The following is a 70,543-nucleotide window of genomic DNA, read 5'->3' on the forward strand; positions in this document are numbered from 1 at the left end:
CTAATGCCACGTGCTGGAGCCGGCTCAGGGCCCAAGGTTTAGATTCTAGGTTGGTCGGCCCTCCCTTCCTCCGATGTCCGGTCTGCTTCCCCGGCCGGACTCTGCTGCCCGGTCTGGTTACCCACCCTGGGCCAGCCTGAAACCCCAGAACTGTCGAGGGTCGGCTCGCCATGGTTAACTGTTAACTTGGGACGGTCGTGCTGGCGCGTCGTCAAGGTCCGGACCCGGCTGTCGGGTCCAGGGGTGGGAAAGGGGTGGCGCGCGCAGAACACCGGCCTCAACGCGGTTCAGAGTCCCGCGCTCCCGGAGCCACGCGGTCACGCCTCCCCTCTAGCCCCGCCAAGGCTACTACGGAAACCCGCGGGGCACACCTGCACTGGCAACCGCAGCATGGGTCGCGCGCCCCTATTGGCTCACGGCGCTGGGAGCGTTCTGCGACGAGGCGGTGAGGCCGTCCGGGAAGGCGGGGCGGGACAGGAGGAGGCGGGACTGGCAGGCTCGGAGTCCCGCCCCTTCCGCTTCTCAGACCTGACCTTCCGGCAGTCGGGCCGCGCGCTGAGCCGACGTTGATAGGTCTTCGCGATTCGGCCCGACGCGGCCCCTCTCGCTACATCATGGTGGCGTACTGGCGACAGGCTGGACTCAGGTAGGCCCAGGCCTCGGGAAGGGCGGACCTCTGGGGCACGGGGAGGTACAGGGCGGCCCGGGGTCGGAGGTCACGCCGGGCACTTCGCGGATGGGGGTCGGCCCGGCGAGTGAGGTCCCAAGATGGCGGCCTGCGGACGCTGAGCCAGGGTCACGGCCGCCGGGGCCCAAGCACCTGCCGGCACTTGCCGAGTGTTGCCGAGCACCTGCGTGCCCCCAGGAGCGCCCTCGACAAGTGCCATGTCTTCTCAAGGACGGCGCTTCTCACCCGCGCGGCCTTTGGCCTTTGAATTGGACTCAGTTGAGGTTCTGGAAGTAAAGAGCTCGAGAGAGCAGAGGGGTTCTCTGGGTGTAACCACGGTCACCGTAGCTGGCGTTTCTTCCTAGAATCATTAAAAATTAACTCCTGTTGTCAGGTTTATCGGTAAAACGGGTGAAAGCCCTTGATAAGGTGTAAAGAGCTCTGCCACAGGTGAGGGGTGGCTCCTGGGAAGCCAGAATATGGAACACACTGGAGGCCATGGTTTCTGATGAGAGGGAGAAACCATGGATCTAGGTGTCACACCTGGTTTCTTTGCCCGTACACCCGATTGAGCTGCTCACCTGGCTCAGGTTAACACAGTTTGTTACTTGACTAGACTAAGTAGCACCTCCTAATGGTGACCTGTGGGTATGTGACTGGGCAACCCAAGAGTTTCCTGATTTTCAAGGTCGAGGCAGAGTTCTGTAAGATTGAAGGTATAATGGTCCCCCTCAGAGGCAGCACCTACCACGAAATAGGTGGGGCAGACCTGCTCATCTCACTTGGTCTTTCATCCTCCCAGCCACCAGTGGGACAAATACTGTATCCTTCTGCTTTGTCCTGTTGTTTTTACAGGTGAGCAAATTAGACAAAAAGATGCAAAGATCACCAATTCCTAGGAGTGGAAGCAAGAATCTGAACTCCTATCTCTGGTCCCCCCAAAAACAAACCTGAAAACATGAGAAAATAGTCAGCAGCAAACTCCCCTTCCTGTTTTCAAAGAGTGTTAAAAGTGAGCTTACATCTCCTGGAAAATAAGGTGTTGATGGAAGTCCCATGTAGCAAACAGGAAGCAGGCTGTGAGATACTTTGCTTGAATTGATGATGTTCTCCAAGGGCCTCTCAGTTTAACTTAGAAACTGATTGGAAAGTTATTTTCAATGGCAGACCTGTGAATCAGAATCCAGTATTCTGAGGAAAACCTTTAAATAATCAGAAGTAGAGCTCTTTTCATTTAAAGTAGGTGTGTTTTTTTCCACTTTTAATTATGTATGCCTTATCTTATAAAAATAACAAAAGACAAAATGTTGAATCAAATGGGAAAAAGTACAGTCATGTTATACCCTCTGTTAACAATTTAGGGCTGTGCTGTGGGTTTTTCCCTCTAATAAATCTATGCATCTTTAGTTCAAATTAATATGTAGTGAAGAGAAAACAGTGCAAAGAAAAATAAATCTTCCATTCTAATACCAGTGAAGGCTTTGATACATTTCTTTCTGGTCTTATTTTTCTTTGTGTATATTCCTTTTGCATCAGTCATTTATTTTAAAGTTCAGTTCTACAATAATGTACAACAAAACCGAAAGTATAGGCAGGAAAACAAAAGCACAGTCACACAACCAGTCTAGCTGGATCATTGATTATTAGCTTTCTTGCTCTCTCATTTCCTCCCAGCTACATCCGATACTCCCAGATCTGTGCAAAAGCAGTCAGAGATGCACTGAAGACCGAATTCAAAGCAAACGCCATGAAGACTTCTGGCAGCAGCATAAAAATTGTGAAAGTGAAAAAGGAATAATCTGTAAGTTACTGATAACATTTAGAAAAAGTTGCACCATAAGTTTTTAGAAAGCTTTTAAAAAGCAAATTTCAGCTTTCTGAAATAACTGTCCATGTTTGGTCAGTTGCTACATTTAGAGTTAGTGGGATGATAATTTGAGGCATACAGGTTGTAGAAGTCCCATGGCTTAATCAAAGAATGTCATTGGGAGGCCCTGACAAGCAGAAGTAATTGCCACGTTGATTTTCAGTTCATTTAGCGAAGCTTAGGTAAAGAGCCATCGGCCATCTTATTTTAATTAAACCTGTTTCATTTGTCTACACAAAATCAAATAATTCGGAGGATAAACTCCCAACTTTTATAATTGTTTTTGGAGTTATGTAACTACTTCAGAAGCTTGAAAAATTACACTTCTTTGAGAGTTTATTTTCCCCACATCTGCTAGTGTTCTCAAGCATAAGGGCTGCCAGTACAGGCAAGGGTCCTGATTTCTTACCAAGCATTAAAATCATCAAGACCCTGCAGTGAATACTGTTTTGCTAAATTTATTATGCTTTCAGAGTTTGGTTCATTTCACCTCTGATGTTGGCATTGCAAAGTAAGACAGTTTCATACAGTTGATAAGTTCAAACTACTAAAGTGATTTGATCTCTAAACCACTTTCTTGACATTATTATTTCAAAGATAAAGTGAGGCAAATTACCAGAGGGATGTTTTTCAGATTTAATTTTCTTGTTTTGCTTTAAAAAAAAAAGCTTCAGATCCGCAGTAGCCAGGAAATGTAATAAATATTAATCCTTTGGCAGCTTGTGGTTATGAGCAATTTTACTTATTGGAACTGTCTCCCCCAAGCATTCTTTGTTTTCATTTTAAATTAGTAAATATTTTATTACAAGTCTGGAGATGCAGTGTTTTGAATTGAGCCCTGTTTCTGTTGGGACTCTCTGTCTAATCTCATCATTCTGAGGAATGAGAGCTTTAGGTTGGGTTGTTTTTGTTTTAACAGTGAGCTAACTGAGAAAAATCACCCACCTCTGCCTGCAGCATGGCCGATCCAAACCCTGCATCGAATGCCCTCAACCTTGCGATGTCCTTGGGGCCAGGAAGTAGGGTTTGGCTCCAGTAAACAGCACAGTGATCATTGTCTATACCTCATACAGGGAATGAGCCCCCACTGCCTCAACGTCTTCTAAAGGCAGAGTGTTTCTTAACTGTGGGGAGAGTGTTTGCCTTTACTTAGCAGGGAAGTGCCTCTTTGGCTAGGCCTCTCACGTGAACCCACACTTTTTACATCTTAGAGCCAAGGTTTATCACCAGCCAAGTGAACTGAAGCTGCAATCGTATTGTACAGCTCACTGTAAGGAAGTTATTTCCCCTATTTGTGTTGGATTTTTAAGAAAACATAAAAGGACCAACAACTTGGATTTTCTCTTTTCCTTCTAGACCCTGAGTACAGCCTGAATGCTGCATGTTCAAGGTGAAGCTGTGGGCACATATTATAGCAGATTGGAAACCATCTCCCTTCATGGAAAAAAAACAATACCTGTCTTGTTTATAGATTGGCAATGCCAGTAAATTAAAGTACAGTTCCCTCTAGCTGTTGGCTTTTGATTTCTGTCAGACTTCTTTATGGGAGCCATCTGCACAGCTAAGGAATATGATAAAGGGAGAACAGGGACTTCTTGTCCATCCAGTGGTTAGCACTCCGAGCTGCAGGGGGCATGGGTTCGATCCCTGGTTGGGGAACAAAGATCCCACAGCCGCCAAAAAAAAAACCCAAAAAGTTAAAGGAAGAAGAGATGTCATATCTAGTGACCAAAGGGATCCAGGAGACATTTTGAAAATGTCTCAAAATAGTGCTCTTTTTCATGACATTAATTGACAGAATTGGGCTCTGTCATCAAAGCTGTCTTACTCCTTTTCTTCAAATTGCAGACATCATGTCAGAGCTAGTGGCCAGGGGTGGGGGAGGGGAGGTGGGTTGTCTGCTGGGCTCATCCTCCTTTGCAGGCACCCGTCGTATCCACGTGATGCCACTTAGCCAGTAGGCTAAGTGAGAATGATTATTAAAAGCATAGATTAGAAGACAAAATACTAAATCATAGTATTCATTTCTTATCATGCACTTCAAACCTATAGAGAAGTACTTTTAATGTTGAAATTATCAAGCACAAAATACCTTTCACTTTGTCTTATAAATGAACTTTTATATTCTGGGAGTGTTTCTCATAGGAAACTAGACAAAACCACTCATTAACTTGCTTATGGAGTTGATGGCTGAGCTGACATGAAAATCTAAGGCTCTGGACTGCAGGTCTCTGGCGTGATCATGACATCCGTCCACTGTTTTTTTGGGGGTATTTCATTTACCCTTTAAATACTTAAGAATTGTGGCAAGTGCAGTGTTTCTCTTTCTTTGAAACTTGAAAGCACTTGGCTAAGTAAGATCCCACTTGCTAAGTGAGAACTGCTTGATTGTTAACCACTTCTGGAGGATGGAGAAATACAGCTGGACAGGAAATTTTGAAACACTTCAGCTTTTGCCCCAGGAATGGCTCTCACCTTGGTACTTAAGCTCACTATATAATTTATCAGGGCCGCTCAGCCACGCTGAGGACGAGCCCAAGAGAATGCTTTTGTTCTTGGCTTCTGGAGAGGACTTCCTGCCCCAGACTCTTGACCTGTATGTAAGTTTTATCTCGTTCTCGGCACAGGGCACACAAAGAGGAGCGGGGGTGCTGAACAGAAGCAGCTTAGGAGCCCCTTGAGCCCTGTGCCTGAGGCTTTTGTCCTGAGCTTTTGAAGTCAGGGCCCCTCAGTTGTCATGCTTCAGTCCCCACAATTAAGGTACCAGGAGGCATCTTTCATTACTGGGACAGAAACAAATGACTCACAAGGCCATGGGGCCTCTGATACCAGACGAATAAAGTAACTGATAGGCAAAGGGCTGAATCATTTCCAGCCAAGTTAATTAGAGATAAGTCATCTTATTCAGGAGGCAGATGGAATAATTAGAGTGGAGACTTAGGGACAGGCCTTGTGATAAGGAAAGGATTAAAGTTAACTGAGTAAAGGATAGATTCACTGCTCAGTAGAGATTCTGTGCAGTTCTTTCTCCATGATTAAAACAATCCTGAACTGTTACCACGAGGCCTTGGGTCACGCCCCACTGGGTAGCTGGCAGGACCACTGTGTCCAGAATACCAGGGGGCCTGCTCAGATCAAGTTGTTATTTCACTAACCACCTGCGTGACTTGTGAGGGATTCAGTCTCCTCATTCAAACAAGGTTCTTGTGTGTGAAGTGAAGGAATCAAACACGCTCTAAAATCCTGAGTCTACCATCTCAGTCTCAAGACAGACCAATGTTGCTATAACCACTGTACAGCTAAAGGAAGAGGCCCTTCAAAATTGGGACAGATTTCTTTTGGTTTTAGTGTGTGTTGCTTTTTTTTTTTAATCTATATCTACTTAGCTCAGCTGATAAAGAATCTGCCTGCAATGCAGGAGTGAAAGTGAAAAGTCACTCAGTCGTGTCCAACTCTGCAACCCTGTGGACTCTAGCCCACCAGCCTTCTCCATCCATGGGATTCTCCAGGCAAGAATACTGGAGTGGGTTGCCATTTCCTTCAGGGGATCTTCCCGACCCAGGGATTGAACCCAGGTCTCCGGCGTTGCAGGCAGATGCTTTAACCTCTGAGCCACCAGGGAAGCCAATGCAGGAGACCCCGGTTCAATTCCTGGGATGAGAAGATCCCCTGGAGAACAGATAGGCTACTGCACTGCAGTATTCTTAGACTTCCCTGGTGGCTCAGCTGGTAAAGGATCTGCCTGCAATACGAGAGACCTGGGCTTGATCCCTGGGTTGGGAAGATCCCCTGGAGAAGGGAACAGCTACCCACTCCAGTATTCTGGCCTGGAGAATTCCATAGACATGGGGTCACAAAGAGTCAGAAGTGAAAGTGAGCAATTTTCACCATACAAAAGATTAGGATAGTGGGATGCATTTTGAAATATTTTTAACTACTCAACATGAAGTCTGGGCAGTTAGGCTCCAAGAAAAGGAATTTATTTAGTCTGAAATAAAGCAATTTAGCCATCTAAAATTGAATTTCTTTGTACTTTAATGATTACTATTGAGCAAACAAAAATCTTTATAGTAATATAAATCAGCAGGGTTTTTGTTTTTTGTGTTTTTTTTTTTACTTTAGACCTGTATCCTTTCCTGCATCTATTGAATTGCCTTTTTAGATTTCAGAAAGTGAAAAAAGTGCCAGAGGAAGCATGTGTATAAATTCTTATGTAATCACAGGTTATAAGTCTTTTTAGCATCTAAAGAAGTTATGAACTCAAACTAAGTAATTCAGGGGCAGTTTCTTATTAAATCTGCTTTTGGTTTTGGTGCTTTTTGAACCACAAGTAGAAAGTGTTTAAAACTTTATTTTTTTTTAATTCTGTAGATAAAAGGCATGTCACGATACAAACATCGAGAGAATTTTTCTCTTGGTGCATATTTTGGTTATTTCCTCGTGTTATGCATGTGAAGAGAGTGAAGTTTCTCAGAATGAGCTACTATCACCCATCCACTGGCTTCCCTATTACTGCAGGTTACAAAGCAAATAGGAGATGAAAACCCAGTTGCCTGCAAGTAAATAGTTCCTCCCATCACTGGCTGCCCATGGATCCAATTGGATAACTCCGTGGTAATTCTAGAAAGCCATTAAAACCCTTCGGGCGCTGGATGGGATGGCAGTGCAATATGTCAGAAATAGGTAAACTGTAATTAAGAAGTTATGGATGATTTGATCACGCTCTTGTGTATTTGGTCCTGTTGTAATGTGAACAGATTAAAATCGTGTAATGGCTAAAGCTGTGTCATCATGCAAACATTTATGGCAACTTCTGCAAATTAATCTGAACTGTAAAAGTTCCCTAATGAGACAGTGTCCTCCATAACCTCTAAGGACACTACAGCCACCGCTGCTTAATTCCTCCATTCCAGTGGTCCCTGGGCATGCATGTGCCCTTTCTAAAGAGCAGAGTGCCTACAGAGCCCTTTCAGGAGGGTTTCTGCATTCAAATGAAAAGGGCATTTCAAAATAGCCTTTACGAGAAGAACCAAAGATGATGAATGAATTCCCAGAATCAAACATTAATAAGAAACTTTAAAGTATCTACATATATGTTAAGAGCTAGTTATACAGGGCACTTCCCTGGTGGACCAGTGGTTAAGACTCTGAGCTCTCAGTGCAAGGCATGCAGCTTCAGTTCCTGGACTGGGAACTAAAGAGCCCACATGCTGCACAGCACAGCCAATTTAAAAACATTTTTAAAAGGTGGCTATTCAGACATAAAGATCAGAAGACTGGAGTTGTCATTTTGTGGGGCTTTTTGCCTGGGTATTTTTTGGGGAAGGACTGCCACTTTCCTCTCCTCCCTTGTCCCTTTTGTAGTTGGTACGCTGAAGTGTACACACGATCTCCACAATTTACTAGTGGTCACTGACTCCCGTTTTCCTCTGTGTGGCTCCCAAACACCAAGCAGTCACCTGACTTTCCTGGAGGTCAGCAGGTGTGAACAAGTGGGCAGCAGGCCATGCATTAAGAGAACCTACAGTGAGAGCCTTAACAGTCCTGAGATGCCAACAAGTACAGATCCCCAGGCACTTACCAGGGTAGCTAATGCCTATACAACTTAACCTCACCTGCAGGGGTTCCCCCACCCCATCCACGCAGTCCATCTCCACACACAGCAAGTAGCCAAATCAGATCTTTAAACAAAGGGAGCACTTTACAGTTAATTCACCTGCCTATTAAAAAGAATAAAACCAAGCTTGTGCACAGAATACCACACTCAAGACCCTAGTGCCCGTCAGTACTTCCCCGCCCCCCGCCCCCTGAAGTCCCCCATCAAAGCTAAGGCTGAGTGGCTGCAGGTGGGTCTCTGTGTTGCAGTACAGAACCGGCCTGCCATCCCGGGGAGGGTGACTTGCTCATCCTAATAGTGCTCCGGCCGAGCCAGCCTCAGGCAGGGACTCTGGCAGTTAATGTTCCTTATCTGCTGGTTCCACTTCTGTTTCTGCCCCCACCTCCTCCTTCTCTTCCACATCCGCTCTGGCATCTTGAAACTGTTGGTATTCAGACACCAAATCCTGGATGTCACTCTCAGCTTCAGCAAACTCGTTGATGTCCATCCCCTCACCGGTGTACCAGTGCACGAAGGCCTTCCTCTTGAACATGGCCGAGAAATGCTCGGAAATCCTGCCGAACAGCTCCTGGATGGCTGTGTTGTTGCCGATGAAGGTGGCCGCCATGCTCAGCCCCCGGGGTGGGATGTCGCACACGGCCACCTTGACGTTGTTGGGGATCCACTCCACGAAGCAGCTGCTGTTCCTGGTCTGCACGTTGAGCAGCTGCTCATCCACCTCCTTCGTGGACATCCGGCCCCGGAAGATGCAGGCCACGGTGAGGTAGCGGCCGCGGCGGGGGTCGCAGGCGGCCATGGTGTTGCGGGCGTCAAACATCTGCTGGGTGAGCTCGGCCACGGTCAGCGCTCGATACTGCTGGCTGCCCTGGGCCGTGAGCGGTGCAAAGCCGGGCATGAAAAAGTGCAGGCGCGGGAAGGGCACCATGTTCACGGCCAGCTTGCGCAGGTCAGCGTTGAGCTGGCCCGGGAAGCGCAGAGAGGTAGTGATGCCGCTCATGGTGAGGGACACCAGGTGGTTGAGGTCCCCATAGGTGGGAGTGCTGAGCCGCAGCGTGCGGAAGCAGATGTCATAGAGCGCCTCGTTGTCGATGCAGAAGCAGGCATCGGAGTTGAGCACAAGCTGGTGCAGCGCCAGCACGGCATTGTAGGGCTCCACCACAGTGTCTGACACCTTTGGTGAGGGCATCACGCTGAACGAGTTCAGGATGCGGTCAGGGTACTCCTCGCGGATCTTGCCCAGCAGCAGAGTGCCCATCCCCGACCCCGTGCCCCCGCCCAGCGAATGCACTAGTTGGAAGCCCTGCAGGCAGTCGCAGCCCTCGGCCTCGGCACGCACCACGTCCAGCACGCTGTCCACCAGCTCGGCGCCCTCCGTGTAGTAGCCCTTCGCCCAGTTGTTACCGGCCCCAGAGTTACCTGTGGACACAGGGGACTGGGTCACAGCCCTTCCCCCCCCCACCCCCCCAGGATCGGGCGTGGGGGCTGGGGAGGATGCTCACCTCCAGGAGGCGCTCTTGCTCTCTCCCCAGTGGAACCTTCCAGAAAAACCTACCGTGGACAAAGCTGTCCGGTTGGAAGAGGGCCCCCACTCGGCTGGATCGGATGCTGTCCATGGTCCCGGGTTCCAGATCCACCAAGACTGCTCGGGGCACGTATTTCTTACCTGCATAGAAAGATATGAAGTTAGCAAACTTCTAACTTGTTTTTCTGAAGGTTCATGTTTCATCAAATTACAACCTGAGTGAGGGGGAAAGTCCTTCCAGAAAGTGTCTTGGGTAGAAAGACTGGCCATGATAGCTTGGACCCCAACAACAGTCATAGAAATCTGTAAAAAGCTTCAGAAATCACTTCTTCCGCCATTGTCCATTTTGTTTGTTCTCTTGCCAGTGATGAGGATTTTGTTGGAACTGACTCTACTTTTTATTTAAAAACCAGAAAGGGAAGGTTCCCTGGCTGTGCAGTGGTTAGGACTCTGCAGTCTCACTGCCCAGGGCCCAGGTTCAATCCCTGGACCAGGAACTGAGATCCCACAAGCCACATAGCATGGCCAAAAAAAAAAAAAAAAAAAATTAATAAAATAGTTAATTAAAAAATAAAAACCAGAAGAGGAAGATAAGGGAAAAAATAAAATAATAAAAACCAGAAAGGAAGGTCAGGGTCTAAACAGTCTGTGTTGGCAGCATGGCCCTCCAGTGACCAGAGACAGCCTTGCCAGGGCTATCCTCTGTAGCTCTCAGAACATCACCTGCCTGTCCCTCTGGTCTCACAGGCCCTCCTGTTTGTGCTGTGTCCCCGGGGCTGGTGACCGAGGCCAACAGCGCAGTGTCTTACCATGGGCCTCATTGTAGTACACGCTGATCCTCTCCAGCTGCAGAGCGCTGTCCCCGCAGTAGCTCCCGGCCCAGTCTATCCCATGCTCCTCTCCAATCACCTCCCAGAACTGAAAGCAGAAGGAGAGAAGGTCAGTGTCCAGAGGGATCCTGCTGAAGGCCAGGTTGGAGCCGGCAGATTGAGCAGAAAGACAGGAAGCAAGGGCTCTGGGTCTGCTTTCCTCCCTGAGATTTATCTTTGGGGCCCTTTTCCCAGCTGCCCACCCCTTCCTAAATTTATGCTTTGTCCCTGCTGCTAGCCATGAAGATGAAGACTGCGTTTTATATCCACCGAACTGCTTCAATACAATGTCAACACATAAAATGTCAAATTGGATTTTGTTATTATGAAATTCAGGCCCTCATGTACATTAATGCTGTTCTTTTAGAATTTCACATCAGACAGTGTATCTCTAGTTCGGCCTTACAATGCATCCAGCTAGCAGAGTATAGATCCCATTAAGTGAAAATAAACTGAATTCTTATCTGACTACATGATAACATCTCATTTCACTTTGCGGATTTATTTTCATGCAGTTTTTCCCAAAAGCCCATCAAGAGGACACCTATGCATGATTTTAAACAGTGCGCATTTTGGATGATCAGATATGAGCTCAATTCAAAATTATGCATAGCCATTTTCTGGTAACTATTTGAAACATATTATACCTTCAGTCACATACACATATTATTCATATAGATATGTGCCAGGCTTTTATGGATACAGTTACTGAAATGGCCCCTTTTCATTACCCTGGAGAAGCATGAATATACATGAAAATGTATTCATTTATGTTCAATCCCCAAGGCTGTTTTTTCAACCACATTTGTGAATGATAGCTCTGCTTCGGCCTTGATCTTATTAATATAAGACTCTGTTTTATAGTAAATTATCAGCAGAGAAAAAAGAGTTGTCTGAAACCACAAATTAAATGTCTCGAGTATACTTATGGATGACTCACATTGCTGTATGGCAGAAACCAACACAACACTGTAAAGCAATTACCCTCCAATTAAAAGTTTTTTAAATACCAAAAAATAAAATAAAATCAGGAGTGAGACTAACAAAAAAATATGTCCTAAAAGTTCTCATGGCCCCAGATAATAAGTTTTTGCTGGGTCTTTAACCATTAGGCAGCACATTTCTGGACCCAGAGCTGAGACTCTGCCTAGACCCTGCTCTCTCTGCCTGGGTCCTATCTTCATCTTATCTTCCAACTTCAGAGCAGTAGGGGCCCATGCCTCCCTTCTCTCTGTGTTTTAATTTTGAACGTCTTATCACTCCAGCAAGGAAGGATGACATCTTCCTTGTAAGCGGTCATTTTCTTTGCCCCGGGTTTTAAACACCTGTATTAAAAGACTTTCATTTTTCCCATAGCTGCATTAGTTACAGTAGCCAAAATTTGGAAACAATCCAGATGCCCATGGACAGATGACTGAATAAACAAACGTGATCTATCTATACAGATGGATTGTTATTCAGCCTTAAAAAGGAAGGAAATTCTGACATGTGCTACAACAGGGAGGGACCCCAAGGACACTATGCTAAGTGAAACAGGCCACTCACAAAAGGCCAAATAGTGTTATATGTTCATGAAATTCATAGAGACAGAAAGTAGAATAGCGTGCCAGGAGCAAGGGAGAGGAATGGGGAGGCCTTGTTTAATGGTGTGCACCATGTTTCAGTTGCAAGAAAAAAGCATTTTAAATTCAGTTTTTCAAGAAAAACATTTTGGAGATTGGAGGCATGACAGTGTGAATGTACTTAACACTACTGAAGTAGATACTTAAACATGGTTACAGATGGTAAATTTTATATCATCTTATCACATATAAACTTTCAAGTTGTAATGCAATAAAGTTTTTAATGCAATTCATACTAGTAGAAGTAATTTCAAAATAGTAAAGAGAATAATCAGACAGCTGTTTCATAGTAGAACTGATCACTTTAAAATTAGAGTTAACAGGGCTGCCCTGGCGGTCCAGTGGTTAAGAATCCACCTTGCAATGCAAGGAACACTGACTCGATCCCTAGTCTGGGAGGATCCCACATACCATGGAGCAACTAAGCCTGTGAGCCACAACTACTGAAGCCCAGGCTCCCAAGAGCCCATCCTCTGAAACAAGAGAAGCCACTGCAATGAGAAGCTTCCCCCCGTCCAGCCCGACTGCAATGAAGAATAGCCACTACTGGACACAACTAGAGAAAACCATGTGCAGCAGCAAAGACCCACCACAGCCAAAAATAAATACATCTTTAAAAAAATAAATTTAAAAAAACTTAGACTTGGAGGTATTGGGCTCTGGTATCTGTTTTTTAGCATTGGTCAATAGAACCAAGTACTTTTTAGAAAAATGTGATGGAGGAGGAGAAAAACTTATTTATATCACAAAGGATATATTTTAATTATTTCTGCTGCTGAACTCCCAAAATTTTAGGTTTACCACTTTGATTTTTGGTTGCATTCAAAATAAAATAGTTGTTGATCTTTTTTAACTGGAACATAAATACAGGAGGGGAGGGAAAGCTATCTTAGTGATACAGTGGAAAAATTTTCCCAAGAAATTTTGGAAAACTATTTTGAGACAAAATTACTGGTTTTAGATATGAATGCGGAGGTGATCAAAGTAAAAATGATTGACAGGTGTTTTATACACACAGAACTGTCCACAGAATTAACAGGAGTTAGATTTACCCTTTAAGCCTTTTCCTATGCCCTCGGTCTCTTTAACTACTACAGGTGTCATTTGACATCAGTAAGTCAGACACTGGGCAAGTGCATGGATCTGCTGGGCCCAGGTCCTCCCTGCTACCTTAAGGGCTTTTCTGAGCTGGCTATGCTGTGGATCATGGACAGGCCAACACTAGCAACTGGACATTCCTTACCTTGGCTCCAATCTGGTTGCCACACTGGCCAATCTGGATGTGTACGATCTCACGCATCCTTGCTTGGTGCCCAAGGATCAGACCTGCTGGAACGAGTCCCCAGTCTGGGAGAGCTGCTGGTAACTGCCACAAGCCTTACACAACTCTGGTCATCGCAGTGACAAGACCCACTGACCAGGCTGCCTCCCGCAGTGACCCACGGGTGTGTCCAGCCTGGAGGCCCAGCCCCTGCCCCTCTCTGCTCTGTCATCCTTGTAAAGGGGGAGTTCTTCCTCTCCCAACACAGAATATTGCCCGATCATTTCCTAGAGTTCAAGACCAAAGGCTGCTGTTGTGTGTGGTGCCTATAAGACTGGCAATAGGCCTCGGCATTGCATGGTAGACTCTCGGCACCAGCACTGGCTCTGGGCCCCCAGTTGGTCAGACTCCTAGCTCACTGGGGCGACCAGGACCACCTCCAGAGACCTTTCCCACCCAAGCCAGTTGTATTATTAGAAATCCTTTTGTCTAAATGCATCGCATGACAGATGAATCCACAAATTCCAGAGTATGAAGTGGCTTCACTACAGCCATGCATACAACCAATTAGACATCGCCCCACCCTCCCTCTAGAACTTGCCATGGCTCCCTCGTCTTCAGCTGTGCTTTGTCTAAAAGCCACTGATGGCACTGAGGTGGAACATGGATGGACAGTTCTTATTTTTATGTTGCATATTCAATGTTAATAGAAAAAAAAAAAAACTTGCTAAGTCCTTCAGTCGTGTCCAATTCTTTGCAACCCTATGGACTGTAGCCCACCAGGATCCTCTGTCCATGAGGATTCTCCAGGCAAGAATACTGGAGTGGGTTGCCATGCCCTTCTCCAGGGGATTTTCCCGACCCAGGAATCGAACCTAGTCTCTTATGTCCCCAGAGGTTCTTTGCCACTAGTGCCACGTGGGAAGCCCAATAGTAAAATGATAATAAGAGAAAGTCTGCTTTTTCAACTTGGCCAAATTTGTATGGGTGACATGTTCTTGGGAGTTTGGGAAATTAGAGTGGAGACGTAAGATCTAAACTCTCCGGCTTGCCATCAAGGCCTTTGCTAACCTGGCTCCAGGCTTCCATCTCAGCACCCCCTCCAGACTTTGGTCCTGCGTGGTCAGGGTTCTGGAATATTCCCTCCTCCACACTGGGCCGTGGGGTTTTCAGCCCACAACTGCTCTCTCCCAGTACATTGTTCATACTGGCGGTCACTCGCCCTCCCTGACATGACAAGGCCCCTTTTAACATAAAAGCCTGTGACTGCCCCACCCACCTTTTTGCCCCGGACACAGCCTGGCGCCCCTTTGCACCAGCACCCCTCCCCCAACTCTGCTCTGTTGCCCCTTTGCTCTTGGCATGGGGGTCTCACTGACTTTGGTTCCTTTACCAAACGATGAAGTCCCTCAGACCCAGAATCCCAGCCACATTTCCCTGACACCCAGTGAGGGCCAGCCACACAGGAGATGCTCTGCCCCGCGCTCCCAGCAAACCAGGCTCACCACCAGCCCCCTGCCCATCACCTCTCACCCTGCAAGCCCCAGCCTGACCATCAGCTCCTAAACTGTGCCTTCCTACAGGCCTGGGGAGACCCCGATGTGAGGTCAGTGACATGAGCAGGGAAGTTATCCCCAATGGACTTTCTGGGGAAAATAGTCTCCAGTCCTCCCAGGAGTTCAACCACAGAGCCAAGAGCTGAGGTGAACACTGGAAGGGAAACCCACAGGTGGGGAAGAAGGACTTCATCGCATGGTGCTGGCCGCAGGCCCACTCCTGTCTGTTGTCCGGTGATCTCACCCGTCACGTGCAGACTAACAGCTCCGTGACCCTCGGTTAGGTCCTGGACTAGGGAAGAGTTGCTGTAAGGACACGAAGGAGACAACTGTGGACGATTGAGCACAGACTGTGTGGACAGGATAATAACATTGCAGCCACCTTCTATTTCCTGAACTTGATCTTGGCCTGGGGACTACGTGCACGTAAGCCCTTATTTTCAGGAGACACTTTGAGGTATTCAAGATCACCACGCAACTTTCTCTGAAACAGCAGGGCAACGATGACTGAGTGACACATGGAGAGGGAGGTTAAACAAATTGGGACGTGTTAAGAGTTGGTGAATCTTTCCAAACTTAGAAATGAGGACTCTTGCGACATGTCTCTTAGTTTGTAAAGTTCTTTCTGCTCCAAGTTGAATGACCACATCATTCACACCTGCGTCTGCTCCAAACTCGGCTGCCCCCAAGGTAAAGAGGAGACAGTGTAAATCTATGAAAAGAAATATGCATGTGCTTAGCAGTATTTTTCACAAAGCAAAAAATATACAGCAGGTAGGGATAAATTCAGAAGTTGACTTTTCCTGTTTTTTTTGGCTGTGCTTTGTCTTAGTTGAAGCATGTGAGATCTATTTCCCCGAGCAGAGAGTGAACTCAGGTCCCCTGCATTGGGAGAGTGGAGTCTTAGCCACTGGACCACCAGGAAAGTCCCAGGGGGTTGGGATTAACAGATAAACACTACTATATATAAAATAAATAACCAACAAGGACCTACTGCACAGCACAGGGAACTCTACTCAATAGTTTGTAAAAAACTTTACAGGAAAATAATCTGAAAAAGAATAGATATTTATTAAAAAAAAAAAAAAAAGAATCACTGTGCTAAACACCTGAAACTAACACAATATAGTTAAATATATATTATGAAATACACACACCCACACACAGAATGAGACTTTCAGCACCCACAGATGTCACCCCACTTGCTTTTACTCCTTTCTCTTCCCTTGGTGCCCCCACCTGCCCTCCCCGCTCTCCCCCGGCCTGGCAGGCCCCTGCGTCTCTGAGGCCAGAGCAGGAGACAGACCCTGGGGGGTCAGGGACACCCCCCTCCTCCGGTGGCCCCAGAGCTTTGGTGGCACTTTCCAATGCTCAGCCTTGTTTGCTCATCACTTATATTCCTGCCTTATCTCCCCAACAGCCTGAGACTTGCTGCATCGCTTCACCTTCGAGTCCCCAAAGTGCCTCAGTCAATGTTTGCTGAGTGCAGACCAACAGCTGGGCGAGGGTGAGCAGCCCCACGCAGAAAGGCAAGCTTCCCCAGAGCCAATAATGTGTTTACTCAGGAGTGTGTCCTAACGGGCGGGGTGGGACTCTCCTCCTTCCCTAGGAAGTGGTCCAGGTTGACTGTTTGAACGGTTCCAGGGAACAGGGATGGTACGTCGAGTCAGCACAGACCTACTTTGGAAAGTTACAGGGGGCACTGGGGGGCAGAGCTGCTGGGAGGGTCTGGCGGGTGTCCTCCACCTGTGTTTTCACTCCATGCCGGAGGAATGAAGTCCAGCAAGCTGGGCGCCCCCAGCCTCCACCCTGGAGCCACCCTCCTTGGGTCACCTGAGTTTGCCAGCATTTCAGATGAGCACTTAAAAAAGTTTTTCTGTTAATGGTGGCAAAAAGGGGGAAGAAGAGGAACCCTGTTTGCTCTGATTCCAGTGGGGCCAGTGGTGTTTACTCTGCCTGGGCGGCATGCGCTGTCAGGGGTGGGGGCTAATGGTGGGAGGGTGCGGATGCCAGGCAGGGAGGCTGGGATTGGGGGCCTACCTCCCTCAAACCTGGAAAGCCCAATAGTGGTCCCAAGGCCCAAGTCTGAGGTAAGGACTGAGCAGCGCTCAACCACTGCACCGGCAGTGTTTTTCAAGTCAGCTTCACATGATGGAAGGCAGCGATGCAACTGACTGTGTAGATGCCACTGTCTCCCGGGCTGGGTCCTGAGCGCCTACTGTGTGTCTGGCCTGAGCTGCTGGCACAGGAGTTAGCATGTCGGGTAGCACCAGGACATGCGGCGGGGCTGACACCAGCCTGTCTCTGCCCCTTTGTCCTTACTTATGAAGGCACCCGCTCCCCTGGGGAACACGCAGCCCTCTGGCTGCCAGGTTATCAAGAGCCAGTGAGGCGGTGAAGACACAATGGCTTTCTCAGGCCCCTAGGAGTGCCCCCTTCCTGACACACAGGTGAACAGGCCCCCTGGGAGACCAAAGGTCTGCGCTCCTGCCAGGCAGAAGGTGACCCCTTGCCCTGAAGCACAGCAAGTGGTTTAAAGCGGCCATCCGTGATGAGTGACAAAGCCATCTTCTCCCCCGAGAAGGGCTGTGACAAAGGCAGGTGACAGTGATAGGGCCTGAACTGAGCTCCAGGGGGGCAGAGGGAGGAGTCCCCTGCATGCCGGGGGCGACCCCATGCACCTGAGGACCCTGGAGATGATTAAGTACCCTCAGGCCAGCCCTTCGTTGTGAGGAGCAGCCCTTAGCAAGATGCTGTGGCAGAAAGCCCCTTCCTGGATGACACTCGGGTCTATTATGGGAACAGGACCAAGATGACAAGGAAAACCAGTGTCATCAAGAAACCCCACATCAGCTGCTCCCAGACTTCCTGCAGAGGTGACTCCCGTGGTCAGACGGAGCTCTCCGCATCCTCCACTTGGAAAATGAACTTCAAGTAGGAGAAAAACGAAGTTCTCAGAGAATCCATTGATTTCATCCGCCCCGAGCTTCTACTTCTGAGCACATCAAAGTTCCTTGCATAACTTAGAGAAGACTGGTGAATTACAATGTTTGCTTGTGATTCAGAGGCAGAAATTTTTCCAAATGTCTTAGTAAGAAAATGACATCTGAGGGGCCATTAGGAGTGACTCAGCGGATGTGGGCAGATCATCAGATGAACTGAGTTCCACTTGCTTGTACTCTCCTCCTTGTGCATTCTCCTACTGTAAAAGAAAGTTCTGGGAGAATGATTAAGTAACTGCAAGGAGAGAAAAAGTAACCAAGAAACTAGTTACTGTTTTTCTTTAAGCCAGGCTGCCCAGCTCCACGGAGGAGTTTGAGACCTTCTCTCCCTTGGGTGCCCCATGCCGACGGCTCCCCATCCCTCTCCAGCCTCACATCCAAAGTGGGGATGATATGCCGTCTCTCGGGTACATTGAGAACCAGCGTCCTGGGCTGTGGCACCTCTTATTTGCAGGAGGAAACACTCATACACACACACTTCCCGTGAGCCGCCATGATTCTGAGGTGTACGGAAACATTAACCTTCTCGTTCATATCTCTCCCATCTCCCAAGGTGTGCAGCTCCTGATAAGACATGTTCAGTGGCAGAAAGAGAGATAAGCACAACACGGATGAAATCAAACAAAAATATATATTTCCTCAAGCCCCGTGTTTGTCCAAGCAACCTCCGTTGTACAAGCCTCAGAAATCTATTTGTTTAACCACCAAATGTTGGCTGAGTACTCTTTGAGGAGCTCAGAAGAGCTTGAAGGACCTCAGAAATGCAGGAAATGTGGTTCCTGGCCTCCAGGCAGGAGAGACTCACGTGCCAAACCTCCCTTCTCTGTCCTTTACCAAGTGCTCTGCCTCCATCTCTCCTGCTGCACCCACCTCCAGTCAAAGGTCTGTAGAGTCAAAGCTGTGGTTTTTCCAGCAGTCATGTATGGATATCACAGTTGAACCATAAAGAAGGCTGAGTGCCAAAGAGTTGATGCTTTCGAGTTGTGGTGTTGGAGAAGACTCTTCAGAGTCCCTTGGACAGCAAGGAGATCAAACCAGTCAGCCCTAAAGGAAATCAACCCTGAATATTTGTTGGAAGGACTGATGCTGAAGCTCCAATACTTTGGCTACCTGGTGCGAAGGGCCGACTCACTGGAAAAACCCCTGATGCTGGAAAAGATTGAGGGCAGGAGGGGAAGCGGGGGGACAGAGGATGAGACGGTCAGAAGGCATCACCGACTCAATGGACGTGAATCTGAGCAAGTTCCTGGAGATAGTGAAGGACAGAGGAGCCTGGCGTGCTGCAGTCCATGGGGTCACAAAGAGTCGGACACAACTTAGCGACTGAACAACAAGTCAGGGGATGGTTCTTTCATTTGGTGGAAGAGACTGAAGCTCAGAGAGGGACCTGACATGTCCCAGGATGACATGGCAGAACCAGAGATGGTTCTAAAAAGATGATTCCAGGTGTGGAGAGGCAGGTCGGCCAGACAGCCTTTAGCTAGGCCTCCTCCTCACCTCTGGTCCATAACTGGGTCCTGCCAGCGCTGCCACCCATCTCAGCATCTCTCCAGCAGAATCAGTGACCCACCACCAGCAGCAGCTCTCCCGCCCACAACCACAATAGCCTCTAACTGACCACCACCCCCCAGCCTTCCATCCTTCCATCCTTCCTCCCAGAGGGAGCTCATAGAACATAAAGACCTCACCACTGCTCCCCAGGAAACTAGTGGCCACCGGGTTAAAACCACCCCTCTTACCGCAGCTGATTTGTTCCGACTGATGGAGAAACCCCTGGGGTGAGTGGGAAGCAGGGAGGGAGCCAAAGGAGGCGGAGACACAGGCCTGACCCAGGGAGGGAGGGACAAGGGAGGGCTAGGTGGGACCTGGTGGCGGAGGAGGAGCCCTGCACTTGAAGACAGTGGCCTTTGGGAAGCAGGAAGCTGGCCTTAGATCCCAGAGCGCGGCAGCTGAGAGGTGCGTTTACAACCCAGGGACCTCGCCCAGCCTCCTTCTTCTCCAGCCATCTCTGAGGCCACTTGGTCACACCTACACAGAGTGTCCGCCTTTCAAGGTCCTTGCGCATGCTTGAAAAGTCCAGCACTTTTCATAGCTGCGTCCTCGTCAGTCAATCCCAACTCACAGGATGGCTAAGAGAACCACCCCAGAGCAAACTCCCAGAGGCCCCGTCTCTGAATCCAGCTCTTTCTACTTGGACACCCTTCCTGTTTCCACGTGGCCCCTTACCAGAATGTCCACTCCTGGCAGGCAGGGACTGACACTCCTGTGTCCCCAGGGCTGGGACAATGACGTGGCACATCCTAGGTTCTCAGTGTGCTTGCCAACTTCCCTTCTGGGTCCCAGAAGACTGGCTCTGGTGCAAGAGGCGGGCCACGCTCCAAGGGCTCCTGGGCAGGCTCCTGGGTGGGCCTGATGGGACCTGCCGGGTGGACAGTGGGAGGCATGCTCTGAAGGTGAGACTGACAGTCCAGTCTCACAAATGTGACCCCCAGGAGGCGAGTCCCCTCCCAAGCCAGCCTGTGTGACCAGCAGAGGATGTGGTGTCAGTGGCATTTGGGGACCACATTCACAGCACAGGGTCATCTAACTGAGTGACTGTGTGGACAGAGGAACAGCTGGTGAGGGACCCATGCTGCCCACGAGCCAGACATGCCTCCCAGCACACCAGCACCCATCACAATAAAGGCAGTATCCAAGACCTGGCTCAGCCTGGGAAGGTGAGAGAATAGGAAGTGTCTGCCGTCTGCCGTGGAGGGCAGGCAGCATGGTATGAGCCAAGAAGGAGGAGAGGGCTCAGAGGCAGGTCCACAGTAAATGAAAACTCACCTGTGTTCTTCTTGTGCAAGTGGGCAGGCTGGGTCGGCCCCAGCCTGGCTGTAAAGTGCAAGATTTCTTTATCAGGACAAGGGGACAAATCAACCTTATTTTTAGAAATGAATAGGCTTTTGTGTCATGGCGTTGCATCACGTGTTTGCCAGGAGACTTTATGGGGCAATAAAAAAGAACAGCCTAGATTCAAACTTGCCACCCATGAACCTCAGTCTGAGTATAGGTCTCTCGTCCTCTTTGGAGCCTCAGTCTCCCCACCTGTAAAATGGGTGATAGCATCTGATTCCCACCTCATAGGCTTGTGCCAGGATCAAAGGAGAGAAGACTTTCCCAGACAGGAGTTGTCTAGACTGACTTTGTATCTGCCTTCAAGCACGTCTGAGCGGCAGGGACGAATCAGTTACTCAGTTACAGGCCGGCTCCCTGAGCCTCTGTCCCAGGCAGATAAGACGAGTCATTATCCACAAAACACCCTCCCAGACACGCAGAGCAGTGGTGGCATCAGGAAGAGACAGAGCTTTCATATCCGCAGGGTCCCCAAACCTGCAACTCAGGTGCACCTGCTCTGGGGAGAGACAAGCAGGTGGGTGGGGCAGCCAGTCCAGCAACTCCTTCCTCTCTGCAGTCCCAGCAGGTGTCGAGTTTCATCCGTGCACCTTCAGAGAGCTCCTGGAGTCAAATGCCCTCCCCTCACAGCAGTGGTCAGAGCTAGGGCCCCTCCCTCAAAAGACCACAGCACTGAGGGACTCCCAAAGTGACACGGCCAGCTCATCCCTCAGAGCTGGGAGCCAGGCAGACGTATATCTGTGGACCAGAGCCAACTTCATGGGGAAGAAACGGCCCAGAGGCTTGACTCCACGTGGTGCACGCATCACAGGTGCTGAAGAGGCAGAGCGGGTCACAGGAGAACTCACTCACTTCTTCTTGCCTTGCAAGTTGTGGTTTCAAATGTCTGGCCTCCCTCCCCGCTCCACCTGCTAGATTTTCCCATCATCCTCTGAGTCTGCATAGCTTCCAGGGCAAGGAAACCCTGGTACACTACCTGTCAGCCTGAGAATGTCACTGTCCCTCCCTTTAACCTGCCTTCTCCAGGGCCCAGTGCATGACCACTGCCCCACTCTGACCCTTCTCAGGCAGGCCCAGCTCCAGAATGTGCAGCTCAAAATGAAAATGGGGGCCTTGGCAGACCAGCATCTCACCAAGTGCTCAGGGCCCTGTTGAAGTCAGGTGTCACACGCCCACAACACCAGCCCTGACCATCATAATACGGATGCGTGTGGGCCTCCTACGAGAAGCCCAGAACACCTTCAGAGCATCCAGGTCCCCCAACCCTGCAGGAACAGAAGAGCTTATAACCTGGCACATTTCCACCCAGCGTCAGGGATGCAGCCCCAGACCTCATAGCACTCCCGAGGTGGGGCCAAGGGGCCATCTGTGTCCCGTGTTGCACTTCTTGGGCCCTGACCATCTATTGGCACTCGGGAGGTCCCCACAATATTCATCACCCTACAATGACCACTGTGGTCATTCTTCAACAACTATGAGCTTTTATGATTTTTTTTCATGTTTATTTATTTATTTATTTTTGACTGTGCTGGGTCTTTGTGTCGGCTCAGGCTTTTCTCTAGTTGTGGCGAGTGGGGCCTACTCTCCAGCACATAAGCTTCTCACTTCTTCTTCTCACTTCTCTTGTTGAGGAGCACGGGCTCTGGAGCACAGGCTCAGTAGTTGCCCTTCATGGGCCTAGTTGCCCCAAGGCATGCAGGATCTTCCTAGGTCAAGGATCAAACCCATGTCTTTCGCATTGTCAGGCAGATTCTTTAACACTGCATTACCTGAGAAGCTCATATTTTTATTTAAAGGAGACCCAAAACGCACCTCTTAGGAAGACCCCACCTGGATGGTAGTGTCACCGGGGTTACTCAGGGACAACCCCGCTGGCTTGTTTCCTCCTATGGATGGAGGACCCATTGGCTGGTTTACCTTTGCTGTGGAGGAGAGAGGTGAGAGATGGGGAAACACCGACTGGAAACTCCCTTCCCACACCTGCTGCACCCAGGGAAAGGGAAAGGCTTTGGGACCAGGCCCAGGACACATGCTAGGGCAAGCACCAAGGAGCCAGCTTTCCAAGAAGATAAAGGACACCTCAGTGGATAGAGGCCATGTCTACATGTCGCCTCAAAGACTGCCTCTCGGGAGCGGGGACCAAGCCCTACTGGGATTCCATGGGCACCTCAGGGCTTCCAAGGGTGGCCACAGAAATGGCTGGAGGTCCGCAAGGCAGCTACTGTGATTTCTGTGTGCAGGCTTGGTGCCAGCAGAGCAAAAGACAGGGACCAGGGGGAGGTGTCCATGTGGTAAGAGCAGGGTGCCCACATCGGAGGACCCTACGCCAACACTGGACTCTAGGACAAAAAGCCTGGACCCTTTTCTCCCAAGACCAGGGAGGCCCTTCTGTGGCCAGCTCAGGTCACGAGGAGTCACGAGGAGCCGGAGGACAAGGGAACTCCTGAGTTATGAAACCCAGGCCCCTGGGGTCGAACTTCTGCTTTCGGTTGTTTGAAGATGAAATGCTTTGTTAGCAGAAACCTCCCCAGGCAGCTTTGGGAGTTGGCAGGGAGAAAGAAGATTCAGGCTCCAAGTGAGACTTTCCTTGAGGGGCCTTTTCTAGAAGGATTCAGTCTTCCTTCTCTATATAGGAGCAACGTCTCTCCAGAAAGGGTCTTAGCCTCATGGAAAGCTAGGGTGCTCAGGTGCCTGGTCATGTCTGACTCTTTTGCAACCCCTGGGACTGTAGCCTGCTAAGCTCCTCTGTCCATGGGATTCTCCAGGGAAGAATACTGGAGTGGGTTGCCATGCCCTCCTCCATCAGGAAGCTAGAATAGGGCGCGGTTCTGCCGGGAGACCCCTGCCCATCATCCCTGGAGGCTGGACCCGGGCGGGATGCGGGGATCCGGGGCATCCCTCCGGACCGAAGGGTCCCAAGACGCCAAGGCTGGGGGCGGGGGGCCCTAAGAATGAATGAGATCTGATAGATCAGAGGCAAGAGGCAAGTGCCGGGGTCCGGGCGGGGTCCGCCGAGGCCTGGCGCGTGACCCGAGCCCGGACGGGCCGGGCGGCCGGGCGGGGCGGGGCCGGGTCACCGGGGGCAGCAGCGCGCCCCGCCCCGGGGGAGTGTCCCGCCGGGCGCAGACACCTTAAGGGCCTGCGGGCCGGGGAGGAAGCCTGCGGAGGGGTGACCGGCGCGAGATCTGAGTTAGGATTCGAGTCGGGGTCCGATAGCACCGGCGAGGGAGCCATGGCGTCGTCCGGGCCGCTGGTGCCGCCGCTGCTGCTGCTGCTCGTGCTGCTGGCGGGCGCGGCGCGGGCCGGCCTCCACTTCCGCCCGGGCCGCGGCTGCTACCGGCCTCTGCGGGGGGACCGGCTCACCCAACTGGGGCGCAGGTCGGGGCGGCTGGTGGGGGAGCTGCCCATCTCCTGGGGCTGCGCGCGCTCTGCCGCCTGGGGAACCCTGCCGCCTCCTTGGGGTGCCAGCAACCAGGGCGCCCTGCTTCCCTTGACCTCTGCGGGTCAGGGCCAGCCCCTAGGCTTTGGGAGCGCTTTCTTTCACTTGTGCGGGGTTGGACGGGCCTCACCCGTGCTGGAAACAGGCCAAACTCACCGACCTGCATTTGGGGCGTTGCTGGCCAGAGCAGTCTTGTTCCTGCATTGGGGGTGGGGGTAGGGGGCTGCCCCGCCAGCTTGAGTCTGAGAGGGCGGGGATCTCCCGGTGTGAGATGGGTCGCCCCCATTCCCTCTCACCCTTCCACTGGGGAAGATGTCGGGGCCCCCCACCCCCACCCCGGGAGAGGGGAGAGGTGCCCAGCGCTGATTCTGTTGGTGGTGTCTGTTCCCAGGACGTACCCCCGGCCTCATGAGTACCTGTCCCCGTCGGATCTCCCCAAGAGCTGGGACTGGCGCAACGTGAATGGGGTCAACTACGCCAGTGTCACCAGAAACCAGCACATCCCCCAGTACTGCGGCTCCTGCTGGGCGCATGGCAGCACCAGTGCCATGGCGGGTAGGTCAAGGGCCAGCAAGGCCCATCCAGCTGCCTTCCTGTCAGCATGGGTCCTGGGGATTCAACCTGGGATGGGGAGGGGGGGTGTCTGTGTCAGGCCTCGGGGAGCGGATCTGGGGCCTTGTGCATGCCCAGCGTTCACAGAACTGAAGCTCCAGGACCCTTATCCGTCTCAAAGCTTGTGACCTGGGCCACTGGGGCCCAAACCACAGACTCACCCAACCCCCTGCTGGAGTTGGGCATGTGAATGTAATACTGCTTTTCAGGGTAGTTAATATTTGAAATGAATGCTTGACCTAGGCTGGGGCTATTGAGAAAGGCCAGCTTTCTTCTCATCTGGACCTTAGCCACCTGGCCACAGTGAGGGCCGGAAGGCTTGAGGCCTGGAAGGAGGGGACATCAGAGGTTCACATCACTTGAGCAGGCTGCTGGGCCTGCCTGGGAGGGTGGGTTGCAGACTTCACACCAGCCTGGGTCTTCTGGCAACGCAGGTGTTCCACAGTAGAATCTATGAAACTCCTGCCCTGAGGCACTGTGCTAGGCAGACTGACCACAGTGTGGCTACTGCCTCTGGCCAATGTTCCATGTATCATTGAAGTTCCTGACTGCCCTGTGATTGCTCCCACTTTGTAGATGAGGAAACCAAGGCTCCTGGCTGAGCGGTCAGGAGACTAGGCCTTTGTGTGAGCGTGAGTGACAGCCGGGACCTGAGCCCAGAAGCTGGGCTGCCTTGAGGGTGAAGAGTTGGGTGGAGGGGTGGGATCTGGACCCTGGTGGGTCTCCGAGGTGGCCCTGCCCCATCTCTCCTGGAGGCTGGATGGTACTTCTGACCCTTCAGGAAGGAGGAGGGAAGGGGTTGGTAGGCTGAGCCCCATTTTTAGCTGGGGAGGCCCCCACTGACTGGAATGGAGATGGACAGGGCCCCCTGGAGAATGTGGAGCCAGAGGCTTAATCAAGGAGCTACTGGGAGACGTCTGGGCTGGGCAAGCAGGCAGGGTGTGGGCGGTCTTGAGCTCAAAGCTTATGGCAAAGGCCTGGCAAGAATGGCGCTCACTGGCCTAGAGGAACTGAGAGGGCCTTTGTGGCGGGGGCCTGAGGGTGCGGTAGGGGAAGCTTAAAAGGTCACCAGGGGCCCTGCGCCCAGGGGAGGGGCCTGGCAGAAGCCTGAGGGATCTCAGGAGGGATTTACAAGCCAAAGTTTGTATCTGTAAAGGAACACAGTGCCTGGAAGAGCTGTCTGGTCCATTGACCTTTCCCTGATCAGAGGTCAACTCTCCACTGACCGGAGTGGACCCTCCTGGGCAGACAAACAATGGCTTCCCCCTCCTGACCCTCAAACGTACTCCCTAGCAGCAGACATCCTCTTCCTCTTTCGCTGAGAAAAGAGAAGCCCCCCAAAGGGGACTTCCAGGGTGCTGGCCCAGCTGCCGCCTACCACAGCCGGTCATAGTTCGCCTGCCCTCCCGTCCCTGGGTGTCTAGCATCTGAGCCCCTGGCCGAGGCCACCCCTGCCAATGCCCGCCCCTGCCCATCGCTGAACCCCACTCTGCCTCCAGCTGCCACCCCACTTCTGGGCTCTCAGAGGTGCCTGCAGCCCCCACTTCCTCTCTTACCTCCTCAAACACCTCCAGCCGCACCTCCAGCTCCTTGCCAAGGTCTCCAGCATGGGGCCGCCATGGGCAGGCCAGGTGGTCGCCGCCTGGCCTCGCCCTGCCTGATTGTGCTTGATCCGTGACCCCCAACCCCAATGCTTTCCTGGCTTTCAGTCACAGTAGACCCCTGATCTCTGCCTCCCTGGCCCCTTCAGACCCTCTTACCGGCTCCTTATCCTCCCAACTTAACTTCTGAACATTGGGTCCCCAGGACCCTAGATCTGGACTTGGCCTTCACGTCCACCTGATGCTCTCCCTGTCACTTGGACGCCTGACACCTCAAACCTCACCTGCTTCTCCTTTTCACCACCACTCTCACCCCCAAACCTGTTCTTCCCCAGCCTCCTGATCACTCCAGGAGAACGCCTTCCTTCCCTCACTCTGGCTGAAGCCCAGAAGCACGCCAGCCACCTGCTTTTTACCTTCAGACAATCAGGCCATAGGGCTGGGCTCTCCCTTCAAGGTATATCGAAGCTTCTGCTGGAACTGGGCCCTGGCCTCGCTGCTGGAGCTGCCTGACTGGTCCACCTGCTGCTCCCCTGCCGCCCCACCTCAGAAACAGCTCCGACCCAGGCTGCCCTAGGCCCCTTTCTGTCCTGCTTGAAACTATTTTAAGACTTCAGGCAGTTGAGTCAAAACCCTGACTTGCCTGCAGACCCTATGTTAGCTGACTCCTTATTTGGTGTTGGGACCCAATTTGGATGTCAAGAGCTGGAGAACGGGAGGGTGCCCTCAGGCCCGGCCCTTGCCCCCTCCCATGGGTGCCCCCCACTGTCTGTCTGTACCCCCCATCCTCTCCCCTCTTTTCCTGGCAGCACTGCATCTACTGCTGCCGTGGCCCATCTCCCCAACCACATGAAGCTCACAGGGTGGGAGCTTTGTTTTGCTCACTGAACAGGGCCTGGCGCACAGCAGGTGACGAGGCGGCCGTGGATGAGTGGGGAAGACGAGGGATGGAAAGGGGAAGTGCCGAGTGCAACCCTCCAGGGGTGGGTCAGGTGCAGACTGGTTGGGAAACAGCAGTCGGGGTGAAGGGGACCCTCATCCCACCTCCAGGCCTTGCCCAGCATGCGGTCAGGGTGGACAACCTCCGCGTTCATGGCATGGGGGCTTCCAGGGTGAGGCTGCAATCAGTAAAACCTCAGTGAGTTCATTTAGGCAGCTGGTATTTACTGAGTAGGCTTCCCAGGTGATGCAGTGGTAAAGAACCCACCTGCCAGTGCAGCAGACACAAGGGACGTAGGTTCGATCCCTGGGTCAGGAAGATCACCTGGAGTAGGAAATGGCAACCCACTCCAGTATTCTTGCCTGGAGAATTCTGTGGACAGAGGAGCCTGGCGGGCTACAGTCCGTGGGGTCGCAAAGAGTCAGACACGACTAAACGCATTTATTTACTGAGCACCAACAATGTGCCAGGCAGCTTAGGAACTACGCTATGCCAGCACTGCAGGATGGAGATGGTCCATTAACAAGGGGGCTAAGGGGTAGGGCTAATGGCTGAAATGATGTCAGCTGGAGGGCCATCAAGGCTGGGGAGGGATTGTGAGGGTTGAGAGCAGATGGCTGTGGGAGGCTGCTGAGAAGGGGCTTGGGGAGACCTGTGGTGGGGAGAGGTTGGCCACACAGGGCTCTGTAGAGGTGTCTGCAGTAGGGCCCTGGGGGAGTGTGGCCCAGGCACTGGGGAAAGAGCTGGGGCACTGCTGGTAACTGGTTGTGGGTTCCAGGAGGCCGAGGGCAGGTCACAGCGGCGGATGTAGAGGCCTGTGGGCCCAGAGCCTGGGAGGTGACCCCAGCGATGTAGGGGGGCATGGGACTGTGGGAGGGAAGGAAGGAAACACCTGGAGGGGGCTGTTGGGGGATGGAGGACCTGGCTGCTTGCTCACTGTAATCAGGGAAAGAACAGGCTTGGTGAGTTCCGACTTGGAGGTGGGATCTCAAGATGTGGGCTGGCGTGGATGGTTGTGGGATCATCACCTCAGGAGGTGGCAAGTGAGGTGGCTGGCTAGGGTAGGACTGGCTGGGGGACCCCAGGACTCTGCGTGTGCAAGGAAGGGGGCGTGGCCACCCTCAGCTGCCTGTGGGGTGTATGGGCCTAGGCGCGTGGGGAATGAGAGGGGTCACCCACCGGCCCCTGGTCTGGACTCTCCAGTGCCCTAGAGGGGGCTGGTCACTAGCAGCCTTCAGGCAGGACACCCCTGGAGCTGTCCTGGTAGTTGGCGGTGGGGGTCGGCATCAGTGCTGAGAGGGGCATGAGGAGAGAGAGCAGAGGCCCCGCGGGAGGAGGGGAGCGTGCTGTGGAGCGGGAAGCAGGGGGCCCCCCCAGAACAGCAGGAAAGGGGGTGGGCGCCGACCCCTGCAGCTGTTGCCCCTGCAGACCGGATCAACATCAAGAGGAAGGGGGCGTGGCCGTCCACACTGCTGTCGGTGCAGCACGTAATCGACTGCGGCGACGCGGGCTCTTGTGAGGGGGGCAATGACCTGCCCGTGTGGGAGTATGCCCACCGGCACGGCATCCCCGACGAGACCTGCAACAACTACCAGGCCAAGGACCAAGGTAGGCACCGCCCACCCCACGCTGCCCCCCAGACACACGCACATGGGCGCACGCACGCCTCCCTCTTCCCAGGGCAGGGATGCTCCAGAGCCCAGGCCCACGCACTTCTCAGGTCCTGTGGGCGGCCCTGGGGGAGGATGGGACGGAGCCCCCTGGGTGGGGCTGGGGGATCAGGAAATGGGGGCCTGGTGTCCTTGTTGAGAAAGGACTTGGGGCGGGGTTCTCCAGCCTGCACGTACTGTGGCCAGGCCAGGCCCTGGTGTTTGGATCTGGCATTTTAGTGGTTTCACAGCCTTTGTAAGGGGAACGTGGGTCTAGGGAAGAGTGTTTCCAGGAGGCGGGTGGGGAGAGCCAGCAGGCAGCAGGAGGGCCTGGCCTGAATCACAACCCTGGGCCGATGGCACTGCATGGACCAGAGGACACAAGCTGGCCTGCTTGTGCCTCCAGTCCCTGGAGCTGTCACGTTCCTTTCAACCTGCTCCCCTTGGAAACCAAAGGAGAGAAAGAGTCCAAACCCCAGACCCACAGTGGGTAGTTTTAAGTGTCCTGTCTGAGCTCCCTCGTAACCAGAGCACAGAGCTGGGGCCAACTCAAAAGGCCTTCTGAGACAGGAAAGGGGAGGATGGGGATGAACAGGGGCCCAGGGAGGGTACTCTTCTGCCGCCCCCAACCCCATCTATAAAACGTGTGCTCCCACCCCTGAGCCTTCTGAAGGCGCCATCCCACGCCCACGGGTGCCCCCGCCTTGCCTCCCAGCCATACTCCCAGCCAGAAAGCATCCCCCCAGACTGGTTGAGTGAGTCTTGTTGAAGTGGTAGATGCCACAGGGGTCAGAGGATCAGGGAGAGGTGCCCAGGGTGAAAAGGAGAAGGGGGGCCCCTGAGGGCTCAGAATTGGGAACCCAGGTGGTCTTGGGGCCCCGTTCTGCCCAGAGCTGGTCATGTCCGTCCTCAACCAGGCCCTCGAGCCCACCTAGAACAATAGGGCCAGATGGCATTCACTGGCCCCTGGTTGTTTGCAATGTGTTGCCTTTGTGTCAGCAAATGTGGCCACAGATCCACCATGTTTCAGGGTGTCCTGGGCATTTGGTGTCCAAGGGGTGAATTAAACCAACAGTTTAATCCTCAAAAGAGTTTACTGTCTTGGGGGGAGGAAGCTGGACAGACATGAAAATTATGGCAGAAACAGGTAACATGAAAGCAGTAAAGAGGGGGCTGCGGGCTCGAGACGGTGTGGAATCTTCCAGATCTAACAGCTGCACTTTGTTTTGAACCCTAATTCTTGATGCCTCCTCAAATGAAGAAAATGCTTACTTTCCCCCTAGATGTGTTGACCTATTCACTAGCCAACAATATAATCTTATTAAAAGGCTGCTCCCCTTGGAAATCAAAGGAAATTACTAAAAATTATTAAAAATTAAGAATTTAATTACCCTCTATTCTCAGCTATAGGGTATTATGCAAAGGCCTTTCTCCTGGCTTTCAGGAAAAGTCGAGCTTTTGAGCGCCTACTTTGTGCTAATTAGTGTTGTCTTTTTGCTGAGAGCTGGGGAAGGAATGGTTATCCTTACTCCTGTAGCTGAAGGAAGAGGGTAATTAAACACCTGAGCATAAGGTGATTTATGTTATTAGCTAGTGGATGGAGCACTCAGCTAGAAAAGTGAAGACTGGGGTCTGGGCGCGCTGCTTTGTTCGCGTGTTAACGAGGAAAAGGTCTCACGCTGCCTCTCCGTGCGGTCCCCAGAGTGTGACAAGTTTAACCAGTGTGGGACGTGCACTGAATTCAAAGAGTGCCACGTCATCCAGAACTACACCCTCTGGAAGGTCGGTGACTACGGCTCCCTTTCGGGGAGGGAGAAGATGATGGCGGAAATCTACGCCAATGGCCCCATCAGGTATGGAGCTGAGACCCCTGCCCTAGTTGGGCACGCAGGCTTCAGGTCGAGGGGACCCAAGTCATTTTCACCCCTTTTCTTCTGGCCAACTTGACCCACAAGGCTAGAAACAGCTGCCATGGGAGTTTTCTCAAAATTAAGCTCAGGGCTCTCCCAGTGGCTCAGTGGTAACGAACCTGCCTGCCAATGCAGGAGACACGGGTTTGATCCTTGGGCTGGGAGGATCCCCTGGAGAAGGAAATGGCAACCCATTCCAGTGTTCTTGCCTGGAAAATCCCACGGACAGAGGAGCCTGGCGGGCTACAGTCCACGGGGTCACAAAAGAGCCTGACACAACTTAGCAGCTAATCAAAAGTAAAGCTCAACAGTCTGTGTGCCCCTGGTAGGATTATTGGGAAGGAGGCACACGTGTGTGGGAAGGTCCCAGGGCACGGCCCATGCTGTGGGGCTGCCAGTAGAGCAACCATAGGGGGGACGGCAGGGGAGTAACAACAGAAGTTTGGACAGAACCATCAGGTGTGAATTATGTGATTTGTTCCTAACCGCGGTGAACAGTGGCTGCCGAAAGTGCGCATTCTCTAAAAGTGCGCATTCTCTCCCTGCTTGCTCCCAGCTGTGGCATAATGGCAACTGAAAAGATGTCTAACTACACTGGCGGCATCTACTCCGAATACAGCGACCAGGCCTACATAAACCACATCGTCTCTGTGGCCGGGTGGGGTGTCAGCGATGGCATGGAGTACTGGATTGTCCGGAACTCGTGGGGAGAACCATGGGTAAGACAAATCTACTGGGACTGCTCTCACCTGGATGGTTTTGGGGGGTTTGTAGCTGAGAACTGCAGCCCTGAGCAGTGGGGCTTCAGGCTCCAGATGTGGGGCTGGGGGGATTCTGTACTGCATGATGGGGGCAGGGGGCTTGTCCTGGGCATCTCAGTGTGTTCAGCAGCCTCTTTGGCCCTTACTCATTTGATGCCAGATGCTCCTTCTCCTTTTCCCAGCTGTGACCACCACAGCATCCCCACACATCTCATGGGGGTGGAGAAGACCCTGGCTGAGGAGCCCTACTTTAAACGTTTCCATTTAGCTTGCTTTATTCCTTTACAACCGTCTCATGCTTTCTCTTGTTATATTTTCTGGTCTCCTAAGTAATAACCACGGTTTCCTCAAAAATACTTTTTTTTTTTAAATTAATTTTGGCTGTGCTAGGTCTCTGTTACTGCACAGGCTTTCTCTAGTTGCAGTGAGCAGGGGGTACTCTTCATTGCAGTGACTTTTCTTTTGGAACCCGGGTTCTAGGCACTCGGGCTTCACCGTAGTTGTGGCACGTGGGCTCCGTAGTTGTAGCTCCCAGGCTCTAGAGCTGACTCAGTAGTTCTGGCACACAGGCCTAGTTGCTTTTCAGCGTATGCAGTCTTCCCAGACCAGGAATCGAACCTGCATCCCCTTCATTGGCAGGGGATCTGCTCTACCACCAGGGAAGTTCAAAACACTATTTGAGTTGGGTTAAAAAACTCAGGGAGTTACAGCAACTGCCAGAATTTTCATTTCTGAGATCTCATGTTGATTACAGCTTCAGACACTAATTCATTTTGATGAAATCCAGGGAAGATGATTTATGTCAAAGTGATGAAACGTCAGTACTTTTTATTCAGTGACTATAAAGGGGGCTGTTAATAGGTAGTCCAGACATCTGGCCCACGAGAGTCAACATTTTAGCTACATTAATTAGCTCTTGGTATACAGACCCACATACCTTTTGTGTTAAGGATTAACCAAGTTTAAATATTTCACGAAAGTGCTATCTGAATGGGGGTCCTAGGAAAGGGGAGGGGCAGCTAAGCGGGTGCCTTGGACACTGCAGGTTCCCTGAGCGCAAGGTGGATTGAAGAGGGAGGAGAGGGTGTCTGCTAGGTAGGAGATGCAAGGTGTGGCGGGGTCCCCAGTCTTCACGCACAGTCCCACTCCTCACAGGGCGAGCACGGCTGGATGCGGATTGTGACCAGCACCTACAAAGGTGGGGAGGGCGCCCATTACAACCTGGCCATCGAGGAGAGCTGCACATTTGGGGACCCCATCGTTTAAGGCAGAGCAGCTCTTACAGAAAGGATCGCGGGAGCCGGAACCAGAGGGGATCCCATTGTCACAGGCACCGGGGTGGCGCTGCCGTGGTTTGAAGGAACTGGGGGTTGACGTTCACATGATGTGACAGCCAGTGATGGCCCTGAGCACCGAGGACAGGCACAGCGGAAATGACAGAGGGGCAAGCTGGGGAGCGGCCTGCTCCGCGCCTGCACTGGATGGCTTCCTGCCACCAGAGCCTGGAGAAGCAGGATCCGAGGGGCAGTGAACAATGTGACCTCCATAACAGATGACTTGGCAGCTGTGGTCTGGGAGGAAAAACAGCTCGCACTCACCACCAGTTCCTTTGTCACCTTGAAACCAATGGGGCGCACGGGGGAGATGGCAATTTCGAGTTGCCCAAGTGATGAATAAAATGCACACTTCACACCAGAACTGAATCTGAATGCTTTATTTACACATAAGAACGACATGACATCAGAATCCACACCTTCCCACCACAGAAAAGCTTTTATATTTCTTGGAAAATAAAAGTAATCACAATAATATGAACCAATCAGATCTTGTGCAAAAACAAAAATCAACTTTGAAAACAGTTCATCTGAGTGTCTCAGTCTCTGAATTCTACCACCCCAGGGCTGACGGCTGGCTACATCCTAAGGGGTCTTGGGAGCCCAGTCCACTACCAGGGGAAGTGACGCTAGACAGGATCCAGGGGGCAGTCCTGGACTTACAAGGAGAGGGCCCATTCCCAAGTTTTCCCCTTATACTGCTAACATTTTCCTTTACACAGAAGTCCTTCACCTCCTCCCATCAGAGCCCATTTCCAAGACGCTGACGGGGCCTCTTCAACAACGGCTTCTGCAAAGGGTTATTCCACAGAGGTCTCCCGGAGGGCCCGGCTCCACTCTGGGGATGCTCTGAATCAGTTCACCAGGATGAAGTTAGACTTGCAGTGAGCTGTAACAACAGAAGGGACCTGGGTTAGAAACAAGAGGGAAACGATGACATCAAAACTGCAGCCCAGAGATGCTCACGCCAGTCGTACCTATGAACTCTGTCACGGGGTCATGTTCACCTTCGGTTTTAATGGTGCCAGCAATGCTATCGTTCTCCAGGATGGGGAGGAAAAGCTGCACAAAGTCAGAGGTGTAGGGGGGCGCAATGACATCCAGCACCTGTAAGGAGCACACCCTGTGAGCTGGTCAGATGGCAGCAGTGTGGAGGGACCCTCACCCCTGTCCCCACTCCCACCCTCTTCTTCCTGGAGACCATCCCAAACTCCAACATGAAGATGGTCAGGGGTCATAAAGGTATAACAGCTCCTGCAGATAGGAGGTGCCTGATAGACCAGTATCCAAATCACTGTCGTCACCATGACTACTGGGTGCAAGGTGACAACATCAAGCCCAGAGAGCGCTGCCAGGACACTGACCTCGGTCACAAAGTGGCGAATGAGGGAAATGTCAGTGTCCAGCTTCTCCAGACACTTGCGGATGTAACTGACCACGGGAAGCACGTAGCCCCGGCTCAGCAGGTGCACCATCCTGTCCAGGAGCGTCTTCTTCAACTCAAGCTGCGGGTGTGGGGTAACAAGTTTGAGAAGGGCCATCTCCCCACTGCCCAGCTCACCCCAGGCCACCACTCACCTGCTCCATCACGTCCAGCTGCGAGTGCTCCGTCTCGAAGAGCTTCACCAGCAGCTGCAGGACCTGGGGATGCAGGAGCTGATGGCAGGTGCTAATCTACAGAGAGGCCAGAGGGAGCCACCCTGAGCCACATGGCCGCGGCTCTGGGCTCCCCATAGGCCTCAGGGGAGCGCCTCCAAACACGGCTCGTGGCGGAAGACAGTGGTTCCCGGGGCCAGTCAACTTCTGTCCCATTCCTCATCCTCTCAAGAACACGTGATAGAAACTGCAAAGTCTACAGAGTCAACGAAACTAGTTTCTTAAAAGAAACTCCTCATTTGGAGTAGAAATAACTAGCTTTGAAAAGACTGTCTTCTGAAGGCACGGAACAGACACGTGGGACGTGAGGACGCAGAGCTGCTCCGAGCACCTCGCAGCCCCTACCTCATCCAGCAGCGCCAGGTGCACCGGGGTGTGGTCGGTCTGCAGCTGGAAGTACCTCGGCTCCGACACAGTCCAGTCTACCCACTTCAGCACCCCCATGGCCACCACTGGAAACCTACCGGGAAACAAGGCAGAATGCAAACACCAAAACCAAACACCTCAGTCCAGCCTATCACTTCACTCTTCGACGTGCTCTGCCAGGGAGACGCCATAAGTGCAAAGAGTCTGATGCGAGCGGCACCCTCTCAGACTCAGGTGCCAGAACCCGAAACCCATGCTCTACTGACTTTAGACTAACTTTGTTGGTTTAGAAGAAAGCCATTATTGCAGCACTCTGAGAGCTTTGTGGACTGGGATGAAGCAAGCTCTCAGTCTCTAGTACAAATTAACAGACGAAAATTCACATGCCTAAAAGGAGAGCTGTCTGTAAGCTTTCCTAGTGAGTGCTCATAGAACTGGCATAACACACATCTGTCCAGGCAAAACTCTGTTGGTCTAACTTTTACTTTCAATAGACCCTCTTCTTCAAGTCAATTTTTGTAATTCTGGTTGGTCTTCCTTCTTCTTAGTCTAATTTGTGAACAGATTTCTGGCAGGTAAATATCTGAAAATTACTCATGCTGCTAAAACAAAGTTCTCTCTATATATTTACAGAAAAGAAAACAACTTAAATGAATAAGTACCTCTGAATCTTTTGTGATATATTTTGAGCTGTTAATATGAAAATTCAAACCAGCTCCTCCCCAAATAATTACATTTAGAACCTTCATCTGCTCACCGGATACACTGATAGAGGGTGCTCAGCTCAGCCACGAGCTCCGACGCCCCCTTGTTCTCATTGCAACACAGGTTGTGAACAGTCTCAACAGCTTTTGACGTGGACTTCAGCTCGTCTTTATTGATGCTGACACGCTTGTTCTGAAAACACAGCAAGTTGGTAAATCCTGATGGCATCCGTGTCCTTGAAGTTGGGGTAACCCAAGACTCCACCCTTCCCTCTGCAAACCCCCGTCTCTGAAGTCAAGGGTCCCTGTCACACAGCGAACACACACTGCAGACCAGGGGCACCTGTGTCTGTCAGTGTCTTAGGGAATCAGTTTCATTTCTTTAGTCACACTTCAGATTACAGTTTGAATTAGTATCATAGATGCGATACACATTTCCTTAAGACATTGAGCACTTTGGCTGTTTTATGCAGAAACACCAGAAAAGACATTTCAGACACTAGTTGGGCCTGTGACTCTCTACAGCCAAAATTCACACATAACACCAAACAGAGGTGGTTCATGTCTCCCTATAGCCCGTGTGCTCTCAGCATAGACACTACCTTCTTCCAGGTCTCCACCACGCTCGCTGCATAGGCCAAAATGTGGATATACTTGTGCTTGTGGTCCTGGTTGATCCTGGCCCCGGGTTTAAAGAGTGACTGCATAAACAGGTCCAGGAAGGCGGGTACCCGGATCTGAAAAGAAACACAACTCAGTGAAAGGAAAGCAGGAACGAGAAGGGGGTGAGTCCACACACGCCCACGCAGGAGTGCCAGCTCAGGTCCTTCGCTGAGAGTGCTCCAGGGGGTTTGAGGACCGAGGATGTGGTAAGGAAGGACCAGGGAGAGGACAGTAACATTTCAACAGGCATGTGAGCTCCCTAACTTGAAAGAACTAAGAGGAGCACCAACGTTCCAAAAGAATATACTTCCAGTTGGCATTGAGGGTGTCTCACCTTATGGTTAAAATGAAAGGCCACTCACGAGTTCAACAGGGGGCGGGTCCATGCTTGTAAACATCTTGAACAGGACTGTGATGTCGGCCGGGTTCAGGGCTCCCTTGGACAGCATGGCCCCAAGGGCCTGGCACGCCCGGGGGTAGGAGGCAGCTGTGCCCAGTGCCAGTGTGATTTGACTGGCGTCGTGGCCTCTTGATGAAACAATATCACATATCCCATCATCGATAAGGTGGCTCCCTGCCCAGCCCTCTCCTGCCTTCTCTCCCTCCCGCCTTTCACATTTATGCTTTGAATTGTTGGAGTCTCTTTGTTTTTTCATATTTCTCTCATCCACTGGTATTTTTTTACCTACTGACCCATGAAAACATTTGGAGCTAACTGGGAAAGAAGGATCCAGTGCAGCTTACGAGCTTCCTAAAAGGAACCATGCACTTTTCAGTATCTTAAGACTCCATGAGTAGAAAATAAAGCTAATTAGTAAAAATAAACTTTTATTAGTTAATAAAGCTAATAATTCTGTTCCGTAAAAGATGGACCACAATCTAACAATCGGACTACTGAAGAATTGTTTCAAGACTACTGTCATTTGCTACTGATGAATCCCAATATATTGGGAATAAATAAATTCATAAATACAGTGAATTAAACTGTAAGCAAATCCTTTACAAAACATTCATCAAAGCAAAACTTCAGAACGCAAGCTCTCTTTCCCAGCTCTACGGATAGGAGGAAGTTATATCAAAACAGGAGGACCTAGGGTCTTCAGTTGTGGACACTGGGCAATGGTGTGGGGTAAGAGAGCAGAGACAGTGCCTCTCACCTCTCCTGGGCAAAGCGCTGAACCTCTTGTGCAATCCTGCGCACAGCCGAGCCCCCCTGCTCCTCCTGGGCCAGCACAGACATCAGGGCCTGTGCAAACAGGTACGTGTGCTCCCCGTGGCACACCATCTTCTACAGAATGGAGAGAAGAGCGCGTTTGGGCTTTGTGACCACATCAACAGCAAAGGCAGATGGGAGTCAGATGCCAAAAGTTCAGCACCTTCTGGGGAGGTGACCTCTGATCCAGACATTCTCCAGAGTAAAGAGCATTTTGCTTTTGAAAACACATGACCTCAAATGGCCCACTTCTAATCTGAGCCACATAAAGAACTTACTGCAAACTCAGGGAGATTTTTTTCAAGGTTTTCTTCTCCTCCATCCAAAATTGTAGCTAGAGAAGTACGGAGCACTCTAGAAAACACCTCCAGCTGTTGGCAGGCTGTGGACACACTGGTGATCTCCCCTTGGTATCCTGCATCAGAAATAAGCTACAACACGGAAATAAGAAGCCAAACACACGAGCCATGCTCACAGGTCCACAGGAAGGTGGCTGACGGCGGGGTCTGGGGTGAGAAGGGACATGCACTGGTTTTGGGTCTCAAACTTTTACTCGGGTGCCCATTTCACCACTAACTAGGCTGGTGGCCCCAGCCAACTCCCCACCCCTAACCCGTGACACTTAATCTGTGAGACAGAGGAGACTGACCAGACATTCGTAAAGGCTCCTCTCAGAACACATTGGGTTCTCTAACACGTTCCTGCCAAACTCTAAAACACAGTCCACGTCAACCCCAAAACACATATTCTGTGCTTTTCTTTCTCAACATTTAACAAGACTTACTAAAGTGAAGCAATGAAGACCTTTACCAAAAAAGCACATAGGACCTTTTCAGAGGGAACAGACCACCAACCAACCAACTCAAAGTAACCATCATTCATAAGTAGTTTCATCTTTTCTCTGACTCCAGGATCCTTCCTACCTTAACAGTGAAGTTAAGCATCAAACAGTCTGGGTGGGCTTCAGCCAGCTTGTAAAAAAGGTCTCTCCAGGTGGTGTGTGCAATCATTTGTTCAAGCCAAGCAGGGGTCTGACAACAAACAAACAGCAAGGTAAGAGGCCTGGCTCTAGCTTAAGATTACATTGTGCCAACAATCACAGAGGAGTCCCTGGGCTCCTGGCTTCCGCTGCGATGTCCTGTGCAGGAGGAAGCAGGCCCAGGGCTGGTGAGGTCATATGGGGCCGAGTGGTAGAGCCAGGGGATGCCCTCCCCTCCCCCCACCCCAATTTTTAGACGCTCCAGCCTCTTGCACCCCAAGCAGGGGCATTTAGCAGGCAATTCAAAAGCTGGGCCTCCCAGCCTTACTTCAGCCCCCAGCTCTCTCATGACTGGCACGCCAGGTGCCGGTGGGCATGTGGAGCCAGCAACGTGCGCCAGGAGCTGGGGTAGAGGGGGGGACGTTCCTCACCTCTCCTTCTTCAGTAAAGATAGAGTCTGCTTTGCGGGGGTCGAAATGTTTGATCAGTAAACTCTTCAGGTGATTTTCCACAGTTTCCTGAACCTGCACTGGCTCAACACCTGGAAGAGAATGAAAGCAACGAGATAGAAAATGGCTACTCCTCAGTTCGTGTTACTTCAGAGAAAGTAGATCAAAAGTCCATGTGCAAATTATGTATTACAAAACTGCTTCTAACCACTTAGGATTTGGAGTTTCTTATTAAAATTAATATTACACATATTTAACATATTGGTAAGACCCCAAAAGGAGACCACGGTGAAACAGACACGGATGCTTGTTTACGTGTAAAGCACGGTGACGTCTTCTGAGGCTTGCAGGGAACAAGGACAGACTGCCAAAACAGACAGGGAGGAGGACAGAACAGCCCCCACAGCAGAACAGATGCTGGCCAAGAGGCACTCCTGTGTGCTCACCATGACAGGAGCAAGTCGACTTGCTTCTGGGCAGCACTTACCCCACCATGTCATCCCTACTCAAAGGAGCCGATTTCCAGTAAGGCCCTACTTTGATCGTATTAGCTAAAAGCCATAATCATACCTGGTCCTCAATTACCCATCATCCACTGCTCGCTATAATAGACTTCTTAAAAATGACACATTGAACATACACCCTTTAATTCTACAACATGGCAGGAAACAGCTCAATGAGAATTACATTCGCAAGCTCTCTGTAAACCTCAATTATTGAATCAAGCAGATGAAAATGGGTAAGAAGTTCAATTCTTACTTAGAGAAGTCTTTATTTATTTAAATTTATTTATTTGTTGCACTGAGTCTTAGTTACAACACATGACATGTTTTGTTGAGGCATGTGGATCTAGTTCCTGGACCAAGAATTGAACCCAGGTCCTCTGCACTGGGAGCATGGAATCTTACCCACTGGACCACCAGGGAAGTCCCTCTTACTTATAGAAGTCTTAAAACCAGAAAAAGAAACAAAAGCTTTCCAATTTATCAGCATTAAAATGATCCATATTTGCAACAACATGGATGGACCTAGAGACTTATCTACTGAGCGAACTAAGTCTGAGAAAGACAAGTATCATATGAAAAATAAATGATACAAATGAACTTATTTACAAAGCAGACTCACAGACTTGAGAGAATGGGAAGGGTGGGAGAAGGGACAGTTAGGGAGTTTGGGATCAACATGTACACACTGTTATATTTAAAATGGATAACCAACAAGGACCTACTGTACAGCACAGGGAACTCTGCTCAATATTATGTAACAACCTAAATGGGAAAAAATTTGAAAAAGATACATGTATAGGTATAACTGAATCTGCTGTACACCTGAAAACAACAGAACATTGTTAATCAACTATACTCCAATATAAAATAAAGTTTAAAAAAAAATGATCCAGTTGGAAAGATGGGGGCGGGGAACAGGCAGGCCCTAGGCCCCCCACAAAGCACCTGTCTGGATGAGCCACTCGGCCAGGAGGTTGACAGTCTGCGCCACAGCCGTGTAGTTCTCTGACAAGAGCTGGATAACGTTTTCTGGAGATCCTCCTGCCTGAAAATACCTAGAAAAGTGACAGACAAGCTGTGGCACTTGAATGGATGCAGAGGGCATGCGGACAGAGCGACCGCAGAGGGAGGAGGAAGACGGGTTGTTCATGCTTTTAAAGTGGGGGCCCCTGGAAGCCTTCCACTCATGCATCATGTCCCTCTGACTTTACATGTCATCTTTGGGTTTGTTATGCAGCTTTCTCTTCCCAACGCAGCCAGACTTTCTCACGTACCTCTTCAAAGTGTTAAAGATGGAGGGCTCCATTATATAATCCCGGGTAGAAAATTTATGTAGGCACTCCTGCTGGACCTCAGCGTCGTCTTCTCCCTCTCCATAGTCATCCTCCTGTGGTTGGCAGAAACAGCCAGGTTATTTTTTCATTACCACAGACACCCTGAAATTTCACCTTAAGACCATGTAACGCTGTCCACGTCAAGCATTCCACATTTATCATTTCATTTGACTTTTGAGTAACAAGTGACCAAGAGAACAGAATTTGAGAATCATAACCAAGTGGGCCTGCAGCATGACTCCACGCTTGCGTAACGTGTACGGTGGTCACAGAAGTTACTGCATCTCATAGAGGACACCTCATCCAGCACCTGTTTCTCTTTTCCTGAACAAAGGTAAGAGCAGTGCCCTTACCAATGGGCTGCTGTGAGATCCCACGACCTGATTTCTGGAAAAGCCATGCCTAGTACCTGACATTTAGTAAGAGTTCAGCATATTTCAGCTACGATTACTGTCTTCACTATTACTCTCTCTTATGTGCCACGGAAAGCTTCACAACAAAGACTGATGAAGCGGTTCTTGAAGACACAAGCCATCCATTTGCTGTTTGGACTCTAGTCCCCGCTCTGCACAGAAGTTACCTTAGGCCAGTCACTGAATCTAAGGGCACAGCAGGATGAGGATGTGGAGGCGATGGACTCAATGACCCCAAGGTCTGTCCACCTTTAACACTGTCATACCAACAAGCAGATGCTCTTTGAACATTCACTCTGTACTGAGCACTATACTTGTCACTAGGAAAATTAAGAAAATGAAAGACAACGGACAGTTTTTTCCTGCTGAAGGAGTTTACAAACTAGTAGGAGAGACCAACCTCAGTGCAACTGACCCTTACGCACTGTGGTAAGAGATGGGCCAGGGATCAGCAAACTGGCTGACTTTCTCTCCCTACTCCACAAAGTCATGGTTAGAGTGAACGTGAAATGAACATCTAGTCCACCCCTCCATCGTGGGAGCCTAGCGGGGCCAGATCAGGATTGTGCTTCAAGTTTCCAAAGAGTCGCCTCCCCTGTCTGTGGGGTCTAGGCTTGGCTCTGCTATTCAAAACAGCATAAACCCTCAATTTACAAAATGAGGGCACTGATGGGACAGCCCTCAGACATGTCCCAGGTGTATCACTATGACTGGAAGGCTTAATGTGACAAATACTAGGGCATTTTGAACAAATGCTTGAACCACCCACCACTGAACTGACTGATACCCTACGTGTCTCTCTTCTGGATCTCCTTGGTGGTCCAGCATCTGCTACAGTGGTGATGGAGACAAAGGATGTAGGTGGGATCCCCTTCCTTCATGTATTACTTTCCTGACTATGGGCAGGACCAGGTCCTCCTGTCTCACTTCATTTACAAAATGAGCAGAGTAATACCCAACTCAGTATCTTGTCTGTGGAATGAGATAATGCATGAAAGCATCTGACCAGCCCAGATTTTCGGTTAGCTAAATCTGACTCTATCCTTCCACTCTAAGCCTCCAACACCATGGAGTGAGCCAACACTCGAATCTTGGAGTGTCACTCCCTGCTCCAACTCTTGAACAAGTCATGCTTTTCAGCAGCTCTCAAAGGCCCTTTAGAACCCACTGCATCCACCAGACAACTAAGCACACAGGCCTCCTTTCAGGTCCTGGAAAACAGTGCCCACCTTTGCACCCCTGCACCCTGGCTTCAATGTCTTCCCATGTCCCACCTGCCTCTTTCAAGGGAGAACATGCCGCTGCAGGCTTTTTTCCTTCAAAACATAACTTCGATTGTCCCCCACACACCTAACCTTGACTCCTGTTCAAAGGTAGGTTCCACCCTAGAAACTAGCACAACACTGTAAAAAAAAAACTAGACCCCCCCCCCCCCCCCCCCCGGCCGCATTAAAAGTCACTTCACTCTAGACCCAGGGATCCAATCTGCATCTCCTGCATTGCAGGCAGATTCTTTACCGTTGACCCACCATGGAAGCAACTATACTCCAATAAAGATTAAATAAACAGATAAATAAAAGGCAGGTTCCTCGCTTCCTGCCCTCTAAACCGCTTTCCAGTGCCCAAGGGAGGAGCCTGAGAAGCTGGGATTCAAACATCACTTCGGGAGGGTCTTCGGATCAGAATCAGGTCAGGGTCCCCTGGCCGAGCGAGAGCGCCCAGTTTGGGACCTGCAACCCTGACTTCAGAAGAGAAGCTTGTGACCACCCCCTCACCATCCACAGCAAACTTTTGAAGGTCAAGGATAGACAATCCTTTTGTCGTTACTTAGGCCAAGGACTGTCTGAATCAGCCAGAACCGCCGAGTGTGGTTTTCAAACAGTAAAGCACGTGTGAGAAAGTCCAAAGTTGCACTTTTCCCCACTTCTGACGCTGAGTTGGATTTTTTTTTTTTTAAGTATGACTACTTTGTAAACTGTCTGAGCCCCATCCTTCACTTTGGAGCTTGTGTCCGCCCCGCCCCGGGGGCTAAGAATTCCCAGGACCCGCCTCCGAGGCCGCCCCCGGTGGTCCGAGGGTCAGCTCGGGTGACGACTGGGGGGCGGCGCCCGTGCCTGTCCCTGCGGGGACCAGGTCATCGCCCCGCGCCCCCGCCCCCGAGAGGCCGCGCGGTGGGTCCCGGCGGCGGCAACAAGAGGGGCGGGCTCGAGGCAGGGGCGAAGCGCGCGGCGGGAGGGGGCGGGGCGGGCTGTGCTTGGATCACGCGGCGGGGGCAGGGGCGGCCAGCCGGCGTCGGTGACCAACATTCCTCGTCGGGGGCGCCCGGTGCCCCCCTCACCTGGCCGCCTTCCGCCTCGTCGCCCCACTCGGCCGCGTTCCCGAAGTAGTCCTCGTCCATGATGGCGCCCGGCGCGGCCCCCGCCATCCTCTCTCGCGAGCGCGCGCGAAAACACTGAGCATGCGCACAGTGGACCGGCGAGCGCACGCGCGGCCCCGAGGCCCCGCCCCCTACGGACGCGCGCCTCGTCCCCAGGCGGGAAGCGCAGGGTCCCGGCGGAGAGGCGGGGCCAGGTGGAGGGGCGTGGTCGGAGCGAAGGGGCGGGGCGCAGAGGGCGGCCTATACGCTGCAGAGGGAACCGCTGGAGTTGATCCCCCGAGGCAACCTGGCTGGGCTCCAGGGGTGTTGGCTCCAGATAGGTAAAAGTTTCAAACTAGACTCATACAGGGCCTCGTTTCTGGTCCCATGTCTTTCTCACCAGGACTTTTGGTCCTCTGAGCATCACTTTCCTCATGTGACCCCTGGGCTCAAGAGAAGGGCAACAATGGTTTATGATATCACTTATATGTGGAATCTAAAATAATGATACAAATGGACTTACTTACAAGGCAGAAATAGACTCACAGACATAAAAAACAAACATGGGGAAAGGGAGGGAACAAATTAGGAGTTTGGGATTAACATACACATTCGGTTCAATTCAGTTCAGTTCAGTCGCTCAGTCATGTCCGACTCTGCAACCCCATGGACTGCAGTACATCAGGCTTCCCTGTCCATCACCAACTCCCGGAGCTTGCTCAAACTCATGTCCATCAAGTCAGTGATGCCATCCAACCATCTCATCCTCCGTCATCCCCTTCTCCTCCCGCTTTCAATCTTTCCCAGCATCAGGGTCTTCCAATGAGTGAAGCGGAAGCGCCTTTGGAAAATGATCTGATTAGTCTGCTGCGGGTCACATGCCCACAGCAGAGTGATGGGTGTCCGGGTCTTTTCCAATGAGTCACCTCTTCACATGAGATGGCCAAAGAATTGGAGGTTCAGCTTCAACATCAGTCCTTCCAATGAACACCCGGGACTGATCTCCTTTAGGATGGACTGGCTGGATCTCCTTGCAGTCCAAGGGACTCTCAAGAGTCTTCTCCAACATCACAGTTCAAAGGCATCACTTCTTTGGCGCTCAGCTTTCTTTATAGTCCGACTCTCACATCCATACATGACCACTGGAAAAACCATAGCCTTGACTAGATGGACCTTTGTCACCAAAGTAATGTCTCTGCTTTTTAATATACTGTCTAGGTTGGTCATAGCTTTTCTTTCAAGGAGAAAGCGTCTTTTAATTTCATGGCTGCAATCACCATCTGCAGTGATTTTGGAGCCCCCCAAAATAAAGTCTGACACTGTTTCCATTGTTTCCCCATCTATTTGCCATGAAGTGATGGGACCAGATGTCATGATCTTCGTTTTCTGAATGTTGAGCTTTAAGCCAACTTTTTCACTCTCCTCTCTCACTTTCATCAAGAGGCTCATTAGTTCTTCGCTTTCTGCCATAAGGCTGGTGTCATCTGCATATCTGAGGTGACTGATGTTTCTTCCAGTAATCTTGATTCCAGTTTGTGCTTCCTCCAGCCCAGCGTTTCTCATGATGTACTCTGCATAGAAGTTAAATAAGCAGAGTGACAATATACCGCCTTGACGTACTCCTTCTCCTATTTGAAACCAGTCTGTTGTTCCATGTCCAGTTCTGTTGCTTCCTGACCTGCATACAGATTTCTCAAGAGGCAGGTCAGATGGTCTGATATTCCCATCTCTTTGAGAATTTTCCACAGTTTATTGTGATCCACACAGTCAAAGGCTTTGGCATAGTAAACAAAGCAGAAATAGATGTTTTTCTGGAACTCTCTTGCTTTTTCCATGATCCAGCAGATGTTGGCAATTTGATCTCTGGTTCCTCTGCCTTTTCTAAAACCAGCTTGAACATCAGGAAGTTCACAGTTCACATATTGTTGAAGCCTGGCTTGGAGAATTTTGAGCATTACTTTACTAGCATGTGAGATGAGTGAAATTGTGTGGTAGTTTGAACATTCTTTGACATTGCCTTTCTTTGGGATTGGAATGAAAACTGACGTTTTCCAGTCCTGTGGCCACTGCTGAGTCTTCCAAATTTGCTGGCGTATTAAGTGCAGCACTTTCACAGCATCATCTTTTAGGATTTGAAATAGCTCAACTGGAATTCCATCACATCCACTAGCTTTGTTTGTAGTGATGCTTTCTAAGGCCCACTTGAGTTCACATTGCATGATGTCTGGCTCTAGGTGAATGATCACACCATTGTGATTATCTGGGTCATGAAGACCTTTTTTGCACAGTTCTTCTGTGTATTCTTGCCACTTCTTCTTAATATCTTCTGCTTCTGTTAGGTCCATACCATTTCTGTCCTTTATTGAGCCCATCTTTGCATGAAGTGTTCCCTTGGTATCTCTAATTTTCTTGAAGAGATCTCTAGTCTTTTCCATTCTATTGTTTTCTTCTATTTCTTTGCACTGATCACTGAGGAAGGCTTTCTTATCTCTCCTTGCTATTCTTTGGAATTCTGCATTCAAATTACACATTACACATTACTATATATAAAATATATAGCTCCAATATGAAGTCCAATACTTTGGCCACCTGATGCAAAGAACTGACTCATTAGAAAAGACCCTGATGCTGGGAAAGATTGAGGGAAAAAGGAGAAGGGGGTGGCAGAGGATGAGATGTTGGATGGCATCACCGACTTGATGGACATGAGTTTGAGCAAGCTCCAGGAGTTGGTGATGGACAGGGAAGCCTGGAATGCTGCAGTCTACGAGGTCACAAAGAGTCGGACGTGACTTAGTGGCCAAACAACAACAACAATATATAAAATAGATAAACGACAAGGACCTACTATATAGCACCGGGTTAAGTCCTGAGGATGCGGCAGCTTTGGGAATGGCCAAGGAGCCTGCCCAGGAAGATGCTGCTGAGACCTGCAGCCTTGTGCCAGGCATGGAGCACCACAGAGGTAGGGAGTCCAAGGTTTGGCCAGGTTTTGCAGGGAACTCTCACGAATCCAATACTGAGTTCAGATTGTGTCGTGCTGATTGGAAATGCAGTCAGAAAATAACTCATGCCTGGGTGTCTTGCAGGCATCCAGATCTGGGAGTGTGCAGTTCTTGATTCAGTGACTCGGATCCAGCTTCTGTTCACAAGATTAAAGCATATCAAGTTAACAAGTGTCCCTGCGGTTGGCTTGTTTCAGGGATTATTTTCATTTGCTTTCTGAAAATGTCACAAATAATAGATGGCTGTTAAACTCCCACTACTTCTCCTGTTGTATTTTTTTTTCAATAGTACCTGAGTTGAAAGCAGGCAAATTAATGTATGTATAACTAATTACTTCTATAGAATCAGGGATTATTTAACTTACCTCTCTCTCAACCAAAAGGCTACTTACTATTAAGCAGATTAACAAACAACCCGTAATGAAAGCATTACATTCAGTGTATAAGTAGTGATGAGTTAGAAAAATTGAGTCTGTAGGTCTTACCTCCTAAGATATTGTTGACCCGTTGTTTTTGAAAAGCCTCATCTAAAATGTTCAAAGTAGCTTACATTACTGAAAATAAGGGCTCTAAAGTCTTTTAAGAGATTTTCCTATTTCAGAAAAATCCTGGTGGAGAATTTCCTTAGAAATGAGAATGTGGTTTCACTTAATCTATTAAAGAAATATTTACTGAGTGCCTACTCAGTTTCATGAACTGTGATGTAGCTGTAAATTGTGGAAACAGTTTATCTAACGCTAATGGTGGAAAAGAGAAAAGAAATGTCATTTGTGACAATAGAAGAAGTGTGGAGAGGAGAGGGTCTAACCTCGTAGAGGTCAAGGGAAGCCCTTCTAGGGCAATGACGTCTAATCTGAGACTTCAGACTTGAACCTGGAGGACAAAGAGAGTAGGGCACAGTAGAGAAAATACAAGATGACAGTAAGAGAAAATGATCGAAGAGCAGAGATGAAGTGCGAAGAGAGACAGACAGAGAAATACTGAGAGATACTGAGATCTAGGCAGGAGCCAGATGACCTAAAAACTTACAAGTGGTTTGGACTTTATCCCCGGGTCATGGGTAGCCATCAAAAGTGTCTAAACACAAGAGTGGCATGATCAAAGGCAGGGTCTTCAGAAGGTTCTTCTAGCCCCATAGAGAAAGGGCTTAAAGGGAGCAAAGTAAAGGCTGGGTATCAGTTAGGATGTTGTGGATTAAATGTCCAGGTGAGGCTTGATGGTAACTGAGAGTGAGGCGGGCATGGGGATGAAGTAAGTACACTTGGAAAAGGCTTAGGAAGCTGGACAGGTAGAGAGTGAATGGTCTTATCCAGTGAGTGTATATTAAACACCCCAATATTTAAATTTTTTATCTTCTAGTCATGCTTCAGCCCTCTCCTCTGTCTTCTTTTTTTAATGTGAGCTTTTAAATTCATTACTTTGGCCATGTCAGTTCTTAGATGTGGTATGCTAGATCTTCCTTGTGACACGCAGGATCTTTTATTGTGGTCCACAGTCTCTAATGGTGGTCATCTGTGGGATCTTAGTTGTCCAACTAGGGATCAAACTCTCATCCCCTGCGTTGCGAGGCAGGTTCTTAACCACTGGACCACCAGGGAAGTCCCCTCTCTGTCTTCCCATCTTCTTCATGCCGCTGAACTACACCTGCCAATGGCAACCCTCCTTTCCCACCCAAAGAACACTTCTGCGACTTTATTTGTTTGGTCTGTTGACAGTAATTGGCAGGGGCAGCTCTGACCTTGAAATGCTGTTCTTCCTCGGCTCTGGCGGCCCCTTGCTTTCCTGGTTTTCCTCCTCCTCCTCAGCTGTTCTGTCTCAGACTTCCTCCCCTGTGGTCCCTCTACTAGTTCTCTAGGCACCATGGAGCCTCAGGACCCAGGCCTGGACGCTTTCCTTCCCCACTTTCCCCAAGGGGATCTTTTCCACCCTCAATCTTTGAAGCCATCTGTGCTCTCAAATTTGTACCTGCAGCCCTTGTGTCTTCTCTCATCTCCAGACTCATGTATCTACCCACCCAACTGCCCCCTGACTTCACCATTAGGCTTCCCCATGGGTACCTCAGCATCTCCATGAGCACCCCAAACCTGGTGCTTTTGCCTCCATCCCCTCTCAAGAAATGGGGCCATTGGCTCCAGTTACCAACCCCAAACACCTACAAGTCATCCTTAACTTCTTTCCCCTCCCCCATCCAATCCAAAGGCAAATCCTCTATCAGTCCCACTTTATTGCTTTTTATTTGCTCGTTTATTTATGTTTGGCTGTGCTGAGTCTTTGTTGCTGTAAGGGCTTTCTTTGGTTTCAGCAAGCAGGGGCTACTTTTCATTGCAGTGTATGGGCTTCTCCTTGAGGTGGGTTCTCTTGTTGCAGAGCATGGGCTCTAGACAAGTGGGCTTCAATAGTGGTAGCACATAGGCAGGCCCAGTAGTTATGGAGCAAGGGCTTAGTTGCTCCACGGCTCGTGGGATCTTGGCAGACCAGGGATCAAACCCGTCTCCTCTGCATTGGCAGGAGGATGCTTAACCACTGCACTGCCAGGGAAAGTCCCTCATTCCCACTTGAAAAATACACTTCACATCTCTCACTTCTGTCCACCTCCGCTGCCACCCACTGTCCAGGTTTCCACTTTCACCTAGATACTACAGGAGCCTCACTTAGTCTATTCTCCAAACATCCACAGTGTTTCTTCTTTTTAACTTTGCTGAATCACTTTACCATAAAGAAAAGAATCCAAAGATTGCAAGATGTTCATTTTTTCTTATAATTTGTACCCTACAATGCAACCAAAATGAACAAATACTTACTGAACTTCTGGATGCAAGGTTACACACCACAGAGGAAGCAAGGTGACCAAGGTGACTATGACGCACGCCATCAAGAAGCTGAAAATCCACTAAGGAGAGAGATTATTTAAATATGAAGATGAAACTGACATTTTCTGTGACAGAAGTGCTGATAAAGTTCTCTTGAAATTCAAAACAGGAAGATTTTATTTATTTTTTTCTATGCTCATATTTCTTTTTTTTTATTAAAATTTTTTTTCATTTTGTATTGGAATGTAGTTGATTTAAGGCTTCCGTGATGACTCAGACAATAAAGAATCCACCTGCAATGCAGGAGACCTGGGTTCAATCCTTGGGTCAGGAAGATCCTCTGGAGGAGGAAATGGCAAACCTCTCCAGTATTCTTTCTTGCCTGGAGAATCCTATGAACAAAGGAGCCTGTCCATGGGGTCGCAAAGAATCAGACACAACTAAGCAACTAACACACACACACCCCAAAGTTCAGGTAAGAACAGTATGAAAATCAGATATATATATATATTTTCTGCCTGAGAAGACGTCTATGCCCGAAAGCAACAAGGGAAATACGGTTCATGATTAACTTCTCATCAGAAACAATGGAGACGAAAGGCACCAGAATGACATACTCGAAATGCTGAAATAAAACACATTATCAAACAAGAATTCTCTCTTTAGCAAATATAAAGCATGAAGGTAAAATGAATACAGTCTCAGATAAACAAAGACTGAGAGAATTTGTTGCTAGCAGACCTGCCTTATGAGAAATACTATAGGAAGTTCTTCAAGCTGAAATTGATGCTAGACCATAACTTGAATTCACAAGAAGAATGGAAGAAAACCAGGAATGGCAAATATAAAGGGTTCTTTAAATAGATTCCATTTCTTCTCTTGCCGTTTAAAAAATATATGATTGGACAAAGCAATATTTATAACACTGTATGGCTGGGTTTACAATAGCACAAAAGAGGGAGGTTGAGACATATTGAAGCAAAGTTTCCAGATTTTGCTGAAATGAAGTTAATATTATTTTGAAGCAGATTGTGCTAAATTAAGATGCAGGTTATAATCCCTCAGAGCAATCACTAAAAAAATAACTTTTAAAAAGTAGAAAAGAATGAAGTGATAAAGTAGTTCATGAAAACACATTTAATGTAAAATAAGGCAGTAAAGGAGACGAAAAGAGACATAAGACAAATAGAAAACAAATAGCAAAATAATAGGCATAAATCCAATCATATCAGGAATGCCATTAAATATGCAAAGACTGAAAACCTCTAAAGATAGAGACTGTCAGACTGAATGAAAAAGCAAGACTGTACCATGTGCTGTTTTTAACAGAAACACTCTGATTCAAAGACACAAATAGGTTGAAAGTAAAAGGATAGAAAAAGGATACCAGGCAAACAGTAACCAAAGAAAGCTGGAGTTTCTTTATCAGTATCAGATGAAGAGACTTTAAGTCTTACAGATAAATCATAATGATAAATGAGCCAATACAAGAGTTAGCTGTAACCATTATAAATATATATGTATGTGTCAACTTCTATCGGTTAACCCAAAGTAAATGAAGGAAAGACTGACTGAATTGAAAGGAAAAATAGAAAATTCAACAACAATCATTGGAAAATTCAGTACCTCACTCTTGACAATTGGTGGACAAGTGGACCAAAAAAAAAAAAAAGTCAGCAAGTGTAGCATTGTAAATTGCAGCAACATCTATGGAAAACAGTATGGCAGTTCCTCAAAGAATTAAAAATAGAATTACCATATGATCTAACCTGGTGGCTCAGAGGGTGAAGGGTCTGCCTACAACGCGGGAGACCCGGGTTTGATCCCTGGGTCGGGAAGATCCCCTGGAGAAGGAAATGACAACCCACTCCAGTAATCTTGTCTGGAAAATCCCATGGACTGAGAAGTCTGATAGGCTACAGTCCATGGGGTCACAAAGAGTTGGACACAACTGAGCAACTTCACTTTCACTTTCACCATATGATCCAGAAATTCCACTTTTGAGTATATATCGCAAAGAACTGAAAGATATATTTGTACACTCATGTTTGTAGCAACATGATTCACAATAGTGAAGAACAGAAGTAGATGCAGCCCAAGTGTCCACTGATGGATGACTGAATAAGCAAAATGTGGTCTACACAACAACAGGGTATTACTCAGCCTTTACAAGGAAGGAGGTCTGATCACCTGCTATAACATAGATGAAACTTGAGGACATTATGGCAGATTCTTTACCATCTGAGCTACCAGCGAAGCACTTACATGAACTAAGCCAGTCACAAAAAGACAAACAATAATTCCACTTATAGGAGATAGCTAAAGTAATTAACAAATAGATGACAAAGGTCTGTCTAGTCAAAGCTATGGTTTTTTTCAGTAGTCATGTATGGATATGAGAATTGGACCCTAAAGAAACCTGAATGCCAAAGAATTTAAGCTTTTGAACTGTGGTGTTGGAGAAGACTTCTGAGTGTCCCTTGGACTGCAAGGAGATCCAACCAGTCCATCCTAAAGGAAATCAGTCCTGAACATTCATTGGAAAGACTGATGCTGAAGCTGAGGCTCCAATACGTTGGCCACATGATGCAAGGAACTGACTCATTGGAAAAGACCCTGATGCTGGGAAAGATTGGGGGCAGGAGGAGAAGGGGACGACAGAGGATGAGATGGTTGGATGGCATCGCCGACTCGAAGGGCATGAGTTTGAGCAAACTCCAGGAGTTGGTGATGGACAGGGAAGCCTGGTGTGCTGCAGTCCATGGGGTTTCAGAGTCAGATACGACTGAGTGACTGAACTGAACTGAATCAAATCCTTTCCTGTTTTAGAAAATAAAGTTGGAAAGTTTTATTAATAAACATGCAATAAATATTGGAAAACAGCCATACTTATTAATTTACATCTTGTCTATGGCTGCTTTCACAAACAACAGCAAAGTTGAATAATTGCAACAGACACTGCATAGCCCACAAAGCTGAAAATATATACAATGGTCATTGATAGAGAATACTTGACAATCCTTGATCTAAAGCATAATTCATGAATTCTCACTGATGAGGTCTTTAGAGCTGCTCTGGATGGACCTCTCTAAAGCCAGCTTGTCTACTTCTTGTCAACTTTGTGACTTCAGCAGTATTCCAATAACCCTCTTTTTCCTACTCCCTTTCTTGGCTTTGTTCAGCCAGAGTAGATTTCATATGCCACTTAAGGAGCCTTAACTAACACAGCAACTCTACAGATGTGTGTTATATAGCTTAACATCGCTGTAGGTTGAGTGGTGGCCCCCGAAACCCTAGGTCCGTGTTGTAATCCCCAGAATCTGTGAATGTGACCTTATTTGCAAAAGAGGTCTTGAAGATACAACTAAGTTAAGGATCTTAACTTAATCCAGGAGATCATCCTGGATTAGCTGGATGGGCCGTAAATCCAATGACAAGTTTCCTTATCCACAGAGAAGAAGGCCGGGTGAAGACAGAAACAGAGATGGAGAGATTTGTTGGTAGACACAGCCGAGGAATACTGGAACCAGGCAAAGATGGAAGGGGCCAAAAAAAAATCCCCTAGAGTCTTCAAAGGAGGCATAGGACTGCCCCTACCTTGATTTTGCACTTTTGCCCTTTAGAACTATGAGAGGACAGATTTCTCTTAAGTCCCCAGGTTGTGGTCGTTTGTTACAGAAGTCATAGGAAACTAACACAACATCCACCAGCCATTTTTTAATGTTCTGAGGATAAGATCTGCGGTGTGGAACAACTAAGCTTGTGTACCGCAACTATTGAGTCTGTAGTGTAAAGCCTGGGAGCTGCAACTACTGAGGCCTGAGTGGCCTAGAGCCCATGCTCTGCAACAAGAGAAGCCCATGCACCACAACTAAAGAGGAGCCCCTCTCGCTGCAACTAGAGAAAGCCCATGAGCAGCCAAAGATTCATTCATTCATTCATTCATTTTTTAAAAATTGAATGGGAGGTACAGAGATTTCCCATTTCTTCTGCCTTCACCTGTGTGTAGACTCCCCCAATATCAATATCCTCCATTAAAGTGGCACGTTATTAAAATTGATGATTCCACCCTGACACATCCTCATCATCCAAAGGTTGACACTTGCTGACACATTATAGGTTGACACTTGCTGTTGTATACTCTATTGGTTTGAACAAATTTATAATTATATACCCACCTTTTCAGTATCATGCACGGTAGTTTCACTGCCCTAAAAGTCATTTGTGCTTTACTTACTTTTCTCTTCATCTCCCTTTAGCCCTGATAGCTTCTGACCTTTATACTGTCTCCATGGGTTTGTGCGTGCTAAGTCACTTCAGTCGTGACCAACTCTTTGTGACCCTATGGACTGTAGCCCACCAGGCTTCTCTGTCCATGGGATTCTCCAGGCAAGAATACTGGAGTGGGTTGCCATGCCCTCCTCTTAGTGTTTCCACAGTCTTATCCTTTTCCAGAATGTCATGTATTTGGAATCATACAATATGTAGCCTTTTCAGACTGGCATCTTATACTTAGTAATATGCATTTAAATCTCCTCCATGTTTTTTCATGGCTAGATAGCTCATTTCTTTTTAGTGCTGAATACATTCTGTTGTTGAAATGTACTCCAGATTATTTATCCATGTGTCTACTGAAGGACATCTTGGTTGCTTCCAAGTTTTGGCAATTATTGATAAGGCTGCTTAAACAACTGTATGCAGGTTTTTGTGTATACATAAGTTTTCAACTTCTTTGAGTAAATAATAAGTAGTTTGATTGCTGACCCTGGAAATGGCAACCCATTCCAGTATTCTTTCCTGGAAAAACCCATGGACGGAGGAGCCTGACAGATTTCAGTCCATGGGGTCGCAAAGAGTTGGACACAACTCAGTAACAATAACACTTGATTGCTGAAATGTATGGTAAGTGTATGTTTAGTTTTGTAAGAAACCACCAAACTGTCTTCCAAAGAAGTGGTATCATTTAATATCCCCCTCAGCAGTTAATGGGGCTTCCCATGTGGCTCAGTGGTAAAGAATCTGCCCGCTAATGCAGGAGATGAGGGTTCAATCTCTGGGTTGGGAAGATCCTCTGGAGAAGGAAATGGCAACCCGCTCCAGTATTCCTGCCTGGGAAATCCCACGGACAGAGGAGCTTGACGGGCTACAGTCTGTGGGGTCACAAAGAATCAAACAGGACTTCGCAACTCCGCATGCAGCTGTTAATGACAGTTTCTGTTGCTCCACATGCTCACCGATAGTTGTCATTGCCAGTGTGTGGAACTGTGGCCTTTCTAACAGGCGTGTAGTGGTACCGCCTTGTTGTCTTAGTTTACATTTCTCTAATGGCATAACGACCTGGACCATCTTTCATATGCTGATTTGCCATCTCTACATTTCCTTTAGTGGGAAGTTTGTTAAAGTCATTGTCCCAATTTATAACTGGGCTTTTTGTTTGTTTGTTTTCTTATTGTTGAGTTTTAAGAGTTTCTTCCATATTTTGGAAGTCCTTATCAGATATGTCTTTTACAAAGATTTTCTACTGGTCTGTGGCATGTCTTTTTATTCTCTTGACACCTTCTATTGCAGAGCAGAAATCTTCATTTTAATAAAGTCCAGCTTATCAATTATTTCTTTCACATCACTAAACTCAATGTCATTTGGATTTTTTTTTTTTCTTTCCCACACCGTGCAGTATGTGGGATCTTAGTTCCCAGACAAAGGACTGAATTTGTATCCCCTGCATTGAGAGCATGAAATCCTAACCACTGGATGCACGAGGAAATCTCTGGACTTTCTCTTATGTTATCTTGTAGGAATTTTATAGTTTTGTGTTTTACATCAAACTCTATGACCCATTTTGGGTTAATTTTTGTGAAGGGTATAAAGGCTGTGTCTAGATTGTTGTTTTTTTTTTTTTGCATGTACCAACCACTTGTTACAAGCATTCTCTTTTCTCCATTATATTGCTCTTCATCCTTTGTTAAAAATCAAGTGACACATTTATGTGGGTATATTTCTGCTCTGTCTATTCATTTCCATCACCTTGCTTGTCTATTCTTTTGGCAATATCACACTGCATGATTATCATAGCTTTATTGTAAGTCTTAAAGTTGGCTAATGTCAGTCTTCTGACTTCTTTATCTCCCTCAATATTGAGCTGCCTCTTCTGGGTCTTTTCTTTCTTTACATGAACTCTGGAGTCAGTTTGTCAATATCTACAAACTGAATTATTGGGATTTTGATCAAAATCGCAATGAATATTTCAAACAAGTTGGAGAGAATTGATATCTTGACCTTATTCAATCTTCCCATCCATAAACATGGAATATCTCTCCATATTTAATTCTCTGATTTTGATCATCATAGTCTTTAGTTTTCCTTATATAGACCTTGTACATATTTTTTTTGGTTTGTTTTATACCAAAGCTCATCTCTTTTTTTGGTCTTACTGCAAATGGCATTGTGTTTTTAATTTCAAAATCCATTCATTCATTGCTGGTATATAGGAAAGCAATTGCTTTTTGAACATTGAATTCTGCAATATTGCTATAATCACTTTTTATTAATAGTTTCGGGAGTTTTTTGTTGATTCTTTTATAGACAATCATGTCATCTGCAAATAGTGACAGTTTTATTTTTTCCTTCACAATCTGTATACCTTTATATTTTATATTTGTGTGTGATAACCTTAGCTAGGAGTTGCGGATGTTGAAAAACAGAGGAGTTATCTTTGCCTAGAATCTGATCTTAGTGCTGTGCTGTGCTCAATTGCTCAGTCATGTCCAACTCTTTGTGACTGGACCACAGCCCACCAGGCTCCTCTGTCCATGGAGTTTTCCAGGCAAGAATACTGGAGTAGGCTGTCATTTCCTACTCCTGGGGATCTTCCCCACAGAGATCGAACCCACATCTCTTGTGTCTCCTGCATTTGCTGGCAGATTCTTTCTTTACCACTGTGCCACCTGGTTAGCCCTGATCTTAGCGAGAAAGTTTCAAGTTTCTCACCATTGAGTATGATATTAGCTGTAGAGGGTTGTTTTTGGTTTTTTTTTTTTTTTTGGTAGATATTCTTTGCCAAATTGAGTAAGCTCAATTTCTATTCTTAATTTACTGAAAGTTTTTATCATGAATGGGTTTTGGATTTTATCACCTGCTCTCTCTGCATCTGTTGATATAGTCACATGATTTTTCTTTTTTAGCTTGTTGATGATGTTGTTTTTTCAGTCCGACTCTTTTTGACCCCCATGGGCTGCAGCACACTAGGCTTCCTTGTCCTTCACCACTGATACAATTGAGTACATTCATTTTTGAATGTTGAACCAAAATTTGCAGACTTGGCATAATCTCACATGGTCATGATTCAGAATTCTTTTCATACATTGTTAGGTTTGATGTCTTAATGTTCTGTTGGTGATTTTGCATCTATATTTATGGGAGATATAGATCTGTAGTTCTCTTTTTATTCTTTTGGCCATGTGGCATGTGGGGTCTTTGTTCCTGAACAGGGATTGAACTCATGTTCCCTGAAGTGGAAGCATAGAGTCTTAATCATTGGACCACCAGGGAAGTCCCTAGATGATTGATTTTAGATCTTTATTCTCTTCAAATATATCTAGTCAATGCTGTAAGTTTTTCTCTAAGCTCTGCGTTCATTTCATCCCACAAATTTTGAAAAGTTGTATTTCATTTAGGCCAAAATTAAAATTTTTTCTTTTAAGATTTTTTTCTTAGGTCCTAGTGTTATTTACCATCTGAACTGCCAGGGTTGGGAAGATCACCTGGAGGAGGCAATGGCAATCCATTCTAATATTCTTGCCTGGGAAATCCCAGGGACAGAGGAGCCTGGTGGGCTATGGTCCATAGGATGCCAAATAGTTGAACATGACCGAAGCGACTTAGCACTAGCACTAACGTTCTCTTTATCTGTGGTAACCTTCCTTACTCTGAAGTCTGCCTTGTCTGAAATTAATATAGCTGCCCCCATTTTGTAAATTAGCATTAGCAGGCTATAGCTTTCTCTATCGATCTACTTTTTAAAAAATATTTACTTGGCCATGTTAGATCTTAGAGCATGTAGGATCTAGTTCCCTGATTAGGGATCAAACCCAGGCCCCCTGCATTAGGAACATGGAGTCTTAACCACTGAACCATCAGAGAAGTCCCTGTAACTACTTACTTTAAATCTATATGTCTTTATGTTTAAAATGGGTTTCTTGCAGACAACATAAAGATAAGTAATGTTTTTAATCCACTGTGACTAGTTCTTTTAATTGGCATATTTAGACCATTGCTATTTAATGTGACTATTGATATTGTTGGATTAATTAAGGTCAATTGGGTTAATCATTTGGATTCATTACATCAATAAAAAATATGAAAAATAAAAGTTTGGATTTTTCACATTTACTTATTTATTCTCCAGTGCTGTTCCTTTTTGTATGTGTGTCCAAGTTTCTATATTACTTTTCTTCTCTCTAAAGAACTTTTAACATTTCTTATGAGGCAGATCTACTGGATCAACAAATATCTTCAATTTTTGTTCTTCTGAGAAAGTCTTCATTTCTCCTTCACTTCTGAAGGATCATTTCTGAGGGTACAGAATTCTAGGTTTGTGTTTCTTTTTCTCTAAACACACATATTTTATTCCACTCTCTTCTTGCTTGCGTGGTTTCTGAGAAGAAGGTGAATGGAAATCTTTGATCTATAGATAATGTGGTTTCATTCCTCTGGCTTCTTTCCAATTTTTTTTTTTTAATCTTTTTTTGCCCTCAGCTTGTGGGGTCTTATTTCCCCAACCAGAGACTGAACCCTGGTCCCAGGAGTGAAAGCGCCAAGTCCTAACTGCTGGACCACAGGGAATTCCCTCTTTCTTTATTTTTATTTTCTTAAGTTTCAGTATGATATACCTAGGGTCATCATGTTGTTTTTATTGTGTTTGGTGGTCTCTGAGCTTCCTGGACAGAGAAGGCAATGGCGCCCCATTCCAGTACTCTTGCCTGGAGAATCCCATGGATGGAGGAGCCTGGAAGGCTGCAGTCCATGGGGTCGCTAAGAGTCGGACACGACCGAGGGACTTCACTTTCACTTTTCAGTTTCATGCATTGGAGAAGGAAATGGTAACCCACTCCAGTGTTCTTGCCTGGAGAATCTCAGGGATGGGGGAGCCTGGTGGGCTGCCGTCTATGGGGTCACACAGAGTCGGACACAACTAAAGCGACTTAGCAGCAGCAGCGACAGAGCTTCCTGGATCTGTGCTTTTTTGTCTAACTTGGGGAAATTGTCGTCATTCTTTAAAGTATCTCTTCTGTTTCTTTCCTCTCCTGGCTTTCCCATTAATGACTATGTTATACCTTTCATAGGTGTCTCACAGTTCATAGATACCCTGTTCTTTTTTTTTTTTTTTCAGTGTTTTTTCTTTGCTTTTCAGTTTTGGAAGTTTCTATTGTCATAACCCCAGGTTCAGAGAGTCTCTCCTCAGCTATGTCCAGTGTACTAATGATTCCATCAAAAGCATTCTTCCTTTCTGTTGTGGGTTTGTGTTTTTTTTAATAATTTCCATCATTTCTCTTTTACTCTGAGTGTCCATCTCTCTGCTTATGCTATTCTTATATTCTCGCATGCTGTCTACTTTTTTCATTAAAGCCTTTAGCCTATTTTAAAATTTTTAATATTTTTAAAAATTGAAATATAGTTCATTTACAATGTTGTTCATTTCTATGGTACAGCAAAATGATTCCGTTGTACATATATACATGTTTTTAAATATCCTTTTTCTTCATGGTTTCTCATAGGATATTGGATATAGTTCTCTATGCTATATAGTGTGTGTTAGTCCCTCAGTCGTCTCTGACTCTTTGCAACCCCATGGACTGTAGCCCCCCAGGGTCCTCTGTCTATGGGATTCTCCAGGTATACCTATATAGTAGGATTCTCCAAGAATACCTATATAGTAGCACCCTACTATAGGTACTATACATATATATACCCATATAGGTATATATACTACTATAGGTACTACAGATATATATACTATATAGTAGGACCCTACTATGCTATATAGTACGACCCTGTTGTTTATCTAGTCCATATATAATAGCTTATATCTGCTAATCCCGATCCTCCCCCAACCCCCTCCCCCTTGGCAACCACAAATCTGTTCTCTATGTCCATGATTCTAATCCATAGATAGGTTCATCTCTGTCATATTTTAGATTCCACATGTAAGTAATATCATATGGTATTTGTATTTGTCCTTCTGGCTTAGTACAATAATCTCTAGGTGCATCCATGTTGCTGCAAATGACATTATTTCGTTCTTTTTTTATGAAAGACTTTAGCAGATTAAAAAAAAAAAAGAAAGAAAAAAAACCTCCTGATATGATAATTCCAACCTCTCTGCCATCTCTCTGGTTCTGATGTCTACTCTGTTTCCTTAAAATTGCATTTTTTAGCTTTTAGTATGCCTTTTCATTTTTTGTTGAAAGCCAGCTTTCCGGGAACTTCCCTATGGTTCAATGGTTAAGACTCTACACTTTCAATGCATTGGGGGTGTGTGTGGGTGTTTGATGCCTGGTCTGTGGGTTTGATCCCTGGTTCTTGAGCTAAGATCCCATGCTGCCTGGTGTGGTTAAAAAAAAAAAAGCAAGTCAACTTTCAACTTGCTGTCCTGGGTAAGGGACTTGCACGTCCTTCAATGCTGAGGTATGACGTGGGGGTAAAGGAAGGGTTCTCCAGTCCTAGGTCTGGTCTTGGTCTTTGGTGAGCCTCTGTCCCTGGCTTAAGAGCTCTACCACTGCCTCCAGCGCCGCTCCCCACCTCCGCCGGCTCTTAGGTGGGCTGCGAGGGCCGGAGGGGGCTGGAGTTGTGTATTTCCACCTCCCGCCCCCAGCAGCCTACACCTGGTAAAAGCCTAGTAAGTTGGGCTCTGCTAAAGTAGTTTCTTGGCATCCAGTCCCATCACTTCATGGGAAATAGATGGAGAAACAGTGGAAACAGTGTCAGACTTTATTTTGGGGGGGCTCCAAAATCACTGCAGATGGTGACTGCAGCCATGAAATTAAAAGACGCTTACTCCTTGGAAGAAAAGTTATGACCAACCTAGATAGCATATTCAAAAGCAGAGAAGTTACTTTGCCGACTAAGGTCCATCTAGTCAAGGCTATGCTTTTCCCAGTGGTCATGTATGGATGTGAGAGTTGGACTGTGAAGAAGGCTGAGTGCCGAAGAATTGATGCTTTTGAACTGCGGTGTTGGAGAAGACTCTTGAGAGTCCCCTGGACTGCAAGGAGATCCAATCAGTCTATTCTGAAGGAGATCAGTCCTGGGTGTTCTTTGGAAGGAATGATGCTAGAGCTGAAACTCCAGTACTTAGGCCACCTCATGCGAAGAGTTGACTCATTGGAAAAGGCTCTGATGCTGGGAGGGATTGGGGGCAGGAGGAGAAGGGGACGACAGAGGATGAGATGGCTGGATGGCATCACTGACTCGATGGACATGAGTCTGAGTGAACTCCGGGAGATGGTGATGGACAGGGAGGCCTGGCGTGCTGCGATTCATGGGGTCGCAAAGAGTCGGACACAACTGAGCGACTGAACTGAACTGAAAGTAGTTTCTTCTGAGGGCATGCCTTGTTAAATAGCGGATGCTCTGGAATATTCAAACCTGGCTCCTCGCCTCCGCTTGCTAGTAGAAGGCGGAGGGAGCTTTTCTCTGGTGGTCACTGTGAGGACCGCAGTGTGAAGCTCCTGGAGGCAGAACCACGAAAGCTTGGGTGTTCTCATATCACTGGGTCCCCCTGAAGTCTTTAACTCAGAACTGTCTATACTGAGACTCCAGCAATTTGTCCAAAAAAGATGAGATTTTCCGAACTCGACTTTACTTGCCTAGGCGCTGGTTTCCGTGGAGGTTTCTGCTCAAGTAAGTTGTGATTCTGTCAGCCTGTGTGTCTTTCTAATCTGGGAGCCAAGACTGGCTGATTTTTCAGTTTGTTCAGTTTTTCACTTGTTCAGGATGGAGTGGTGACTTCTAAGCTTCTTACGTGCCAGACAGGAAACCAGGAGTCCCATATTTTTTCTTCAAAAAATTATTTTGGCACTTATAGTTCCTGTGCCTTTACCAATAAAATTTTAGAGTCAGCATATATATTCCTACAAACATCGTTCTAGGATTTTGCTTGGTGTTTTAAAGAATTTATAGATCAATTTTGGTGGAATTACATCGTAATAATATTGAGTCTTCCAACCCATGAAGGCAAAAAATATCTCTTTGTTTACTGAGGTCTTATTTCTTTCATCAGGGTTTGGTATTTTTCAGCATGCAGGTCTTACACATATTTTGTTAGATTTTAGCCTGTACATTTCATGATTTTTTGTGTGTCCTTGTACATGGTACTTTAAAAATATCCATTTTGTAATTGTTCATTGCTAGTGTCTAGAAATTTAATTGATTAAATTGACCTTGTAATATTGTGACCTTGCTAAATGTATTTATTAGTTCTAGCAGGTTTTTAAAAACAGAATCTTTATATTTTCCACATAGACAATCATGTAATCTGTAACTCAGTTTTATTTTTTATCACCAACCTACATGACCTTTATTTCCACTGGCTGTAGCCTCCAAAATGATGTTGAATAGAAGTGATGAGAGTGAACATTTTTGCATTGTTCTTGTTTTTAGGAGAAAAGCGTAAGTCTTTCACAGCTAAATGTAACATTACCTGTTGGTTTTCTGTAATTGCTTTCAGTGGTTTAAGGAAATTCATTGTATTCCTAGTTTGTGGGAAGATTTTTTTTTATGGCAAATTAATGTTGAATTCTGTTAAATGCTTAAAAAACTTGTTTTTCACTTGCATTGAGATGTTCATATGGATTTTCTTCCTTGCTTTATTGAATTCCATATTAAATTAATCCATCTTTGAGTATGGAACCAATTTTGCATTCCCTGGGTAATCTAATCTCCTTTTCTTTTTCAGGATACATTATTCCTTTCTATTGATGGATTCAATTTGGTGATGGTTTGCTTACAATTTTTGTATCCGTGTTCATGAGAGATATGGTCTGAAGGTTATTTTTTCTTGTAATATTTATCTCCGGTTTCGACAGTTAAGTAGGGCCCTCAGAGATGAGTTAGGAAGCAGTTGCTTCTCTGCCATTTGCTGAGAGGTTTTGTGAGAACGTCTATTGTTTCTCTCTTAAATGTCTGGTAGAGCTCACCTCTGAACACGTTTAGGCCTGGACTTCTGGTTTGGCTTGATGTAGGGTTTTGAGGGGAAGGCTTTAAACTGCAACCGATTTATAGGTCGTATAGTGGGCCGTCTAGATCGCCCGTTTCCTCTTTAGTGAGCTGAGGGAGTTTATATCTTTCAGAGGATCTGTCCATTTCATCTAGTTATCGAATTTGTAGGCATGATGCTTAAAACACTTCCTTATCCTTTTAATGCCTAAGCGCTATAGTTAAGATCTTTCATTCTTTTTACTTTTTTCATTCTTTATTATGTTGGTAATTTATATCTTCTCTCTGCCTTTTTATTTTCCTTAGTTAGGCTAGAGGTTTATAAATTGTATTGATCTAAAGAACTACTTTCTGGTTTAATTGACTTTATAATTTCTCTGTTTTCAATTTCATTGGTTTCTACTTTTATCTGTCTTATTTGCTTCTTTCTTCTTACTGTGTGTTTAAAGTTACTCTTTTTATTGCTCCGTAAGGTGATAGATCACTGACTCCTTTTTCCTGATATAAGTATTTAATGGTATCGTTTTTTTCTCAAGGCACTATCTAGCTTCATTTTACTTTTGATTAGTTGTGTGTTCATTCTCATTGAATTAAAAAAAATATTTTCCATTGCCCTTGAGACTTTTCCTTGACTTGTGGGTTATTTAGAAGTGTATTATTTAATTTCCAAATATTTGAGGGTATTAATACTTTTTGCTCTTGGTTTCTAGTTTAATTCCTTTGTGGCCAGAGAATATACTTTGTATGATTCCAGCTCTTCCAAATTTGTTGAGATTTGCTTTATTTCCCACGATATGGTCTAGCTTGGTGAGTGTTCCAAGTGTCCTTGAAATAAACGTGTTCTGCTCTTGCTGTGTAGAGTGTTCTATCAACACCCCTTAGTTTTTCTTCTTTCAAAAGCATGTTAGTTGGGTTTTCTGTGTATTGACACTTACAGTGTTCCTACCAATACAGAATTATGGTTGGCCTGAGTCACTTTCCAGGCCTGGTTAGAACACATAATGAGGTCCTCTGATTGGCACCCGTTTCACACCACTGGATGGAGCTGAAGATAACTTCCCTAAAGGCATCAGGGTACCTGGCCAAACCAGTCATTGCTGACTGCTTCCACCTCTTAGTTTTCATGTGTGCATGTACACATGTGTGTTTGCATAGACACTTGCTCATAATCCCGTATAAGGTTTAAAATTCCTCCATGTCCATCTCCTAGATAATTCCAGAATCTTGCTTACTTTCCAAATGAAGATAACGCAAAGTCATAGCCAATTAAAACACAGCTGCAAGCCTGGGTTCTCTGGGTGAGATACACACATGGCTTTTTGTTGTTGTTGTTCAGTTACTGAGTCATGTCTGACTCTTTGCAGCTCCATGGACTGCAGCACGCCAGGCTTCCCTGTCCTTCGCTGTCTCCTGGAGTTTGCTCAAATTCATGTCCATTGAGTCGGTAATGCCATCCAACCATTTCACCCTCTGTTGCCCCCTTCTCCTCCTACCCTCAATCTTTCCCAACATCAGAGTTTTTTTTTTTCCCAGTGAGTCGGCTGTTTGAATCAGATGGCCAAAGTATTGGAGCTTCAGCTTCAGCATCAGTCCTTCCAATGAATATTCAGGATTGGTTCCTTTAGGACTGACTGATTTGATCCTGTCTGAATAATAATCATCCTGCTGAAGAAACCAAGGTACTACGTGACGAATGAACATACTCCTGCCCCTGCAAGGATCTCTTGGTGCAGAAAAACTCTAAAGAAATTTTCATGGCAGCTGTTACTTCTTACCTTCATTGTTTATCAGACACGAGGCTTTTGGGAATTCCCTGGCAGTCCAGGGGAATTTTCACTGCTGAGGGTGAGGGTTCAATCCCTGGGCAGGGAAATGAGATCCTGCAAGCCACATGGCACAGTCAAAACAAACCAAAAAATGATGCTTTCAGTGTAACTGACCAGCTAGTGTAAGGTGTTTATTTAATGGGACCAATTTAAGCCCTAGAGTGAGAGAGGGCTTTGAGGAAAGACTGTAGAGGAATTAAGAAAACATTTGCTAAATCAAAGTACAGCACCAGTTTCCAGACAACATTGTTGTTTTTGTCGGGTAAGGAGAATCCACTTGATGAAGTTTGTGTTAATTCACTGACATCTTATGCGATGGGCTGTGTGGATTCAGTGGGGATGTCAATGAGAACCACCAAACATGCCCCTTTTAAATACTAAACATACTCCTTTTAAATATTTGATGGTTATAACAATCCACATTTTTTATTCAAGAGGTGATACTGCTTTTTGACTGCTATTTTGAAAGGAAGGAGTTCCGGTGTTTTCCTCTTGACCCTGCATACCATGGAGACACTCCATGCCTTAGGAAGCCAGTCCAGGCTTTCTCCCTGAGGCTGACAGTCCATCTCAGCTGTTTCTGTTTGAACAGAAAATAGCCTTTGGATGAACTTGCCATAATGCAGGAGACTGGGTTTGATCCCTCGGTTAGGAAAATCTCCTGGAGAAGGAAATGGCAACCCACTCCAGTAATCTTGCCTGGGAAATCCCATGGGCAGAGGGGCCTGGTGGGCTATAGTCCATGGAGGTGCAAAGAGTCGGACATGACTTAGCGACTAAACAACAACGAACTTGCCATAGGCACACCTGGTCCATTTATCTCTAGATCCACATAGCCCTCACTCCAGAAGGCAGACAACAGTGCTGCTCAAGGTTTATAGGATCCCAATAATTAGCATTAACTTGGAATAAGGATCCAGCAGACCAAAGATTTGAGTATGTTCATTCCTCTGGGGCACATTTCTCTTCAGGGAACATGAGGAAGCAGACATAATTTGCTATGATGCTTCGGTAGGTCTCAAGGCTACCTGACATCTACTTGAGTATAGATGGAGATTGAATGAGTGAAAGGACGCAGCATTAAGAATTACGTATAATTTGTTGGTTTTCTTTAAGTTGGGCATAGTCCCATTAGAGCTGGACTTATTTTATGGGGGAAAAAATGAGTCATCTGTCACTTTAATTCCTGAGAACTTTATAATGAATTAATCACAGCTAAGATTGCTGGGCACCACATAGGTTCGTAAAGTTAAATAAACATACCTGTTCTGTTGCCAGTTACGATAACTAGGTCCTCTTTACTTCTGGCAGGTAACACCTGGATCAGCCACCCTTGGTTCCACCCATTCCTGCTGCAATTGATCAGGAAGGCCCATTGCAGTCCCCACCACCAGCAGCCTTCCCTAGTTAGGAAAGCAGTCAATTAAAGCCCATTTTAAACACTAACGTCTTTCTCCCCAGACCATTCCTCAAGGTGAAGGAACACATGGTCTTTCCAGGTCTAATGGGGGATGGAGAGAGGGTGGGAGATGGGGGCACTGGGGGAGTTCATTCAAGTTTCAGCATTCCTCTCTCCTGAAGTCTTTGAATCCTTTTCTCTATCTGATGCCAAAGTGTTACTGGCCTCCCCGTGTCACTTTGCACAGAGGAGTGTCCAGAACATTAGCTAAAACAGCACACTGCAGAAGCAGCTGTCACGCCTTCCTAAAGAATGCACTCAAACCCCTAACCTCATTCCAATGGAAAAGAGAACCCCACCTTCCCTCTCCATGCACCCCAAGTCCATTCTCACCGGCACCTCCAAGGTGTGTACCTCTATGTGCTAGCCAGTTCCTGCCCCTCTTCCACAGTGTAATGCATTTTTCTTGTTCTGCATTTCACTCCCATGCCACACTGGATTTGGATGCTGTTTCCCAGCCAAGCACACCTTGGAGAGAGGAGGATGGGGGATGGTGTCTTTCCTGGGAAGGGGAAGGTCTTAGGGAGAAGACCCTAAATAGTGAGGGGTGTTTCAGGGTTGTGGGGTCTCAGGGAATCACAGACTATTCCTGCATGTTTTAATTTCATTTTCAGTTTGTTGGCCTTTCTCAACTACTGCTATAACTTTCAGTTAAATGTACTGTAGACAGTGAAGTCGACAGAGTATACTCTGCAAGCCACAGGATCCATCTGTGATGGTTTGGTTTCCAGTGGTGTTGGGCCTTCTTATAGTCAGTTCAAAGGTCTTTGAACATAGTAGAGAGGCTCTGGGATTCTATTCCCTTCCTCAAGATTCGGGCTACTGGTTATTTAAAGTTTGCTGATGCCGAGAGAGGCAGCCACTTTATTTCCCAGCTTCTGCCTTTCTCACCCCCTTTAAATTGGCCTCTGGACACTGTTGGGCTTCCCTGGTGGCTCAACTGGCGAAGAATCTGCCTGCACTGCGGGAGACCAGGGTTCGATCCCTGGGCTGGGAAGATCCCCTGGAGAAGGGAACGGCTACCCACTCCAGCATTCTGGCCTGGAGAATCCCACGGACTGTGTAGTCCACGGGGTCGCACTGGATACTGTTAAGGGAAAAGGGTGTGTGTATAGGATGCTGCCTTATTTTATGGGGAAATAATGCTCACACCATATGATTCACCTTTTCAAAGTGTATGATTCAGTGGTTTTTGGTGTATTCACAATGTTGTACCACCATCACCGCTGTTTAGTTCCAGAACATTCTCAGACCCCAAGAAGAAACCCTGTTACCATTAGCAGCCACTTCCTTGTCTTCCCGCTTCCCAGCCTCCAACAACCACTAACTTACTTTCTCTATGGATTTTCCTTTTATGAACTTTTCCTGTAGACGGAATCATGTAGTATATGGCCTCGTGACTGGCTTCTTTCAGTTACCGTGATATTTTCAAGGTTCAACCATGTTGAACTGTATATCAGTACTTCATTTCCTTTTCATGATTAAAAGATATTTCATCATATGAATAGACCACATTTTGTTTATTCACTAGGTGATGGTTATTTGTTTCCACTTTGGGGCTATTATCAGTAATGCTGGTAAGAACATTCGTGTATAAATGTTTGTGTTAACATGTTTTTATTTCTCTTGGGTCTATGTCCAGGGGCAGAATTTCTGGGTTGTATATAAACTCTTTGTTTAACTTTTTGAGGAATTGCCGATCTGTTTTCCAAAGCAGTTGCAGCATTTGCCATTCCCACGAACAATGTGTGAAGGTTTCAATTTCTCTGCATCCTTGTCAGCACTTGTTATTGTCTACGTTTGGCTGTTGCCATATCAGTGGGTGTGGAGTATGTTGCCTTTTATGTAAAGATGAAGAGGAAAGAAGAGTATAAACATGTGTAATTACTTATTATTTTACAGAATAGCTCTGTGACATTACATGAGAAGCTAGCAACCTTGATTTTCTTCCAGGGGGATCAGGAGCTGGTGGCCGAGGTGGAAGGGAGATTTTATACTCTCTGCCTTTCATGAACTTATTCCATTTTAGGTCATGTGAAAATAATTACCTGTACAAATAATGAAAAAAAAAACCAATGAAATGAAGTTGAAGTTTAAAAAATAAAAATTACATTTATTGACATATAGCAGGGGTTGGTTTGCCTGGAGAATCCCATGGACAGAGGAGCCTGGCAGGCTGTAGTCCATAGGGTTGCAAAGAGTCAGACACAACTGAATGACTGAGCACAAGCAAGGGTTGGCAACTATGGCTTGTGAACCAAATCTGACCTGCCTGTTTTTGTGTTCTTACATTAAAAAAAAAATTGAAGTATAGTCAGTTTACAATGTTGTGTTAATTTCTGCTGTACAGCAAAGTGATTCAATTATGTGTGTGTATACATATATATATATATATGCACACATTCTTTTTCATATTCTTTTCCATTATGGTTTATCACAGGATAATGAATATAGTTCCCTGTGCTATACAGGAGGATCTTAGTTGTTTATCCATCCTATAGATACAAGTGTGCGTCTGTTAATCCCATCCATCCTTCCCCCAACCCCCTCCCCCATGGCCACCACTTGTCTGTTCTCTGAGTCTGTGAGTCTGTTTCTGTTTCATCAGTAGGTTCATTTGTGTTGTATTTTAGATTCCACATAGATGTGATATATGATCATGTGTTGCTTTCCTCTGACTTACTTCACTCAGTATGATAATCTCTAGGTCCATCGATGTTGCTGCAGATGGCATTATTTCATTCTAAACAGTTTTAAACGGTTGAAAACAATAAAAGAAGACTCTTTGGCAGCACATGAAAATTATTTGAAACTCAGGTTTCAATGTCCATAGACTTTTAAGGATACACAGCCATGCTCATTTGTTTACATACTTTCTGTGGGTGTTTTCCTGCTACTGAAGCAAAGGTGAGTAATTGTAGCAGAGACTGTGTGGTGCGCTTGCGATTTTATGCCAGTGGTTGGAACAATGCAAATTGTAGTCACACAGTTAGAACTCGGCGGCACTTGGAGTGCCACACATGTTGCCGTACTGTGATTAAACAAAAAGTTTCCAGCGCTCATCATTATGTCAGAACAAGAAAAGAAGACCAAAGTGCACTGACTGTCATGCTTGTAAAGCATAATGGAGTGTGGGTTCTGTTGTTATTACATCACACGGCAAGATGTTGTATTGTGTGATGACACTACAGCTGTGTTTAAAAACTACAGTATACATTAGTGGGCCCGCAACCACACTCAGCATTCATCCAAATATTCCCAAATCAAAGGGGAGGTTAGAAAGATTGGAAAATTTAAGATTGTCTATCTTGTGACAGAATTTCTCTTCAACGCACATAAAAAAAAGAAAAAGGATCCGGTACCAAAATTGGTTGTCAAGGGGCTCATTTCTTAACCAAGAAAGAAGCCATTTATAAGTGGTAAGTTAATTAGATGGTGTTTGATTGCAACAGCTGAATAAATGGGCCCAGGAAACAAAATGTTTTTAAAGAATATTAGCCTCATACTGAGAATAGAAGCTTGAGGAATTTAGGGCATTGGGAACAACTTAAAAACAGGGCAGATGTTACTACTCAGTTGGTGTTTATTTAAGGAGTCAGTGCTAACATAGAAGTGACGACAGAATTAGCTTCTCTAAATAGATTGAAAATAGTCTCACCTATAGTTACTCAAAGACATGGTGGGGGCTAAATCACTTCAGTCGTGTCTGACTCTCTTGTGACCCCATGGACTGTAGCCCGCCAGGCTCCTCTGTCCATGGGATTCTCCAGGCAAGAATACTGCAGTGGGTTGCCATGCCCTCCTCCAGCGGATCTTCCCAGCCCAGGGTTCGAATAACCTGCGTCTCTTATGTCTCCTGTGTTGGCAGGTGGGTTCTTTACTATTGGGGCCACCTGGAAGGTCTCAAAGACATTAGTAAAACACAAATTCAGCATAGCCTGAAGTAGAATCAACTAAGTTTGTGTTACAACCAGAGGTGTTAAACATCACACTGTGCAAACTTCCAGTTATTTATAAGATGTGGAGTGCTGAAGGTGTGAGGCAGAAGAGGGCTAGAGCTAACAGTAATGTATGACACACAGGAAAGGTGAGAGTAAATCCTAAGAGTTCTCATCGCAAGGAGAATTCCCCCTCTTCTTCCTCCTTTTCTCCCTTTTTATTGTATCTGTATGAGAAGATATTCTGTTAACTGAGCTACAGTGGTCATCATTTCACAATATCTGTAAATCAAACCATCATACTGTGTATGCCTTAAATTTGTACAGATTGTGTACCAATTATTTCTCAATAAAACGGGAAAAAATATGGGTGGAACAGCAATTGGCTTGGCTGGAAAACATGCACAGCTTGTGAAAATGTAAGGTGTTTATGGTACTTCACTGTATTATCAGCAGGTACTTCAAGGGAAATATCTGAATCTATCATGAATTACTGAATCAGTATCAATAGTGAGCTACATTTCTTCTTG

General features: G+C 47.3%; 3 protein-coding genes across 3 annotated transcripts; 1 reads left to right on the forward strand and 2 right to left on the reverse strand.

Annotated features, from left to right (window-relative positions):
• Positions 1–8,488: 8,488 nt before the first annotated feature.
• Positions 8,489–13,464, reverse strand: TUBB1 (tubulin beta 1 class VI). Its single transcript, XM_052650974.1, has 4 exons — positions 13,408–13,464; positions 10,483–10,591; positions 9,704–9,814; positions 8,489–9,567 (listed from the first exon to the last, which is right to left on the reverse strand). The coding sequence occupies exons 1-4, from the start codon at positions 13,462–13,464 to the stop codon at positions 8,489–8,491; spliced, it is 1,356 nt and encodes a 451-aa protein (XP_052506934.1).
• Positions 13,465–24,025: 10,561 nt separating this feature from the next.
• CTSZ (cathepsin Z) lies at positions 24,026–33,478 on the forward strand. Its single transcript, XM_052650471.1, has 6 exons — positions 24,026–24,256; positions 24,709–24,872; positions 28,899–29,078; positions 30,822–30,972; positions 31,586–31,748; positions 32,946–33,478. Exons 1-6 carry the CDS (start codon positions 24,111–24,113, stop codon positions 33,054–33,056), a joined length of 915 nt encoding a protein of 304 aa, XP_052506431.1. The 5' UTR covers positions 24,026–24,110; the 3' UTR covers positions 33,057–33,478.
• A 17-nt stretch (positions 33,479–33,495) lies between these two features.
• NELFCD (negative elongation factor complex member C/D) lies at positions 33,496–43,870 on the reverse strand. The gene is made up of 15 exons (XM_052650472.1): positions 43,746–43,870; positions 40,935–41,047; positions 40,606–40,715; positions 39,137–39,246; positions 38,650–38,757; positions 38,005–38,157; positions 37,671–37,801; positions 36,876–37,041; positions 36,453–36,587; positions 35,904–36,043; positions 35,126–35,240; positions 34,703–34,798; positions 34,489–34,629; positions 34,102–34,231; positions 33,496–34,013 (listed from the first exon to the last, which is right to left on the reverse strand). The coding sequence occupies exons 1-15, from the start codon at positions 43,830–43,832 to the stop codon at positions 33,979–33,981; spliced, it is 1,770 nt and encodes a 589-aa protein (XP_052506432.1). The 5' UTR covers positions 43,833–43,870; the 3' UTR covers positions 33,496–33,978.
• Positions 43,871–70,543: the final 26,673 nt, after the last annotated feature.

Source organism: Budorcas taxicolor, chromosome 13 (genome assembly GCF_023091745.1).
Source record: "Budorcas taxicolor isolate Tak-1 chromosome 13, Takin1.1, whole genome shotgun sequence".
Classification (NCBI taxonomy): domain Eukaryota; kingdom Metazoa; phylum Chordata; class Mammalia; order Artiodactyla; family Bovidae; genus Budorcas; species Budorcas taxicolor.

Coding starts and splice junctions, on each gene's coding strand:
- TUBB1 (XM_052650974.1), bottom strand. CDS start 13,464: ATGCGTGAGATCGTACACATCCAGATTGGCCAGTGTGGCAACCAGATT. Junction 9,815..10,482: donor GTACTACAATGAGGCCCATG/GTAAGACACTGC, acceptor CTTTCTATGCAG/GTAAGAAATACGTGCCCCGA. Junction 9,568..9,703: donor ACCGGACAGCTTTGTCCACG/GTAGGTTTTTCT, acceptor CTGTGTCCACAG/GTAACTCTGGGGCCGGTAAC.
- CTSZ (XM_052650471.1), top strand. CDS start 24,111: ATGGCGTCGTCCGGGCCGCTGGTGCCGCCGCTGCTGCTGCTGCTCGTG. Junction 29,079..30,821: donor CTACCAGGCCAAGGACCAAG/GTAGGCACCGCC, acceptor TGCGGTCCCCAG/AGTGTGACAAGTTTAACCAG. Junction 31,749..32,945: donor ACTCGTGGGGAGAACCATGG/GTAAGACAAATC, acceptor CACTCCTCACAG/GGCGAGCACGGCTGGATGCG.
- NELFCD (XM_052650472.1), bottom strand. CDS start 43,832: ATGGCGGGGGCCGCGCCGGGCGCCATCATGGACGAGGACTACTTCGGG. Junction 37,802..38,004: donor AAAATCTCCCTGAGTTTGCA/GTAAGTTCTTTA, acceptor TCCATTCTGTAG/AAGATGGTGTGCCACGGGGA. Junction 34,232..34,488: donor TTCGCCACTTTGTGACCGAG/GTCAGTGTCCTG, acceptor TGCTCCTTACAG/GTGCTGGATGTCATTGCGCC.